The 60,948-nt window shown below is 50.0% G+C and overlaps 2 protein-coding genes across 6 annotated transcripts in view; both read left to right on the top strand.

Annotated features, from left to right (window-relative positions):
• The first annotated feature begins 201 nt into the window (after positions 1 to 201).
• Positions 202 to 43,393, top strand: DNMT1 (DNA methyltransferase 1). Of its 4 annotated transcripts, none has more exons than XM_079703145.1 (40): positions 202 to 316; positions 8,242 to 8,278; positions 8,802 to 8,909; positions 9,099 to 9,318; positions 10,145 to 10,220; positions 11,351 to 11,429; positions 13,853 to 13,887; positions 14,277 to 14,358; positions 16,008 to 16,042; positions 16,971 to 17,058; positions 18,828 to 18,862; positions 19,375 to 19,456; positions 22,016 to 22,050; positions 22,372 to 22,420; positions 22,517 to 22,597; positions 22,679 to 22,788; positions 25,619 to 25,737; positions 26,018 to 26,110; positions 26,964 to 27,115; positions 27,275 to 27,462; positions 27,563 to 27,746; positions 29,457 to 29,554; positions 29,901 to 30,048; positions 31,467 to 31,582; positions 31,773 to 31,977; positions 32,054 to 32,187; positions 33,180 to 33,353; positions 35,405 to 35,626; positions 36,515 to 36,707; positions 37,412 to 37,496; positions 37,698 to 37,826; positions 37,976 to 38,258; positions 38,556 to 38,697; positions 39,285 to 39,451; positions 39,876 to 40,053; positions 40,742 to 40,952; positions 41,247 to 41,410; positions 41,551 to 41,667; positions 42,484 to 42,579; positions 43,036 to 43,393. In XM_079703145.1, the coding sequence occupies exons 1-40, from the start codon at positions 237 to 239 to the stop codon at positions 43,120 to 43,122; spliced, it is 4,917 nt and encodes a 1,638-aa protein (XP_079559271.1). In that variant the 5' UTR covers positions 202 to 236; the 3' UTR covers positions 43,123 to 43,393. The 4 variants fall into 4 exon arrangements, with proteins under 4 accessions (XP_079559271.1, XP_079559268.1, XP_079559270.1 ...); XM_079703142.1 differs by having other exon boundaries at positions 223 to 316; positions 10,142 to 10,220; positions 14,277 to 14,379; positions 40,742 to 40,937; XM_079703144.1 differs by having other exon boundaries at positions 223 to 316; positions 40,742 to 40,937; positions 42,484 to 42,574; positions 43,036 to 43,117.
• Positions 43,394 to 60,274: 16,881 nt separating this feature from the next.
• Positions 60,275 to 60,948, top strand: part of EIF3G (eukaryotic translation initiation factor 3 subunit G) — a gene marked incomplete at its 3' end in the record, with an annotated part of 4,363 nt that continues 3,689 nt past the window's right edge. For both annotated transcript variants that reach the window (XM_079702389.1, XM_079702390.1), the window contains exons 1-2: positions 60,275 to 60,322; positions 60,462 to 60,508. In XM_079702389.1, the coding sequence (XP_079558515.1) occupies positions 60,303 to 60,322; positions 60,462 to 60,508 (67 nt within the window). In that variant the 5' untranslated portion in view covers positions 60,275 to 60,302. The remainder of the gene's footprint in view (positions 60,323 to 60,461; positions 60,509 to 60,948) is intronic.

Genomic DNA, 60,948 nt, shown 5'->3' with positions numbered 1-60,948 from the left:
ACTGCTTCACGCGGGGGTGCGCTCCCGTCCCGCGCATGCGCGGCCCCTACGCACGGCCAGCCTCACTGCGTCTACCCACACATGGTACGGCCACCCTCCGTGTGGTACGGCCCGCTTTCCCCCACGCCCGGGCCGGGATGGTACGCGCTGCCTCCGCTCGCCGCCCCTCCCCATCGGTTTCCGCGCGAAAAGCCAGGGCTGCCTGTGCTGCTGCCGCCTCTGCTGCACCTTCCAAGATGCCTGCCCGTACCGCCCCAGCCCGGGTGCCCGCGCTGGCCTCCCGGGCCTTCTCACTGCCCGACGATGTCCGCAGGCGGTAGGTGCTGCGGGGGACTGCGAACCTGGGGTGGGTTGCACGGCGTTGGGGGTGGGGGTGGGGGTCGTTTCCCCTCCGGGTAGCCCGTGGCCGCCGCTGACAGGCGGGCGCGCATGCGTGGGATGGCGCGGCGCGCGGCGGCAGTTGGCGCGGGCAGGGTGGCACTTCCGGTCGCGCGCGCCCCTGGCCGTTTGGCGCCAAAATGGGCCGAGGCCCTCTCACAGCTCCCTGGTGACTGGAAACTTGGGGGTCTCTTCTGACCTCAAAGTAGAACAAGCCTTGGGTTCGCCTTGGGGATCCCCTTCCTGGAGCAGCCTCAGGCCCAGCCCCTGCCGCCAGCTTGGTCGCGCAGGAAGTGGGCAGCCCGCGGCCTCAGAATACCCCTCGGCCCGGGCACTAAGGCCTCCACTTCCGGTGCCCGGTGCTCTCGAGGGGGTCGGGCCGGCCTGGTCCCCGGGGGTATTTTGGGGGTCCCCTCGGTGCCCCCACGCCACGCATCCCGATGGCAGCCTCCAGAGACAGATGTCGCCGGTCGGGGGACGGGCGCGGCCGGCTCAGGTTTGCGAGCCCCGTCTTCCTCTGGGGGCTCCCTCCATCACCTCATACGGCTAGGGTAGGCTCATTCTGCAAGGAACTCTTCACATACCATGAGGGCTAGGGCTCGGACGCCGTGAAAGCTGAGTGGTTTCTTCTAGTAAATCGGTGCCTGTGAGCCGTGGGCATCAAGGAAGCCTTGCTAGGGAGAACTGGCTGCAGTTTCTTCCGTCTGTGTGTCTGTGTGTGTGTGTGTGTGTGTGTGTGTGTGTGTGTGTGTGTAGGGGGAGTGAGGGGGCAGCAGCTAATATCGGGGACTTAGCCAGTCTTAGCTAATCTGTGCACAGGGATTGGCGGCAAGACCGTTGGGCCCAGGCTTCTTGTTCCTGAAGGGCATCAGTTTCACTCCTGGAAACTTGCAAACCTCACTTGGAGCACTAGTCACGGGAGCCTCGACCAGCCCTGAACACTTCCAGCCAGATTTGTGAACCTGATTTTGCCATTTCCCTATTTCCCTGTGCTTGTTTCCTAAAGTTGTGCCAGTCCAGTTCTGATTTGGGCTTTTGGGGGTGGAGAGTAGGTGTTGGAGGTATTTGGGTCTCCCTCCCAGGCGTCAGACCACTTCTTAACCACAGTTAGAGGGTGCTGTGCCTTGCTGAAGAATCCCTATCCGTCCCCCTAAGACATAACGTAACTTAAAAATGGAAATGGCGTTATGGAAGTATCTGGCTTCACTTTGGACCCAGGACAGAGATGTTTGGGCCCAGCCTTCTTTAACTTGATGGTGGGAACGCTACCTCCACTGGCTCATCTAACCTTGGGCAAGTTTCATAAACAAGTTACATCTGTGGACTAGGACAGTGAACATGGGCTTTAAACTGGTATTGGATTAAATGAGAATATGCCTGCCACATAAAGGCCCCCCCCCCGTGTTAGCATTATTGACTAATCTAGCTTGCTTTTTTTCCCGTTCTGCTAATTGTATAAAACACTTTACATTGTCTCATTTAATCCTCAAGTGTTCTCAAGAGTGGTTGCCACAGGAGTTAACAGCAAGGAAGCAAAGATTCCTGCGGAAGTCTGCTTCTTGCCAAAACCTTTCCCTTCAGCTAGGGCTTTTATTGGGCCAGAGCAAGTGTTTTGTTTGGCTGAATTTGAATGTTCTTAGGTGAGTGTTACAATCCGCCATTCACCCTAGGTTCCATATTACTTTGAATGAGAATTGCTTACTGTGGGTATAGAGTCTTGGGTTTCTGCCTCAGACCATTGACGTTGTCAGCTTATGTGACCCTCTCAAGAGCTTTTCTTAAATTTTGAATTTCAGCGTATAAAATACACACATAAACATGGCATTCAATACTCCTTTTAAAATACTCCCTTACACCTCCTTGTAAACGGAGGTATAACTTTTTGATTCATGAAAATTAGGTACCTCATATTATGGATTATACTACTAAGTTCAATAGAATGCTCTAGGAACAAAATTTAGGCCTAGTCCTCACTCAGGCATTTCTGTCACTTATGCTAACTTGTGTTTATATGGCAGCTTCTTTTTTTTTTTTTTTTTTTTTTTTGCGGTATGCGGGCCTCTCACCTATGTGGCCTCTCCTGTTGTGGAGCACAGGCTCTGGACGCGCAGGCTCAGCGGCCATGGCTTACGGGCCCAGCTGCTCCGCAGCATGTGGGATCTTCCCGGACTGGGGCACAAACCCGTGTCCTCTGCATCGGCAGGCGGACTCTCAACCACTGCGCCACCAGGGAAGCCCTATATGGTGGCTTCTTTTAAAACTCATACAGTTACATTAGCTATGTAACACTACTAGAAAGTAGTCTTAACATTTGGGTTTTTAAGTTTAACTTTTTTTGAAGTATTTTATGTCCTAAGTCTTCTAAAAATAATGCCTTTCAGGACAAGCCACATTTTTCCATTTGAATTTTCTTACTCTGTCCAAGCCACCATCTTTTGTATAGAAAAAGCAATAGTCTTCCTACTCGTCTTTCTGTTGCCACTCAGGTCTGCTTTCTATAAGTGGAAACTGTGATCCTCTTTCGATATAAGTTGGAGACAGAGATTTTCCTGCCCCTTACACTGCCTAATGCACTTGGCCTCAAGTCCGGGATCCCCGTCCACTTGCCTGACTCATCTTGTGCTCTTTTCCTCACAAACCACACAGGCTGCCTTTTAGGTTCTCAGGGCCTGAGAGCATGCAGAGCAACCAGTGTGAGGCTGGGTTCCACCTACCCCTTCACCATGCTGGGTATTGTCTGTTCATCCGTAAGACTGCTCAGAAAGACAGTCCCCTTTCCCTGCGATGAGGTGTTGAATTCTGTCAGCGCATCCTGCATGCTGCCTTTGCAGCTTGGGAGTTGATGATGACTTGTCTGAGCATGTTTGCCTCATTCATTGTACATGCAGCTCGGTGTCCACTAGATTCGAATGCTTACATGCCAGACTTTCCCCTTCACCGAGGCCTGGATTTACATATTGATTCTAACAACCTCCTTGCACAACTCATTTAGCCTTTGTAATTATGACAGCTTTCTTATCTGCTAGCCACTCTGATTAGATTAGGTTGGGTCATGAAGTTCTTAACTAGTCCCATGGCTCCTGAGTAGGTATGGAGGGCAAAACTGAGTTACCTTTTCTGGTTCTCCCCTGCACTAGGATTCTAGAGGTGCAGACTACTGGAGTTCAGATCCCACCCCACCACTTGCCAGCTGTATGACCAAGTCATCTAACCTCCTGGTGCTTTATCTGTAAAATGGGATGGAGGTGCCTGCTCCACTGGGGCATTGTGAGGGCTGAGCTGATAGGTGTAAACGTGGTAGAACAGCACCTGCACAGAAACCTCCTTCACTGCTTATCACGTGGCAGCTGTATGTTTCACTTCTATTATTGGGGTGGGGGGCGGTGCATAACTTAAAGTACCAACATGCAGACCTGATACTAAGGCAGATACTAATATAGCAGTGTATGTCTGCTTATCATTCCAACCTTCCTGTTTGCCTGGTTTCTTGTATTATCATCTGGACTTGCTCTTTTTAATTTTATTTATTTATTTTTGGCTGCATTGGGTCTTCATTGCTGCGTTAGGATTTTTTCTAGTTGCAGCGAGCGGGGGCTACTCTTCGTGGCAGTGCGCAGCCTTCTCATTGCAGTGGTATGGAGCACGGGCTCTAGGTGCATGGGCTTCAGTAGTTGTGGCTCGCGGGCTCTAGAGCGCAGGCTCAGTAGTTGTGGCGCATGGGCTTAGTTGCTCTGTGGCATGTGGAATCTTCCCAGACCAGGGCTCGAACCTGTGTCCCCTGCATTGGCAGGTGGATTCTTAACCACTGCGCCACCAGGGAAGTCCCTGGTCTTGCTCTTTTTGCTGCCACCTTAGCTTAGCTTTTGTGCCGGGTGTCCAGTCATTCTTCAGTTAAGGTGGTTTTCTGTCCTTAATTCTTTGTATCCTTGGCTTTTGCGATGCTGTTTGACAGCAGGGGACCTCTTCCCTGATTTCTGCCATATTCCTTTTCAATTTCTGGACCCTTATTTTCTTCCAGTCTTAAGATTTCTGCTTTCAGCAGTTGGGGGTGCAGCTGGAAAGGCCTCTATGGAGAGCCCGTTCTAATTTCTAGCTGCCGAATAGCCATCTAGATAGCTGTTCACTGAAATGTCACTCCTAAAATTCATGGTCTGCTTACTTTCTCCCACCGAAAAGTTCAGAATTTCTGGTACTGTATTAGTTTTCAATTGCTGCCGTAACAAACTAGTCTTAGTAGCTTAAATAAAACAAATTTGCTATCTTCTGATTCTGTAGGTCAGAAATGTGGTGTGGGTCTCACTGGATTAAAATTAAAGTGTCAGCAGGCTACATTCCGTTCTGGAGGCTCTAGGGGAGGACCTGTTTCTTACTCTTTCAGGTTGTTGGCAGAATTTGGTCCCTTGTGGCTATAAGACTGAGGTCCCTCTTCTCTTGCTGGCTGTAAGGCGAGAGCCATTCCCAGCTACTGGAGGTGATGACATCTGTTGGCTTGTGGCCCCCTTCCTCCATCTTTAAAGCCAGCAAAGCCAGTTCTCGCATCACATCTTTTTGACCTTTCTGTAGTCACATCGCTTGAAATTCAGCTGGGAAGTTTCTCTGCTCCTAGGATTTAAGTGACTCGATTGGGACCACCTGGGTAATCCAAGAAAACCTCCCCATCTCAGGGGCTGTAACCTTAATCACATCTGCAAAGTCCCTTTTGCCATGTGAGGTAACATATTCACAGGTTCTGGGGAATTAGGGCATGGAAATCTTTGCGGGGGGTGGTCCGTTATCCTTCCTACCACAAATATTATCTCTGGTAGCCCTATACCAACCACCATGCAGCCAATTACAAAAGGCAGAGTAGATGGAGCTTTGTAACTTCTCTAGCATGTTCTCAGCTCCTGCTGCTAAACCATATTACAGACCAGCATTTCTAGTTTAGGATGTTAGAGTGATTTAACATCTTATCTCTTCATGTCTAATATATTGTTTATTTCTGCAAGATTGACTTTATTTTTTCCTACTAAAAGATGACTGATACCTTGGGTTCTACCACCCCCATGACTTCCGATGGTTTGTTAACTATGGAGCAAAGTCAATGATTTTGAGCCTGACATTGCTGATCTCCCTCAGACTGGCACCCACCTCCTCTCTCTGGACTTGCCTTTCTTCCCCTGTGTCAGCTCGACTTGTGTGGATTCCTTGGGTGAACTCTAAGCCAGCGCCTCTGCTGTGCTGCTCCTGTTTCGGACAGCTCCCTCTGCCCAGTTCCCGCTGAGCTCTCAATGTCTCTGGATCCCTCCTTCCTGATGCTGTTTATACCCTTTTGCTTCAGAAGCCTCAGATTTGAACTCTATTTGTCCACACAGTGGTTTATGTATATCTTTTTCTCCTTTAAAGAACTGCTCTGAGGGAAGCAACTAGGAATGAATTGTGGGATCTTAGACTGGAAGGGAGCTACTGTTTCCTTTTACAAGGTGGTTACTGTTCTCTGTGACTCCTCTACCTGGTCCTTCATGTCTGCTTCTAATCCTCCTGGCTATGAACGTAAAGCAGATGTGAGGTAGTGTCACCAGTTTTACTGGGAAGGGGATGGACTCTCCAGTGAAAGCCTGGGTGTACGGAGCGGCACACTGGCCAGCCTTCTTCCTGCCACACCTCTGGCTCCTCGGTGCCTGCCCTGGGCTCCAACCTTTTACTCTGGGGCCAAGCAGGTCAAATCCAGTCTTCACGGGGCAAGACACTTCAGATATTCTGAAGATTTGTTTCTCCCTGCCAGGCTAAATATCCCACTTCATAGGAAAGCTTCAAAGAATTCAGACCCACAGATCTGTCTCCTGGCCAGATGTAGGAGTTGTCAGCATTGTGGAAAGGGCCCTTTGATGGGCTTCAGTCTAAGTGTTATCCTTGACACCTGAGGTAACCTGGTCGAGGTAGGAGCTGTGTCCTGCCAGGGTTTTGTGGGGACAATAACTGAAGACAGGTAGGTGTGATGCTCCTGCAGCAGCATGTGAGTACCGAGTTATGCAGTTGTCCTCATCTAAGGCTCTCCCAGGACCTGAGTTGCTTTGAGGGCAGAATGACTTTTGCCTGGAAGGGGCTTCACGTGCTTCTGGAAAGCTTGACTCTGAATCTTGAGTCCAAGTTACACAACATACGTGATGTATAGTATATTGCCACTGTATCTGGAGGCTGCTAAGTATTTTTTTTTTTTTTTGGCCGTACCATGTGGCATATGGGATCTTCATTCCCCGACCAGGGATCGAACCGGCGCCCCCTGCCTTGGAAGCACGGAGTCTTAACCACTGGACTGCCAGGGAAGTCCCTGCTAAGTCTTTTCTATAGAAAGGCCTTTCCTGACCATCCAGCAAGTCATGTGGTCCCTGCCTGGTAGTGCCTACATCCCATCACTCAGCTTGTTGCCTGGAACAGGGCCTGGCGTAGAGTAGGCACCCACAGATGGGAGTGGTGGTTGAAGCTAGAAGCAGGATCCACGTGCACTCGGAGTAGCCACTGTCTGTCATTAGTCCAGCAAAGCCTGTTGCTCAATTCCTGGCTGTGCTGCTTACACTTGCCCTCTGGGAAGGCCAGCCTGGCAGAGCTCTGTTCCTGACCTCTGGGCTGCTGGTAACTGAGTACCTAACCTGGGTGCTGGAGGGGAGGATCTATAGATGGTGGAGGCCCAGTCCCCACCCAGGGTGCTGCCCCTCTGCTGAGGGACGCTTGCCCAGCTGATTAGACCTGTTCTCACCCAACTGCCCACAGTCAGCACCCAGGCTAGGAACAGCAGCCTCCCCATTTCCTCGGTGTCTTCTAGTTTTGTTCCTTTATTCTTTTTGCTCCTTTCCTCCCCAAAGAGGCAAGATACTAATCTTCAATAGTCAAATCAGGCCATGATTTTCCAGCTAAACTCATGACAGTTCTGCACTTCTGAATGACTAGGTACAAACATTTGCAAGGATGAGCTCTTGGGTGAGGCGCCAGCCAACTTTTCTAGCTTCATCTGTCTTCCTTGTATGTGGGCACCCCCTGCTGCCTCAGATGCCTTAACTCCTCCATTTTCCTATATTTCTCATCAGAATGCTGCCACCACCCCATCCTGGCCTTTGGGAATGTTAGCTGGCTGTTCCCCACAGCATCCTGTCACCCTGGTCCACTCTTTCTAACCTCTGTATGCCCTCCTATGAAATCTTGTCAGGTCCAACTGGAGGAAGACCACCTATAGGTCAGTTAACTTGGGAAGGACCCCAACCGTGTGACCTGCTTCCCCTTTCCCAGTGTCTTCAAAATAACATTAAAAAAAAAAAAAAAGAATGTTGTTCTAGAGCTCCTATATCATCTCTTACCACCATCAGAAAACCACCCCCCAAAAGGGGGACCTCATTCATATTGAAAATAACTTTTTTTTTAATTAATTTATTTTAGTTTTGGCTGTGTTGGGTCTTTGTTTCTGTGCGACGGCTTTCTCTAGTTGCAGCGAGCGGGGACCACTCTTCATCACGGTGCGCGGGCCGCTCACTGTCACGGCCTCTCTAGTTGCGGGGCACAGGCTCCAGACGCGCAGGCTCAGTAGTTGTGGCTCACAGGCCCAGTTGCTCCGCGGCATGTGGGATCTTCCCAGACCAGGGCTCGAACCCGTGTCCCCTGCATTGGCAGGCAGATTCTCAACCACTGCGCCACCAGGGAAGCCCGAAAATAATTTCTTAACGTGTAGGCATTACAGTAGGGCATTCTAGACACTGGGGGAGGGAAAAACCATTGTATTTTTTTCTAACATTCATGTTAAACTTATTTCCAAAGTTCTTTAAACTGTGGTATTCTTACAGGTAGACAGTGTTGCTTAACAAGTGTTTGTTTCTTCCCTTTTTCTTCCCCCAGGCTCAAAGATTTGGAAAGAGACAGTTTAACAGAAAAGGTAAGGTAATCTCCACCTTAACAAAATTTATGATCAAATGTGGCCATTTGACAGATACTGTGTAGTTCATAAAAACAAATTTAAGTGGAATTGGCTCTCTTTTCCCTAAAGTTGAGGATACCTTGGATGTTTTTGTCTAATGTGCTGTACTAATAGGCTATTATTGGTTAGCTTTTTGGTAACTCATCGAGTTTCCCAGTCTGGGTTCCGTAGCCTCAAGTCTGGATTATAACTTGTCCTGGTCACACTGTTTTTCAAAATCAGTTTTGTTCTAGTACACTATTATGTGTCTGTTTCACCTCTAATCTTTCCATTTTTCACCACTCTGGAGATGGTGTGATATGATCTTAGTGGAAACATCACGAACATGTCTTATGAATATTTAGTTTTCTTTTTAGCTGACTCAGCATTGCCTGCTATTCAGTCATTGTTAGGTGACCAGGCAGTGTAACTATTTGTGTATTAGTCCATTAGTTCATAGCTTGGGAGTGCAGAGACTTCTAAACCTATATCCTTCCCTTAGGAATGCGTGAAGGAGAAATTGAATCTCTTGCATGAATTTCTGCAGACAGAAATAAAGAATCAGTTATGTGACTTGGAAACCAAATTACATAAAGAAGAATTATCAGAGGTAAGTCCTCAGCATCCCGGTGGCTAGAAAACGTTTCCTCCCATGTAACTTGTCTGTGACTAGGGAGGCAGAATAATCCCACCTCTCCCTGTTACCTGATAGTTACAGAGGAAGCACATGTGTTTCCTTATTCTCTCATTGCCACTTGTTTACATTCACTGCTACTTAAATTATCCTTTCCTGCTGTAGGAGGGCTACCTGGCTAAAGTCAAATCCCTTTTAAATAAAGATTTGTCCTTGGAGAACGGAGCTCATGCTTTCAGTCGGGAAGTGAATGGATGTCTAGAAAACGGGAGCCAGACAAGTGGTGAGGACCGCAGAGTGGAAATAGCAGAGAAAAAGAAGTCCCCCAAACCTGTTTCCAAACTTTGCATGCCCAGGAGAAGCAAGTCCGATGCAGAAACAAAATGTAAGAGCGCTTGACTCGTTTGACCTCGTTGGAGTCTGGTACCACCTAAGGGGAGGACAGACTTGGCGCCACAGGGTCTGTCTGTTCCCCCCACACACACAACCCCTCCACCGGCAGTACTTGTTTTTTGTGTATCTTTTTGGGTTTTTTTGGTGGTTTTTTTGGGGGGGGTGGGGGGTGGCTGTGTTGCTCGGCTTGTACGATCTTAGTTCTCCAACCAAGGATCGAACCCAGGTCCTCAGCAGTGAGAGTGCCGAGTCTTAACCACTGGACTGCCATGGAATTCCCTCTTGAGTATACTTCTAACTAGCTTAGATATATACTTGCAATTTGTGTCTTCAACCAAGTTATAGAGCAATAGATCCCCAAATGTGGTTGAATTTATGAGGTATAAGATAACAGGAGCTACTGATGTTTATTACGTCTAAGTTACATGCCTGTTTAAGCTGAACATTTATTCTTAGACTCCTTCCCCGCTTGTAGTCAGAGTAACTCTTCTGGAATTTTTAAAAATAAGAGCATGGGACTTGAGCTCAGGTCAGGTGCTTGGCCACTTCATCTTTTGACGAAGTAAGCGGAGGTTCTGTTTCCTTGTCCGTCTCAGGGTTGGGCCCCTCATACAAGAGCTTGTGTTAAAATGGCCCAGCAGACTGGCAGGTGCTAATCTGATGACTTTATCAAGATGGTGGTTGCTTAGAATAAGAAGAGAAGGATACTTAATCCTCAGAACCTGGTCCCTGCACCAGCTTGGTAATGCTGAAGAACTGTACCTTCGCTGTGAACTCTTTATTCATAGTGGCTTTTTTGTTTCTTTTTCTTTAAGCAGCTGAAGTCTCATCTAGCCCCAGGATTACAAGGCAAACTACCAGGCAGACCACCATCACATCTCATTTCACAAGGGGGTCAGTATATAATGAATGGACAGCCCCCATTTTAGGGGCCAACTGTTTTTGGTAAAACACGTATAGAATTAGTAGGATGTAACTTAGTAATTCTGACTTCCACATTGCTTAGGTTTTCCTTTTGATATTCTGTAATTAGACATTCATGAACAGCATTTCTGAAGACCTCATCCATTTTTACTCTTAACATAGGAAACTTCAAATGTACATACACAAAATTACCAAGGATAGTAAAATGAACCCCTGTGTACCTATCACCCAGTGTGAACAACAGTTAACAGCTCCTGGCTGTTGTTTCATCTATACCCCCATATGCTCCAAGTGAATTATTCCAAATGGATTACAACTCCATACACACCCATGTCCCCCCAGTTGGATTACTTTGAAACAAATCGGACATGTCATCTTATCCACAAATACGATATTTCTAGATGACAAGGTCTCTTTCTCTGGCAAGTTTTTTATTCATATTTTGCTATAATTGCTAACATCTAGCAAACAGTCTTTTGAAGAAGACAAAACATGCTTTATAAAGTGTAAGAGTTCCTTACTAACATATATAGCAGTGTTCATACTTCCCCTTGTGTAACAGAGTTTGGTTGATTTGCTCCTTAAGCCTTTCAAGTGATAGATTCCTTAGTTTCTTGCCATTTATTTAAAGAAAATAGGTCTTTTGTCTAATAGCTTCTAGGTCTGGCTGACTGCATCGTTTTGGTGGTTAATGTGTTCCCTTGTCTCCAGTTTTCTGTAAACTGGTAGTTAGGTCTAGAGTCTTGATCAGATTCCAGCTTTATTTTGTGAGACTTCATTGACGGCATGGGGCTGTCCATCAGAGGCATGTAATGTCTCTTCGGTGATTCTAGCAGCCATTGATCAAAGTCTAGATCCTTTATTTCTTAAGGTTTGCAAAATGGTGGTATTCTAAACCTGTCATCCAAAGAAACATTAAGCTCAAAGCTTCTTTTAATGTCCTGGCAGAAAGGGCTTCTCCTTGGAGGGAAGAGGGTGTCCATGCCCTGAATCTTTCCAAACAGAGGATACTCTTGGTAGGGAGGAATATGAGTTGTTTCGTGCCCACTGGAGGACTAGGGTCTAGCTGAGCTAACAGTTGGCTTTACTGTGTGTGACAGCCCTGCCAAACGGAAACCTGAGGAAGACGCTGAAAAAGCAAAATCAGATGATTCTGTCGATGAAGAAGAAAAAGATCAGGTAGGGCTCGTGTTTAAGTTTCTTAACTCTGCCTTATTTTGGTACACTTGCTGGTAGTTGTGAATTTATACTTGGTCTGCCTATGGACCGGAAGTGACTGAGAGGGTGTTAGAACACATCCCTGGACCCAGGGCAGTACGAGGTGTATTATGGTTAGACCCGAGGACTCAGCAGGCCCGTAACTTTGGTCTGTTCTCTCGTGTCTACCTTCCTACCTCTCCAGCTGTCAAGATTTGACAGTCAAACCAGCAGATGTGATGTGTTTAAAGCATTTGCTTCTGATGTCAGATAAGCTCCTTTCCCACATCTCATTTCTCTATAAAAGCAGAATTGTTGTGTTATTATGTGTATTGTAGTAATGCTGCTTAGACTTTTTAGGTGAGAAAACTGGTGGCTTGCCAAAGGCCTCCAATATAGAAAATGTCAGTCTCCAGCACTGTCCCATGTGACTTGAGGGGCAAACCTAGATAATACCAGATGGTCACATGCTATCTATTTCAGTCCTGCCATAGGATTAGCTGTGTAAGTGGGGAAGTCTGTAGGTTTACAGGTGGGTGGTAAATGCCCTGTTACCTGCTAAAGATGAGTATCCGTGGTTTGCTCTAAGGCAGGGTTTCTCAACCAAGGCATTGACTTTTGGGGCCAGATAAACCTTTGCTGTGGGGGTGAGTCCTGTGCATCGTAGAGTGTTTAACAAAGTCCCGACCTCTACTCCCTAGATGCCCGTAACATTCCCTCTCTCTCCTCCCAGTTGTGACAACCAAAATCACCTTCAGATTTTCCCAGATGTCCCCTGGGGGGCACAGTTGCACTGAGCGAGAAGCACTGGACTCAAGGCTACCAATATCATTGAGGTGGACTTGACGTCCTGTTGTAAAAGACACACTCATTTTCCTGTTTAGTCAGACTACCCACTCACAGGTGGGACACTGAGACAGAGGGAAACAACTTGTCCAAGTCACATGGCCACATCCCTTGCCTCCTAAGAAAACATGTCACAGGTGAAAGCAAGCTGGCTCTTGTAATATTGGCAAGTCTTTTTTTTTCTTTTAACAAGTGTGCCAGTTTAAGAGTTGTTCTTTGCCCTCTAACCTTTTGGAGGGCTTACATAGCCTTCTACCTTCTAAAGAAACGAACTGGGGCACTCTTTCCCAAGCAGGAAGCAGTTTCACTGGCAGTGTGTGTGAGACCTTGGGGACTTGGAGGATGAACACTTGTCGAAACAGGGTTTATCCCGATATGCTAGAGTAAGGCTCAGTGCACCACACCAGTGTTATCAGGTGGTGGTGGTCAAATAAGTAGTACTACAGAGAGAATCTTACTTTTGTCAATTTAAAGTTTTGAGATCTCACTATGTTTTTTAAAACAGGTATTAAATACATGCATTTGGTAAAACAGTACAAAAGGCTGTTTGGTACATAGGGGTGGTACTCCCCCCTCTCCATCCTGTCCTTCCTTTGAGAGGCGAGCATTCATCAGTTTCTTCTATATTGTTTCAGATTATATGTATGTATATATTACTGTAGTATATTAGTATAAAATCTATCTTAGGGTTCTCCAGAGAAACAGACCCAGTGATGTCTGTGTATATGAGATTAATTTAAGCAACTGAGTCACACGACTTCAGGCTGGCGAGTCTGAAATATGCAAGACAGGCCACCAGGCTGCAGACCCAGGGAAGAGTTGATGTTGTAGCTCAAGTCTAAAGGCAGTCTGGAGGCAGAATTTTATATATGCGCATACAGATTAATTCCGTATAATATAGTACAGGGGTTCTGTGTAGTTTACCCAACTTTCTCCAATGGTGACATCTCACATAACTGTAATAGCAAAACCAGAACATGGACATCGGCGTAATCTACAGACTTTATTCACTGTGCATGTATGGTCACGTGTAAGCACGCATGCATTCTTGTAACCTCCACCTCAAACAAGACAGATCGGTTTCATCACCACAATATTTTTATCCCTCTTAAATACATAAATACAGATATCCTGAAGATGGCAAGTGTTGTGAACTTAGGGAAGTAGTGTACTAAGGTATTCATCAGAGAAGAGCTGGTGTCCAGTTGAGGTTGTCATCATCACTTCCTGATGTGAATCCGAAATTACTCCTTTGGTTTTTTTTCTAGTATTAACAAATTCCTGACATGACGTGGATCTTTGACTTTACATAGCGTCACTAGATGACTTCTAGTACCCAGATGTGTGCCGGGCCAGCTCCTGGGCCTCTCTTTGTTTTGAGGGTGGTGGGACATCAACACCAGGCTGAAGGGTGCCCAGATCTCCCCCAAACCCAGATTACCCCTCAACCCCTGTTTTTAACCACATCAAATGTATTTATTTAATAGTTTGACTCATGCTTTTGGTTTTGATCTTCTTTTGAAATATTGTTTTTCTCTTTTTCCCTTCTCTCCACATAGGAGGAAAAGAGACGTAGAGTTACATCCAGAGAACGGTAAGAATAATAAATCTTTGCTGTGCAATATGTAATCTTGATGACTGAAATTACTTTTCTGAAATCTTCTAAAAAGAAGAACTTTATAGTGAGTTGCCAGGGTGACCATAGATAGCTTAAGGATGCCAAGTTTGCAGTCAGATTATTAACCTTGTGATTCAGGTAGAATTGTCTTGCAAAGAGTGAATTGGGGGCAACTGGCCGTTATCAGTACTACATCTAAAGGTTGTATTAAATATTAAATGTTGAGGTAATATGTGCCTTTCAGGGCTCCTGAGATGAAGATTGATTTTTGGGGGCGGTGGGTAGGAAGGAAGACCTTTTGAAAATTGCTTCCATGGGAGGAGTCTGTGAAAGTCATCCTGAGGGTGTGTGATTTTGCTTGACAGAGTTGCTGGACCTCTCCCTGCAGAAGAACCGGGAAGAGTAAGACCAGGAACACACGTGGAAGAAGAAGAAAGAGACGATAAAGTAAAGCCTGGTCACCTCCAGGTTTGTCACTTCCACCTTAATCTTAGAACCCATTTGGTTCTAGGAAGGGGGGGGTCAGGGTGTGGGGAGCGTGTAGGAACAGAATGACTTTCACTAATGATCAAAATGACCTTGGATTTAGCTAAAATGCTCTTCAAACTCATTTTTCTGCTGGTTCTGTATGTGGAAGGTGTGTTACGTGGCTCTGGTGATAGTAAATCAGCGGTAGGCCTGGAAGTCAGCTGGACCTCTGCCACTTGATCAGTCAGTCACAGAGCTTCAGTCTGTCCCCTCGCCTGCCTGCCTCTCCTGCCCATGAGGTCCTTGTGAAGGTCTCATTTTCAAACACATGAGGTGCTAAAGTGCTCTAGCATCGTCCAGGTATAAAGTTGCGTTCTTAACTGAGATCAGATGAGTTCTTTCCCCAGACCTCCAGCTCCTTTGTAAAATCAGAGTTTCAGATTCTGTGAAATACAGCTGTACCCACTGAACCCCCATGGGAGGGGGTAGGAGAAGGAATTGGGGGTCTGATACTGGAAGCTTTACCATTAGACAGCACTGCCCCATATGACAAAGGGCTGACATTGGTCAGTCACAGGTGGTAGAACAATATCAGGTCCCTTTTGGTTTTATTAAGACATTGATTAGAAGTTTCTTAGAAACTCAAATGGGTGGTGTGTGCCCTTATTGAGAGCCTGTTAAAGGATGGGTGTCTGTTATTTTGTCCTAATGGGGAATTAACTAAGATGTATAATTCTTGAATCATTTGGTACTTGAAACTAGTCTTTAACTGATCACTTCCCTACCCTGATCCTAGCTAAAGTTAGCAGCAGTTACAGTTGGGACACATGTTGGATTGTTTGAGAAGAAGCGGTTCTAGTGGGCTAGCTTGACCATCACCCTCCAAAGAAGGATTTTAGGGCAAGATTGAAATCCCTTGTCTGTGACCAGACCCCCAGGATCTCTTCTTCCAGTAGGAAGGTCTGCAATATGTTTCTTCTGTTAACATCACCAACCTTTGTGATCTCCTTACAAAGTGTGTGGGGTTCCTGAGGCTGAATTCTGCTCTCTGGAGAGGAGTGTTTAGCTCTCTAAATTCAGGCTCAAAACAATTTGTTGTCCATGTTTGAGATGGAGCTCTTTTCCAGATTGGGTCATTCTACTTTATTTCTTTATTAGATTCCTAGTTTTGATAAAGTTTTCTATGGGACTGTCAACACTTAATAATAACAAGTGATAGTATTTTGCCCCCAAATCCCTCTTAAACATCAGGATCTGTCTAAGAGTTCTTTAACTTCCTGCCTACCTACCCCACCCAAAAAAGTGCCTTTTTTAAAAAAATTTATTTCGGCATTCGGGATCTTTAGTAGTGGCATGCAAACTCTTAGTTGTGGCATGTGGATCCAGTTCTCCGACCAGGGATCGAACCTGGGCCCCCAGCATTAGGAACACGGAGTCTTAGCCACTGGACCACCAGGAAAGTCCCAAAAATGTGCTGTCTTGAAAGAAGAGAATCTTTATTCCAACTAGACTGCAGGATCAGTTTAGGTATTTTATTTCCGTAAAACTCTTTAGTAGAAAGATTCAAATCAAATGGAAAAATTAACTAGTCTTTTTTTTTTCTTTGTCTCCCCCTCCCCTCCACTTAGGAAGAAAAGAGACTCAGAAGTCAAACCAAAGAACTGTAAGTATAGTTAACATGTCTTTGTACTTTGTGAAGCTTACTTGCTAAAATAAGCATTCTGGTAAAAATAACGGATTGGACAGAGCATTAAGTGCACTGATCATACATATAATGTGTGGATGACTTCTGCTCGTGGAAGGTCAGACCACCACAGTGAAGGCTGAGGTCAGGCGAGATTTAGCTGACCTTGACCCCAGGCCTGTTCTTAGTGGTGCTCATACAGCAAGCAGTTAGTCAGGTGGTGGTTAAAGGACATTGAGCAGCTCTGTCTCTTCCCCACAGCTGTGCAGACGCTGTATGGCAAACTGCCCCAAAGCTCAGTGGCTTACGAGAGTAAGCGTGTTTTGAGCTTACGTGTTTGCAGCTCAGTGGCCATTGGCTGATCTTGGTCAGGTGGACCCGCTTCAGCCCCAAGACTTGGCCAGCCTGGGTGTGCTCTCATGGCAGTGGCAGCACCTGAGGGCAGAAGTGGAAAGCAGCCTCGGACAGACAGTGGGCTGAAGCAAATGTTGAGACTGGGCCTGAGTCTGGGGTGGGCAGAACACCTGAACTGAGTGGCCGGGCCCTGGCGGAAGGAGAGGTGAGGACTTTCCGGACGGCACCTCAGGCCAGCTAGCAAACCTGCACAGGAATCCACCACAGGCAGGATTCCCATCAGGTTACCAGAGATCAGTGGAGCCCTGTTGTCTCTTTTGTTTTTAAACTACTGTGTGTCTCAGCAACCGTGAGGTGTAGATGGTGCTTCCAAGGTCATACTTTCTGAAGTAATAAATGCCTTTTGGGTTTCTTGCTCTGAAAACTTGCCCTTCAGGTAAGAAATACAATCCATGCTCTAACTTAGGGGAGGAGACTGTGTAAACCCCTCACTGGGGTTGCTTGAAAGGGCAGTGGGCGCCCTGAGCTGACTGTGTGTTTCGTTCTGCGGCAGAACACCTAAACAGAAAGCTAAGGAGGAGCCAGACAGAGATGCGAGGCCCGGAGGAGCTCAGGCTGAAATGAATGAAGGAGAAGACAAAGTAAAGACTGACTCTGTCACTTACCTCTACCTGATCCTTACGTTCCCAGTTGGTGGGGAGAAATGGCGTGGGGTAGGGCTCTGTGTTCAGCTCCAGCCCTCCCTGCCTGTGGGGTGGCGCTGGGCAGGTCAGCTGCTACCCTTCCTGGGGGTGGGTGGCTGTCACTTCATGTCAGCTCCTGATACATAGTGTTCAGTTGTCTGTGTATCATAACGGTGGGCAGGGCCTCTGTGTGTGCTGGACTAAGGTGTTTGTGGAGCCAGCTTCTCTTCAGAGCTTCTGCCCTGAGAAGGCTTGACGTGTCACCCCAGCTACATGGTGTCATCACACTTGTGCTGCTTTACCAACCAGTCAGTCTCCTGAATTCTTCTGAGCCTAGCTCCTCCCTTCCCAGCCAGCTTCCCCAGTTCAGCTAAGCGAGCACATTTAAACCCTAAAACACTACATTGATCCAGGGGTGGGCCTCTGTAAACGTCCTGGGCAGCAAGGTTATCCACAGGGCTGTGAACTCCAGGGGAGGGGGATATACCTGCTGGGGGCTGCAGCACAGGACTCCTAAGCTCCTTAGCAGTTTGATCCCTGTCTAAGAGAAGCCAAACGAGGGTGGTCCCAGGATTGTCTCTGGTTTTCTGTCTGAGATCTAGAGAGCAGAGCCAGAGGTCAGACTTACTGGGTTGTGAGCATTCTCGCTTCCAGCGGGCACCCCTTCTTGTTCTATGGCAGATGATCCTTTCGGTGTTTCCTCCAGCTTGTTCTATCTAACATCTTATTGTCTCTCGTCTTTTCGTTTCCTCCAGCTTGTTCTATCTAACATCTTATTGTCTCTCGTCTTTTCTGTCTGGATATTCATTACCTTACTGTCAGCACTCGCCTGGCACCCCTTCAGATCTAGAGAGATCTTAGCGGTGCTGTCAAACCACCAATTTTCCTCACACGGCAACTGGCAGGAGCTTTAGACCACACAGCCAGCACTTTTGCCTCACGGCAGAAAAGGACAAAAGGATCAAACATTTGACTTTGTCTAATATTGTTGACTTTTCTTCTGTTTTAATCTATGTGTACATTTCTCGCTTTATAGAGGTGAGCTGCATATCAGAAAGGTAATTTTCGTACGGAGGCTTAGCTGTTTTTAATGAGTTGGTGACCAAGTCAGGAATTCCTACTTCTACTTCTTTCCCATACTAGATTCCGAAGTTTAGTGTTGTCACCCCCTACCCCACTCCTACTGTCCCAATGCCTGTCTATATGACATCTTCACCCCTGACCAAACGACAGATGGAGCTGTAGGCATTTTGGCCGACATAAGCAAAATGGCTATAATATTCCCTTTTACTTTGAGCTATCCTAGGACAGGGGTTGGTAAACTATGATCCATAGGCCAAATCTGGCCCTCTGCCTGTTTTCATAAAGTTTTATTGGAACACAGTCATACCATTTCACTTATGTATTGTTTCTGGCTGCTTTTGTGCTACAGTGGCAGAACTGAGTAGCTGTGACACAGGTCTGTGGCTTGTAAATCTGAAAATGTCTATTTTTTTGCCCTTTACAGGAAGTTTGCCAACTACCGGTCAACTCTTGTTTGTAGGCGTTAGGGAACTGAGTTAACATTTTTGAAGCCTCATCTCTACCCTATAGACCTGCCCAGATTTTCCTGTTCTCTCATTCCACAGTGCTGCAATCATTAACTGATACTTCGGGGTTTTGTCTCGCTCTTGCTCAGAAATTAATTTTCCCCCCTTTATTTCTCCACCCACACTTTCCCCTCTCAGGATGAAAAGAGGCACAGAAGTCAACCCAAAGATCTGTAAGTGGTTAAAATGCTTGTGCTTTTGTGCTGTGCTTTGTGTAATTTAAATTAGCGAAATAACTGTTGGAGATCTGTGATGTAGAGGTTTACAGGGAATTGCTGGTGCTATTGGAAGATTGGATCAGTTTGGGCGGGGCTGGATACGAAGTCAAACTCTGGGCCCCATCTTACCTGATACCCTCTGCCATGTGGGTAGTGCTCCCGTCACTGCACTGTCACGTGTCTCTTAGTTTCCAGCACCTCTCATCAGGCCCCACGTCTGAGGGTCACATGGGGCTTCTGAAGGGTTCCTTTCAGGATCACGAGTTAGTGACACACCTTTGGAGCTACTGTGACAAGGGGACTTTCTTCTTTGGATGGGAAGAAAGTGTCTTTTTGTTTGCCAGATCTATTCGGAATAGTTTGCTTTTCTGTAGGAAGGCATTAGTTTGTCATTTTTTATGTGAATTGGCAATATCGTTTTGTTTTTTTTTTTAAGCTAACATCTGACTTATTTGTTTATCCAATAGAGCTAGCAAACGGAGACCAGAAGAAAAAGAACCTGAAAGAGTAAAACCACAAGTTTCTGATGAGAAAGATGAGGATGAAAAGGTAAGGCCTAGTTTTTTCAATTCTACTGTGTTTCATAATATCCCATTGGCTGGAATATGTTAAAGTGATTTTTAAACAGTTTTTCTTATGGAAACATTCACACATACCCCAAGGTAGGCAGAAAAGGGTAGCAAACCCTCACATTCTCATCAGCCTTCAGCAGTTACCAACCCATGATTAGGCATGTTTCACCCAAGCCTTACTCATTCTCCTTACCCTCCCTCACTCTGAAGATAAACAGATCCCAGATGTATTGCTGAAATATCTACAGAAGTCCTTCTAAAAGGAGAGGAGTCTCTTCTTTTTTTTTTCTTTTTTTTTTTTTTTTTGCGTTACATGGGCCTCTCACTGTTGTGGCCTCTCCCGTTGCGGAGCACAGGCTCCGGACGCGCAGGCTCAATGGCCATGGCTCACGGGCCCAGCCGCTCCGCGGCATGTGGGATCTTCCCAGACCGGGGCATGAACCCGTGTCCCCTGCATCGGCAGGCGGACCCTCAACCACTGCGCCACCAGGGAAGCCCAGAGGAGTCTCTTCTTAAACACCACCACTGGGCTTCCCTGGTGGCGCAGTGGTTAAGAATCCACCTGCCAATGCAAGGGACACAGGTTCGAGCCCTGGTCCGAGAAGAACCTACATGCCGCGGAGCAGCTAAGCCCGTGCGCCACAACTACTGAGCCTGTACTCTAGAGCCCGTGAGCCGCAGCTACTGAGCCCGCGTGCCACAACTAATGAAGCCTGCACGCGTAGAGCCCATGCTCTGCAACAAGAGAAGCCACCGCAATGAGAAGCCTGTGCACCACAACGAAGAGCAGCCCCCACTCAGTGCAACTAGAGAAAAGCCCGTGCGCAGTAACAAAGACCCAACTCAGCCAAAAATTTAAAAAATAAATTAATTAATTGAAAAAAAAATCACCACTATACCATTATCATAGCACAATAATATAAAAACCTAATCTCCGTTCGGATTTCCCTGATGGTCTCCATTGTGTGTTTTACAGTTGGATTCAGGACCCCAGCAAAGTCTATATAATACACTTGTTTCCTGTTTGTCCTCAATGTGTCATCTGCAGTTTCACCCTGTCTTCTTACTTGCACTTGGTGGAACTAGCCAGCTTACCTGTAGTGTCTGTGGGTTCTCAGGCTTGACATATCCCTCCAGCCCTGTCCACCTGCAGACCAGTAGTTAGGACCAGAGGCTTGACCAGAGGCAGGTCTCTTGTTTCCCAGAGTACTTCTGAGGTGATGCTGTGTACTTCCTGTTACATCATACCATAAGGCATGGTTATCTTTTTAAGGTGTTAGGATTGATCATTGAGCTCAGGTGCCATCTGCCTGATCCATCCATTATAAAGTTCCCCATAGCTTTTCACCTAATGTTTTTAATAGTCATTGCTTAAATCCATTATTTCACTGGGAGTTACAGATTGTGATAGTTGTGTTCTGTCATTCCTTCATTTACCCAAAATAATTCTAGAAATAAATTTTCTCTTATATTAGTCAGCAGGGGCCGCCATAACAAAATATGACAGTCTGGGTGACTTAACCAACTTAACTTATTTTCTTACAGTTCTGGAGACTGGAAGTAAAAGTTCAAAGTGCCAGCAGGGTTAATTTCTGGAGAAGTCTTTCTTCCTGGCTTGTGGACGACTGTCTTCTTGCTGGTTCCTTACATGGCCTTTCCCTGTGCAAACACGTAGGGAGAAAGAGAGCTCTGGTGTCCCTTCCTCTTTATAAGGTCCCTGGTCCTATTGGATTAGGTCTACACCCTTGTGACCTCATTTAACCATAGTCACTTCCTTAAAAGCCTCATCTCCAAATACAGTCACATTTGGTGTTAGGGCTTCAATGTAGGAATTGGGTGGGGGGCCAGGGACACAACTCAGTCCATAGTACCCCTCTTCAATTATATACTTACTCTGAGGTACCACTTATACAGTAAAGCTGTGTTTTTTTTGTTTGTTTTTTTAAAGTGGTCTTATGAGTCTTTTAAGGAAGTCTGGTTATAAGAATTTTGTTTAGGGGCTTCCCTGGTGGCACAGTGGTTAAGAATCTGCCTGCAAATGCAGGGGACAGAGGTTCGAGCCCTGGTCCAGGAAAATCCCACATTCCACGGAGCAATTAAGCCTATGCGCCACAACTACTGACCCTGTGCTCTAGAGCCCGCAAGCCGCAACTACTGAGCCCACTTGCCACAACTGCGTGCCTAGAGCCCGTGCTCCACATCGAGAGAAGCCACCGCAATGAGAAGCCCGCTCACCACAATGAAGAGTAGCCCCCGCTCGCTGCAACTAGAGAAAAACCCGCGCGCAGCAACAAAGACCCGACACAGCCAAAAAATAAATAAAATCAATAAATTTATTTTTTTTAAAAAGGAATTTTGTTTATAAGACTAGACACTGGAGATGGCTTGGGTCTCACTGGTTCTCTGACTCTCTTCCTGCCTCTAACTTTTGTGATAGCCATGTACATTTTGTGATAACCTTGTACATTAAATTCTTAAGCATTACCCAGATGGAAAATACTTTTTTACCCTACACTCTCTTGTTTTCTCCATTTAGGAGGAGAAGAGACGCAGAACTACATGCAAAGAACCGTAAGAACTTATTTTTGTCTTTATACAAAGCAGATCATAATATTAAAATGGTTGTCCTAGAAAGAAAGATAAAGGGGCTTTTAGTGAATTCTGGAGCAGCCTTAGCTTTGTATGTGATGGAGTGTGAGCACAGGACAGGGATGTTCCAATTCTGCCGTGTGAGGCAGATCCCCTCCTCGTGGTAAAGATGCTCATAGCCTCACACCTTGCCCCTTATGCAGCATCTGGTGCTCATCTGTGTCTGGTGGATCAGGTATAACTTTGATGGCAGATTCTGATATGTTGTGAAATGACTAAAAAAATCTTCTGCTTGGTTCCCAGAACTGAGAAGAAAATGGCTCGAACCAAAATGGCAGTACTGTCCTCCAAGGTAAACATATATCTGGGAGTAAAACCAGTTGTGCACCACTAGTGCGATTGCTTGGGGCTGGCTCTCTGAGCGCCGTTTGTGTTCATGCTTCCACAGACTGATCCTCTGAAGTGCATTGAGTGCGGACAGTACCTGGATGACCCCGAGCTAAGATATGAACAGCATCCCCCTGATGCAGTAAGTTCCAGCTGTGTTTTCAGCCTTATGTTGATAGTTTCCTGTCTCTTGTGTCTCTAGTTAATGGTCAATGTCTCTCAGGTGGAAGAGATACAGTTGTTGACAAATGAGAGACTGTCCATCTTTGATGCCAATGAATCTGGCTTTGAGAGTTACGAGGATTTTCCCCAACACAAACTGACCTGCTTCAGGTAACTGATATGCCTCTGCTTTATCGTAACAGGGCATTTTCCTAAAGACACCTAAGTTTTTAATATCCTAGTGAAGTTTTTAACACCTAACCTGCAACATTTCTTAAGCTGCTCACACAAGATACGGGCCAGCAAGCTGGTAGACGTCTGGTAGACGATTGCTGGTGGTGGTGGGGCGGGTGGGCGGGTGGTTACAGCTCTACCTGTTAGCTCTTCAGCAGGTGAGCATCCTGGAGCTCATTCAGGTGAGGGCCAGCTATTTGCTAGGTCCTGCCCGAGGTGCTACAGATGCAGCACCTCAGCTCCCTGGTCTCATGGAGGCAGAACAAAAGTTAGGCCTGTCGGGTAGTGATACCGTGACAGATGTGAAAAGCATGGGGAGCAGAGAGTGGGTGGGGGTAAGTTGTTTAGAATGGAGAGGAAGGGACTGGAGCAAAGACCTCAGTGGCTTAAGAACAAGCCGAGGGGATAGTGAGGGAAAGACACCAGGAGAAGGGAGCAGCACGTGGAGGCTGGGAGGTGGGCACGTTGGCCAGGGAAGACTAGGTGAGAGGCTGTGTGGCTGGGGTAGAGGGACTGGGATGAGTGGTAGGGGAACAGGGCCCTGGGGAGGGGCCTGGATCCTGCAGGGCTTTTTGCAGGCCGTGGCAGTGATGCCGGGCTCTTCGGCCTAGAGGTCCATGGCGTCTGGACTGTACCTTTGGAAGGGCTCAGATGAGCCTGTGAGTGAGCAGAGCCCCCGTGCTCTCCAGCCCCCTTGGTTCCGTTCTGTCCCCCTCACTGGAGGTGCTTCACTTTGCTTCTTGTGGGAAATGGCTTGGCTCCAGGACCAGCCCATGTCTTCTTTCAAGCTTTGGCACGTGCTTTTCCGCTCCTTGGACCAGAGAATAGTAGGAGGGGTGGGTGGGCCGCCTGTTGTAGCCTCAGGTGGAGTCATTTCTGGGCAGCCTTTCCGACGCTCCTGCCCCACAGTGGGTTGGGGGGCTCTGGGCCCAGGGAAACCCCAGTATGTTTCTCCTGCAGTACTCTGTACACTCGCTGTGGTTGGTGGTGTCTCCCACGCTCCACGCTCAGGATCCTGATTTGTAGTGGAATGCTGGCCATCTACCAGCGATCCCCTGGCTCAACCTCTGCCTGACAGCACGGGTGAAACATGCTGTTGGCATGGCTGACGTTCATGGCCTCATGCTTCCCTGTGGCATTCCTGGGGCAGAGGCTCAGGAGAACCAGGGGCCGGGGCCGCTGTAGTCGGGAGTGTCAGGGCTTGGGGTCTCCTGGCCACTCCTCAAGAATGGGAGGTTGGGAAGGGGGCAGTAAGAACACACTTCCTAGGAATGACATGCCTTTGCAGCATCAGGCCATTGGAGCCAGACCACCTGGGTTAACTAGGAACTCTGTTTACCTCTGGTACTTTGGCTGAAAGTGGCAGCTGGAAACAAGCCCTTCCTGTGAACCAGTGGGTCCTGCCCCTGCCTGGGACTTGGCACTTCTCCCTGATGTCACCTCTACTGAGGGAGCGTGTGGACAGCCCATCAGGCTGGGCGCTGGATCCTCCTCTTCTGTGCATCCACGGTGTCCTGCCCTCCCTTGGTCCATCTTTCCCACATCTTCGGGTCCTGATGGCAAGGCTGTGACCCGTGTCTGCCTACCATGCCTGGTAGGGGAACTCCAGTCAAAGTGGTCATGTTTTAATTTTTTTAAATTGTGTGAGAGTCCAAGATGTGGATTTTTGGCTTCCAAGGGCCTAGGTGGTGGGAGCGTGGTGGTGCTCTCAGACCTGCACGGATTCCATGTGACCCGCCTGGACTCTGAGGGGTAGCACGGCACTCTGGCCTCGAGACCAGCATGAGCAGGTTCATAAGCAGAACCCACCCCAAACCCGTGATTTTCTCAAGTTTGGCATCCTGCTTAATGATGCACATTCTCTCAGATGTCAAGGAGCATCTCTAGGCAGTAGATGCCCTTAAACTTGAGCCTGAACCCCCAGAGGGAGGTGGAAGTCCTTCCTTCCAATGTCCTTGATGTACCTCACCTTTTTTTTTTTTTTTTTTTTTTTGTGGTACGCGGGCCTCTCACTGCTGTGGCCTCTCCCGCTGTGGAGCACAGGCTCCGGACGCGCAGGCTCAGCGGCCATGGCTCACAGGCCCAGCCGCTCCGCGGCATGTGGGATCCTCCCGGACCGGGGCACAAACCTGTGTCCCCTGCATCAGCAGGCGGACTCTCAACCACTGCGCCACCAGGGAAGCCGTGTACCTCACCTTTTATGCTGTTGTATAATGTGCTTCATTTTAATTTTTTTTTAATGAGGTGAAAGTCACATAGCACAAAATTAACCATATATGAAATGTTATGAAGCAGTAAATCCACAGGAACAAAGCAGATTAGCAGTTGCCAGGGGTGGGGAGGGGATAGGGAGTGACAGCTCAGTGGGTGTGAGGTTTCATTTTCAGCAACAAGAACATTTTGGAGCTAGAGGGGATGGTTGTACAGCTCTGGGTAGGATGTGTTTGAGAAGCCATTGTTTCTCCACTAGCAGCTCACAGAGGGAGGGTGTAGCAGGTGGTGCCCTTGTGAGATTTCCCGCCATCCCACTATCAGTCTCGCTGACCTCTCCACGTTGCCTTTTCAGACACTTCTACTCTTGATACCCAGGTGGGCGAATCAGGTAGAAGCTGTTTGGGTGAAAGAACACTGTACTGAGCCAGTGTTCTGGCAACCAAGGAGACAACTGAGTCTAGGGACTGCACGTAGTCCACCTCGTGTCTGAGCTTGACTCTGTACTTCAACCTGCCTTTGGTCAGCTGGTAAATCCACTCTGTCGCCTGTCTAGCGTGTACTGTAAACGAGGTCACCTGTGCCCGATCGACACCGGCCTCATTGAGAAGGATGTCGAGCTCCTCTTTTCTGGTTCAGCAAAGCCAATATATGAGGATGACCCGTCTCCTGAAGGTAAGTGGCACGTTCCAGGTTGTTTGGGACAGTTTACAAACAAAACTTTGAGATGAGAGCAATATTCAACTGGAACTATTGCCTCTTAAAGTTAGGGCTTGAGACTGGGCTGTGAGCAGCTACGAGCAGACTCTGATGGCTCCAGTAAGGACTGCCCGGCTTGGCTGATAAGAGGTGTCGGCTCAGGTGGGCACTCAGTGCCACTTTAACCCTCCTCAGTTTTTGAGAGGCATATTCTTAGTCTACTTTCCTTTCAGGAAACTTTTTTCCCCCCTTTTAGGTGGTGTTAATGGCAAAAATCTTGGTCCAATAAATGAATGGTGGATTGCTGGCTTTGATGGAGGTGAAAAGGCTCTCCTTGGCTTTAGCACCTGTAAGTATGTGACCAATCGTGGACTCTTCTGGGAGCTGAAAGGGCCCTTCGCTCCTGTCTTTCATAGGGCTTGGTTGGGCTCTGGGAAGTGTCAGGCTCATGTGACCATGTGGAAAGCATGTCAGGTTTGAATGGAATGGGCCCTTTTTTTTTTTTTAAGATTTATCATTTACTTATTTTATTTACTTTGGCTGCATTGGGTCTTTGTTGAGGCATGCGGGCTCTTCGTTGTGATGCGCGGGCTTCTATCTAGCTGTGGTGTGTGGGTTTTTTCTTCTTTAGTTGTGGCATGTGGGCTCCAGGGCACGTGGGCTCTGTAGTTGTGGCATGGGTTCCAGAGCACGTGGGCTCTGTAGTTTGCGGCATGTGGGCTCTAGTTGAGGCGTGCGAGATCAGTAGTTGTGGCATGTGGGCTTAGTTGCTCTGTGGCATGTGGGATCTTCGTTCCCTGCCCAGGGGTCGAACCTGCATCCCCTCCATTGTAAGGCGGATTCTTAACCACTGCACCACCAGGGAGGTCCCTGGAATGACCTCTTATATTAGCTACAACTGGCCCTGGAACTGACCCTCTGGTATAAAAGCAGTTCATGTTCTTGCAGCTGAAACCCAAACTGAATTCCAAAAACCAGAATCGAGCCAAAGGAAAGCCACTTGGCCAGTCTCCGTCCTCCAGCTGGCTCAGACAGGCCCCTTCTGAATGAGCTAACTCTGGACTGTACTTCATGTTTTTTGACATTTGGGTACAGAATGACTCTTAGCCTGTTATGTACGCCTCGTAGCCTCATCCCTGCCCTTTGGCCACTGTAGCTGCCATCAGGTTCAAACTGCTCTCTTAAACATCTATTCACTGCAGCATTTGCCGAATACATTTTGATGGATCCCAGCCCAGAGTATGCACCACTGTTCAGCGTGATGCAAGAGAAGATCTACATAAGTAAGATAGTAGTTGAGTTCCTGCAGAACAACACTGACTCAACATACGAAGACCTGATCAATAAGATTGAGGTAAGAGGTTAAGGTTATTCACAATATGGGATTCACACCTATTTATATGAGATGTGCTAGAAAACATGTTCAGAGTCAGCAGAAATTGTTTATTTGATTTAGACCAGTTTTGCTTAAGCCTAAGGGAAACCTCTGATTTTTTTTTTTTTTTCCTAAAAGACCACTGTTCCTCCTTCTATGCTGAACCTGAATCGATTCACAGAGGATTCTCTCCTTCGACATGCCCAGTTTGTGGTGGAACAAGTAGAGAGTTATGATCGGGCTGGGGACAGTGACGAGCAGCCCATCTTCCTGACCCCCTGCATGAGAGACCTGATCAAGTTGGCCGGGGTCACCTTGGGAAAAAGGTAAGGATGCAGCAGGAATGAGACTGAAGACGTGAGACAGAAGGCAGAGCATCCTGTGCGCTCTTCCCAGCCTGCTAACACCATGGAAACTCTCTCCCAGGCGAGCTGAAAGGCGGCAGACCATCCGGCATCCTGCCAAGGAGAAGGACAGAGGCCCCACCAAAGCCACCACTACGAAGCTGGTCTACCAGATCTTTGACACTTTCTTTGCGGAGCAAATTGAAAAGGATGACAAAGAAGACAAGGAGAATGCCTTTAAACGCCGGCGGTGTGGCGTCTGTGAGGTAACCTTGCCTGCTCCCCTTGTAAATCTCTGAGGAACTCACTTCTTTCTCTTTCTGGCTTGAGATTTTCACTGCTCAAATGTGACCCCTAACACAGAAGCTAGAAGAAAGAGTTAGTGATCTGGGGGGACTTGCCTTTCTTCTGGGACGGCTGTCAAAAGAGGCGTGCTCGGGCACTTTGCCGTCAGCACCACCGTTGTTGCAGAGGAGCCTGGCCTTCTGGGTGCCTTTGCTCTGGCTGCGTCCCACTGTGTCCTCAGGCCCTGGTGTAAGGGCAGAGGGAGTGACTGCCCCACAGAGGCGCTGCTTCCTCCAAGTAGGGACATCCACCCAGGAGCCTGCCTTGTCTCATGGCATCAATTCCCTGGGGAAGTGGGGACTTTGTCCAGCTTAGCTTTGAGGCCTGAAAAGACCTCTCTTACTGAATTTTTTAATATATATTTACTTCACTCTAGAGGAATTAATCCACCTAATTCCATGACCCAGGGATCAGGTCTGTTGGGTAGGCCATAAAGTTCGTTTGGGTTTCTCTATCCAATCTTTTGGAAAAACCCGAACGAACTTTTTGGCCAACCCAGTGTTTTGGTATCTGTTTGACTTAATTTGGATGAAAACTTAAATACAAAAATACAGCAGCTGGGGCTTCCCTGGTGGTGCAGTGGTTGAGAGTCCGCCTGCCGATGCAGGGGAAGCAGGTTCGTGCCCCGGTCTGGGAGGATCCCACATGCCGCGGAGCGGCTGGGCCCGTGAGCCATGGCCGCTGGGCCTGTGCGTCCAGAGCCTGTGCTCCGCAACGGGAGAGGCCACAACAGTGAGAGGCCCACATACCGCAAAAAAAAAAAAAAAAAAAAATACAGCAGCTGCCTTCAGAACTGCCCTGCATTCACACTGGCCACTGACTTCAGAGTGTCTCCTTTGTCTTCAGTGGCTGCCCTTAAATAGGAATTTGCATGTCCTCACCATTCTTGTTGTGGTTTTACTTTATTTAATCTAGCACATATGTACCCAAGCTTTCAAAAAATTTTTTAAGAAAGTATACGTAAACTGGAATCTTTCACAGCTGTTATGTGTGTTTGTTTGTTTCTTTTTCAAATTGTATTCATGCACATTTTTAATTGAATTCTCACAATACCCCAGTAGGTGAGTCAGATATCTCCCAGAGACAATGTTAACATGACATATTCAAAGACATGCAGAAGCCAGGAGTAGAAGTGAGCTGGAACACTCCTTACTGCGGTGCCCCCAATTCCGTGACTAATCTGTGTCTGCCACGTGACCTTCAGTATCTCCGCGGGAGCTGTTTGGAGGTCACACTAGTTAACACTTTAACTATTCCATAATATTTCATTGTGACTCTTCCAGCTTATCCCTCAGTGATGGGCAACTTGATATTCTAACGAGGCTTCCTGTGACTCTTCTCTACTTAGAAGCAGAATTGCTGGGGTATAGGTCATGTACTTAACTTTGATCTGGAACAGTGTTCTCCAGAGTGGGGTCACCAAATTATCCTTTGAGCAGTGCGAGTTCTCATTTCCCCACACCTGTCCCAGCACCATGTGTCAGGCTTAACCTATGCAAACCTCGTATCTTGTTCCTAACTCTTACTTCCCTTACTTCTAATGAGGTTAAATTTACAGTTTTTAAATTCACCAAAAACTGGTTACCAGCTGTTACTAATGACTGTTTGATTACTTTTTAAATGTGTTTTAGATTTGTCAACAGCCTGAGTGTGGAAAGTGTAAAGCCTGTAAGGATATGGTTAAATTTGGTGGTAGCGGAAGGAGCAAACAGGCTTGCCAAAAGAGGAGGTAGGTTTGGCCAACGCTTGTTCTTGAAATGGAGGAAAATGCCAGCTGATGGCAAATAGGCTTTGTGTGGGACAGCTGGGTTGGCAGGTACAGAGCAGTCGGGGTCCCTTTGTCTAGCGCTGTCACCAGGCCTGTCCCTGTTTTCTAAGTAAAACACCTTCAGTTGGTTTTACTTTTTTTTTTTTCTGCCTGCGCCGAGAGGCTTGTGGGATCTTAGTTCCCCGACTAGGGATTGAACCCGGGTCCCAGCAGTGAGAGCACAGAGTCCTAACCAGTGGACCGCCAGGGAATTCCCAATTGGTTTTACTTTTAAAGAGGACCTTGCTTATAATAACTGACTTTGTAGGTGTCCCAACATGGCCATGAAGGAGGCAGATGATGATGAAGAAGTGGATGACAATATTCCAGAGATGCCATCACCCAAAAAGATGCATCAGGGGAAGAAAAAGAAGCAGAACAAGGATCGGATCTTTTGGGTTGGAGAAGCTGTCAAGGTAATCCAGGAGCAGGCTCTCAGTCGTTTTAGTGCTGCCCTTCTGAGAAGCCAGTTGTCTCGTGGTATCTCGCTGCCAGACGTCTTAAGCAGCCTGAGCCCTGCAGCTGAGAAACCTGCCCATTTGTCCCATGAGCAGAGCAGAGCTGGCTGAGAGGCCGAGGCCTGTGGTCAAGCACCTGAAATGCATTTTTTTGCTTGTACGCCCAAGGACTCAGTTTTCATCACACTCCAAAATGGGCTTTTAAAAAATATATTTATTTATTTATTTTATTTTATTTATTGATTTTTGGCTGCGTTGGGTCTTCATTTCTGTGCATAGGCTTTCTCTAGTTGCGGCGAACGGGGGCTACTCTTTGTTGTGCTACACAGGCTTCTCTTTGTGGTGGCTTCTCTTTGTTGTGGAGCACAGGCTATAGGTGCATGGGCTCCAGTAGTTGTGGCACGCAGGCTCAGTAGTCGTGGCTCTCGGGCTCTAGAGCGCAGACTCAGTAGTCGTGGTGCACGGACTTAGTTGCTCCATGGCACGTGGGATCTTAACGGACCAGGGCTCGAACCAGTGTCCCTTGTGTTGGCAGGCGGATTCTTAACCTCCACGCCACCAGGGAAGTCCCCAGAATGGGCATTTGATACACTTCTTGGGGTGTCAGGCTGGTTCCCCTTGCAACCTTGTTTTGAAGAGAGCCTTCACAGTCCTCTCTGGCCTAGGAGTAGGTGTTTGGGGGCACTAGCAGACCGCCTCCCGGGGGTTCTGTGGCTACCTGCCTGTCTAAGGGTCAAATCCTTTACTGAAGCTGGAGAGTGAATGTCATCTCAGTGTTGTTCCCTCGATGTCCATAAGCCAAAGATGGTCAGTTCCCTCAACAAGCGTGAGGCCTACCCTGCTGGATGCTGCTCTAGGCCTAGGCATAACTAAGCCCCTGCCTGTGACACATGTACTGTCAGGAGGGCGGGGGGCAGGAAGGGTGTTGGGGCCACGGAGGCTTCTTGGTGGGGCAACATCTGAGCTGAGACCAAAAGGTTGGAGAGTAGCCAGTGCATGAAGGTCTGGGGAGGAACCAGAGCACAGGCCCTGAGGTGGGACCAGCTTTCCTTGTGGGAGAGAAGGAAGGAGGTCCGTGTGGCTAAGGGAGGTATGGGGAGTGGGGTGCAGTGCTATTACAATTGAATGCTAGAATCCCATTTGCTGCTGACACAAGAGGGCAAAGGTGGTGATAGAGGGATGTGAGCAGCCTTTGCTGCAGGCTTCCAGCCAAAGAAGTTGGATGTTCTCTATAGTAGCCAGGCTGGTAGAGCTCACGGCTTCTTGAAGAAATTGTTATGAGTGATACTTTCCTACAAAGTAACAGGAACTCGCAGGTCAAGCCTAGCACGGATCTTCAAACCCATCCTCACCTGAAATTAAGCTCTTGTTTTCAGACCGATGGGAAGAAGAGTTACTATAAGAAGGTATGCATCGACTCGGAAACCCTGGAAGTGGGGGACTGTGTTTCTGTTATTCCAGATGATTCTTCAAAACCACTGTATTTAGCAAGGTTTGTGTCCTTCCCTCTGCTTGACTTCAGCCCACACTTTCTGTTGAGTAAGTAGGAGTGCCTATTTGTAAGAATAGCGGCAGCTCTTTGCCCTATACTAAAACCAAAAAATACATGTCCCCCAAGCAGACTCGGTCCAGATCTGCCCGTCAAGCTAGAACTCTTTTCCCGCCCCCTCTTCTGGCTCCAGGGTCACGGCGCTGTGGGAGGACAGCAGCAACGGGCAGATGTTTCATGCCCACTGGTTCTGTGCTGGGACGGACACGGTCCTCGGGGCCACGTCGGACCCCCTGGAGCTGTTCCTGGTAGACGAATGTGAGGACATGCAGCTTTCATACATTCACAGCAAAGTGCAGGTCGTCTATAAAGCCCCGTCGGAAAACTGGGCCTTGGAGGTGAGTGCCTGGCGCCCTTTGTGTGCCCCTCCTCAGTGTGTGGGGTCATCGTGGCTGACGGCAGCCTCATCCCTAGGGAGGCGTGGACCCTGAGGCCATGATGGCGGAGGATGACGGAAAGACCTATTTCTACCAGCTTTGGTATGACCAAGACTACGCAAGATTTGAGTCCCCTCCAAAAACTCAGCCAATGGAGGACAACAAGTACAAGTGAGTGCCGCGACTGGGCTCCTGGGCTCCTCTGTCGGTGCTCGAGGACGCCATGTGTCTGCATGAACCCCTCGAGCTTTTCCTGTGCTTCTCTGCTGGGTTTGCTTTCCCCACGTCTTCTGATCGTCTTCCTCACCAACCAAAGACCAGCCTGACTTGGTTGCAGTGGCTATAAGTGTGTGGACAGCCTGGTGGGGAGTGACCCCCTCATGAGAAGCTGTCCCATCCAGGGACAGGATGTGTCTTTCTGGGTTCCTCAGTGTCTGTACCACAGATCTTGTGTCTTTTCTCGTAAGTGAGACCTTTGATTCCATTTTACTCGAGCTGGTGGGGGAACGCTTTTAGGGAGGCTTTTGCTTCTTAAAAAGTGTTTAGTGCTCCACATCTTCCTTTCTAACCTTGGTGCCTCACTTGTTTTAACTAAAAGTGGCAGCCAACACCTCCAGAGCGAGCGGTGTGTGACAGTAAGGCTGACAGGGCCGAGGCTAGGAGGGCTCGCTGCGGTGCCTCTGGTGTTTCTCCAGTCAACCTGGGGCTGCCTTTTGGCTTGATCTGTTTTTAAGACAATCTCTAACTCTCCTTTTAAGGGTTTATTAACCAGAAATAATGTTGAATTTCACCAAATACCTCTTCAGCCTTTAGAGATAATAGCGTGAGCCTCCTCTGATGTTTTGAGTTCCTGTCTTTACCACTGTCTGCATTATCGCTCGTGGTGGATTCTTTACCATATTCTAAATTGTTTGTTAATGTCTTAGGATCGACTACTCAAAAGTGGGGTTGGCTTGTCATTTTCCTATTGTGTGTATCTCTGGGCTTTGGTCCCAAATAAGTGCTTTCAAAGCGTGAACATAAAAATGCAGGAAAGCCACTTCCTCCTAACATCTGTAAATTCTTCCTCTTGGTCACCAGAGTCTGGATTAAGCCAGTGGCAGCTGCTTGTAGTCACTACCAGCCACTTAAGCACCTTTGGTTTCTGTCCTTCACTCCTTCAGGTTCTGTGCAAGCTGCGCACGTCTGGCTGAAATGAGGCAGAAAGAAATTCCCAGGGTCATGGAGCAGCTCGAGGACCTGGATGGCCGGGTCCTCTACAGCTTAGCCACCAAGAACGGCATCCAGTATCGAGTGGGCGATGGCGTGTACCTCCCGCCCGAGGCCTTCACCTTCAAGTGAGTGCCCCTTGCTGCAGTCAGGGCCAGGAGCTCTGGGCCAATACAGAGCTGGCTCCACAGTGTCTGCCACCCCGCAGCCCAGTACCTGCTGCTGCCGAGCTGTCAGTGTCGTCTGGGGTGAGCAGACATTGTCCAGCCTTCCAGTGCAGAGTGACTGTAATTCTGTGGCAGTGAAGCTGTCTGTGAAAGAAGTCAGACAGAGAGCCCGCTGGCTAAGGGAGAGCGTTAGGGTCAGTGGTGGGTTCCTGCCCAGCTGGTCATGGCAGAGACCCCCCCCCTCCCAGTTCCCATCTATCAAGTGGGGAGAGGAGTGCCTTGCCTGCCAGGCCCCTAAGGAATAAGTGAGTTAAAAGAAAATGGCTTATTAATACAGCGCCTGGCTTAAAGTAAAGGCTGACTGTGAGTTACTTCTTGGTAAATGGGAATTGCATCAAAAGACTTCCGGGACTTCCCTGGTGGCGCACTGGTTAAAAATCCACCTGCCAGGGGCTCCCCTGGTGGCGCAGTGGTTGAGAGTCCGCCTGCCGATGCAGGGGACACGGGTTCGTGCCCCGGTCCGGGAAGATCCCACATGCCGCGGAGCGGCTGGGCCCGGGAGCCATGGCCACTGAGCCTGCACATCCGGAGCCTGTGCTCCGCAACGGGAGAGGCCACAACAGTGAGAGGACCGCGTACCACACACACACAAAAAAATCCACCTGCCAATTCAGGGGACACGGGTTCGAGCCCTGGTCCGGGAAGATCCCACGTGCCGCGGAGCAACCAAACCCGCACGCCACAGCTACTCAGCCTGCGCTCTAGAGCCTGTGCTACGCAACAAGAGAAGCCACCGCAATGAGAAGCCTGTGCACCGCAGCGAAGAGTAGCCCCCGCTCGCCACAACTAGAGAGAAAGCCCACACAGCAACGAAGACCCAATGCAGCCAAAAATAAATAAAATTAAAAAAAAAAAAGACTTCCACATCAGAGGATTGATGCTCTTCGGGGAAAAATCAAAGCCACAGATATTGTCCACACTTGATCCATTCCTTGTTCGTTCTAAGAACTAGTGCGTGGTTGGATTTACAACCAACATTTTCTGAGCTTAGTCAGCTCAGTTTCCTGACTTGCAATTCCATTTTCCTCGAGTCTTAATTGGAGCCCAGTCCCCGTTCAGTCACTGTACATTACAAAACATCGGTCCTTCCAGGCCCGCACAGTGAGTGTGCATCACGCCCTTTAGCTCCTGTTTTTGGCCTCGAAGGGGAGGACTTCCTGTAGTGCTGTCTACCAGGTGCTCCTGGCACAGCTGAAGTGAGAGCACAGGTGTTTAGGGACACCTTTGGAGCCCGTCAGACTTCAGGGGGTCTGACGGGAAAGCACAGCAGCTGCCTTCCTGAACTTGAACTGCAGTCTTCAAAGTATGCAGCCCTGCGGTCTTGGCAGCTTGGCGTCTGATTTGCTGGCCTGAGTTAGCCAGTATGTGGTCAGGCCAAATTCGGCTTGCCCAGACTGCAAGTCTTCTCCCCATGCCTCTCCCGCCTTGCCTCTGGGTCGATGCCTCAGTCAGAGTGTAGGCTGTGCCATGGTAACAACTCTAAAATCACAGAAGTTTACTTCTTGCCTGTACTGTGTGTCCATTGTGGTTCAGGCAACTCGGACTGTTGCGTCACTCAGGGCGCTGGGCTGACGGAGCCCTGCCTTCTCAGGAGTCGGCAGTCGGAGGCGAGGGGGAGCACGCTGGAGGCTCTCCTGGCACTCAGAGCTCCCACTCCAAGTGCTTGTGCGTCCCTGCTGCACACACCTGTGGAGCTGAACGAGCCCCACGCCTGCCCTGAGGCTGGGAGCGGGGAGAACCTGAACAGCCTTAGCAACTATACCCGGAGCACAGATGGAGAGTACCCATTTTAAAGTGTGGGTGAGATTTAACTTCTGAATCTGTTCTAAGGCTACTTAGCTGCATTAGTTTAAGGTGTTTGAATTTAAGTGGTTATTGTCACTGCTCAGTCATGCTGAGACTGCTTTTTAAGGCTTCATGTTCAGTCACTCATAACAGTTGCTTCTCTGCAGCATTAAGCTGTCCAGTCCTGTGAAACGCCCACGGAAGGAACCTGTGGATGAAGCTCTGTATCCAGAACACTACCGGAAATACTCTGACTACATCAAAGGCAGCAACCTAGATGCCCCTGAGCCGTACCGTATTGGCCGCATAAAAGAGATCTTCTGCAGCAAGAAGAGCAACGGCAGGCCCAACGAGACCGACACCAAGATCAGAGTCAACAAGTTCTACAGGTCGGTGAGGCCTCCGCCCTTCAGGAGGCTCTGCCTGAGGCGGGGTGCTAACAGCCTACACTCAGTGCTGGTCTAAGAGTTGGGTGGAGGTATCTGTTCTTCTGAGTGTTTCTGATTACCTGGAGGGTACTGAGGATGACTACAACTACATACCACAGCCCTCGCTTTCTCTCTTAAAGCTGCAAAGCTTTGTCCAAAAGAAATCCCTGAGCAGAAGTCCAGAGTGTGACAAAGACAGGCGTGGAATGTCCTGGGCTCTGCCCGAGGCGCCCTCAGAACCCTGAGTTCTGTCCGTGTGTTCTGTCTCAGAACACTGTCCGTGTTCTGCCCCCCTCCCTGTTCCCCATCCCCCTGTTCTTCTCAGGCCCTCTTCCCTGTTCTGGGGTTTCTCTCTGTCCAACATCTTGTCTTCACTCAGTCTTTTTCTGGGATCCTAATAACGGTTAGGAGATAACCTGAAACTAATCCATACCAGATAGGTCTAAGGTTGCTCCATGTCTTAGCTAATGTACGTGGAAGAGTTTTTGAAGTCTTTGCGATAATCAGTTGAGTAATGAGAAAGAACAAGGAATCTGGCTGTTATAGGCGAATGAAGGCAGCTCTAGACATGCTTTTTAACAGGAGACCAGCAGCTGGTCTTAACACAGGACAAGTCTTTTGGGGCTACACTGGGGGCATGAAGAGCAAGCAAACCATTAGTTGAGTTCATGGCAAGGAATCCCACTTAGTCTGTGGTTAGTGCCAACTAAGGGGGTTAGTAATCAAGGTGACTTGCTGGGGTGGGGAATGGTCTTTACCCACCGATCATCTGGGCACTGTCAGGAATGTGCCATTTAATTGCCTGTCAGCTCAAGGCAAAAGAACTAACAAAGACCCTCGCACTCATAGGCCGGAGAACACGCACAAGTCCACCCCGGCGAGTTACCACGCAGACATCAACCTGCTTTATTGGAGTGACGAGGAGGCTGTGGTGGACTTCAAGGCCGTGCAGGGCCGCTGCACCGTGGAGTACGGGGAGGACCTGCCCGAGTGCCTCCAGGACTTCTCCGCTGGTGGCCCCGACCGCTTCTACTTCCTTGAGGTGGGGCCCTGGGCTCACTGGAGGGAGGGCCTTGGGGTCAGACACAGCCCCCAAGAAAGCAGTTTATCCAGAGTATGAATATGTGACATTCAAGTTGTTCTGGAATTTGACACTTTGGGCTTAAAACAGAATGTCACATTGAGTGTCCTAAGGCAACAGCAATTTTTGAAGACTGTTAAGTGGCCTCTGCTGGCCTGGCCAGTGCCTGTGAGTTAGGGAAAGGTTCCTCTAGCCCTGGGAGATGTAGCCCTGCCCCCAGTGCCTTCAGCCAGGGATCCGTGTCCAGGCCGGGGCCATACAGCTGAGCCTGTGGCCTGGTTATTGAGAGTAGAGTCAGCAGTTTGTTGATTAATCTAATCACTCTTAAATTGTTTGAGCATGACTTTTCTGTGATAGGCATGTATCGTTTTAAGATAACCCATGTTTCCCCCAGGTTCCAGTGTGTACAGTGTAACTGTAACATTTGCCTATTTTTAGAATGAGTAGTCCAGGTACTTCAAATAGCAGGAATTTCAGCCACATAAAATGTGTGTATTAGTAGAATTTCCCCCTCATCTCTAATGTAATAAAAATCAAAGCACTTTTTGCTTATGGCCATATTTAGGGAGAAATTAAGTAGATCTTATCAAATTAACTTAAATCGTATTTGTTAGAGAGGGGACTGGTGTTTCTCTTCCAGACTGTTGTGGTTCTTTCCTTCTCAGGCCTATAATGCCAAGAGCAAAAGCTTTGAAGATCCTCCAAACCATGCCCGTAGCCCTGGAAATAAAGGGAAAGGGAAGGGAAAAGGTATGTCGTTACTCCACGGGCTTCTTTTCAAGTCCGTCTCCTATAACTCAATTCTCGTGAATCAGTCAGTATAAAAGAGCAGCCTCTGACGTTACCTCACTCTGCTGCCGCCACCTCAAAATGAGGCCCTCTCTGAATCACCAGGGTGTTTGAAGAGAGCACGTTAGGGCCCTGATCTGACTTGGGACCTGTCTTCCGCAGGGAAAAGCAGGACAAAGTTGCAAAGCTCTGAGCCGAGTGAACTGGAGACGGAAATCAAGCTGCCGAAGCTGCGGACGCTGGATGTGTTTTCTGGCTGTGGGGGTTTGTCGGAAGGGTTCCACCAAGCAGGTAGGCTCCGGGTTTCTCTCCGCACAGCTGCTAAAACTGGACCGGGCGTGTTCTGCCTGGAAGACCTTTCTGGCTCTGGTCACAGTTCTGACTAAAGAGTCTCATGCTACAGGGGGTTCACAGCTCATCTTTGTCCTTGTGTCCCCCAGGCATCTCGGAAACGCTGTGGGCCATCGAGATGTGGGACCCCGCGGCGCAGGCGTTCCGGCTGAACAATTCCGGGTCCACGGTGTTCACGGAGGACTGCAACGTCCTGCTGAAGCTGGTCATGGCCGGGGAGATGACCAACTCCCGCGGCCAGAAGCTGCCGCAGAAGGGAGACGTGGAGATGCTGTGTGGCGGGCCGCCTTGCCAAGGCTTTAGCGGCATGAACCGCTTCAACTCTCGAACCTACTCTAAGTTCAAGAACTCCCTGGTGGTCTCCTTCCTCAGGTAAACAGGCTAGAATTCCCTCTGCGTTCGGTGCTGCCCCAGGGTGACTAGATGGCCGGTCCCGGGGCTGCGCCGCGGGCGTGCCAGGGCCAAGCAGTAACTGCTTTAGCCTTCACACCTGCTGAAGGCGGTGTGCTGAGTGAGACGCCGGTCTTTGCCTTCAGGAAGTTCATGGCTGCCCCTCCGCTAGGGAGAGACCTTGAGAGTTGGCAGGTGTATCTTGACAAACGTCAAGCATTTGGGAGTGGCTTCTGGCAGAGTAGGTCTCCTCCTCTCTCGTCTCTCCCACCTCCACAGCTACTGCGACTACTACCGGCCCAGGTACTTCCTCCTGGAGAACGTCAGGAACTTCGTCTCCTTCAAGCGCTCCATGGTCCTGAAGCTCACGCTCCGCTGCCTGGTCCGCATGGGCTACCAGTGCACCTTCGGCGTGTTGCAGGTGGGCCCCCCGGGCAGGGGCAGAGCGGGCAGACGCGTGTGGCCGGAGAAGGGGCCGAGCAGTCCCTGGACAGCAGCAAGCTGTCTCAAACCGAAAATAGAGCTCAGGGGGACAGGCCACAGGGCGGTAACCTGCAGTGCGGGCAAGGGTTGGGGAGACGGCTGCTGGGCCCCCCTCCCATTCAGCTTCCATAGTGTCTCGGCCTCACTGATCAGCCTTGTTGGCAGCCGTGTTCCTTCCCTTGTGACCGTGGGCTGCCAGGCAGGTGGCACGGCCCCTGGTGTCTCCTCTGGCCGCTCTTCTCCCCAAGTGTTCCTTCATGTGCTGTTTAAAGAGCCGGCTGGGATCGCCAGCAGGGTTCACTCCCGTCTTCTCCAGGGGCTACCGGCCATCTCCTGGGATCTTTCGTCCTTTTCTCCGGTCCCCCCTCCTGTTAGGCATGAGCCCGTGGGTTAACTAGGGGCTCTCCGGTGAGCTCCACACCGGCCAGACGCCCCAGAAAGTCAAGTGCTGCGGACCCCAGCCCTTGGCCCAGCTGATCGGGGGTGCCCACTGACCATGTGTGTGTCTGGCCCTCCCCTGCGCAGGCTGGTCAGTACGGTGTGGCCCAGACGCGGAGGCGGGCCATCATCCTGGCCGCGGCCCCCGGAGAGCAGCTCCCCCTGTTCCCAGAGCCGCTGCACGTGTTTGCGCCCCGGGCCTGCCAGCTGAGTGTTGTAGTCGATGACAAGAAGTTTGTCAGCAACATCACCAGGTAGGAGCACCCGCCATCCTGGCGCCCGTGAGCCTTCCCCGTGATGCCTGGCGCGGGTGGGCCTCTGTGAAGGGGCCCAAGCCGAGGACACAGTGTTAGCGAGGGCCGACAGCACCGCGTCCGGCCTGCCCTGCGAACGCTCTGCCACCTCTGCTCTCGTTCTGACCCCGAGTGCCCTGTGTCCAGGGCAGTGGCCAGAAGCCTGGCCGCAGTCACGGGCAGAGCCCACACTATAGCCTGTCCCCTATTCAGATGGGGTCTGGGAAGAATGCTGCCCCTGTGACCTTGGGCGGCCCTTTGACCCCGAGCCATGTTGCCTTCTCTGAAGAAGACGGTGCCAGCAGTTGGGGGACGGCAATTGTGACTCACACACACGGTAGCTGTGTGTGTCCCCAGAGGTGCCACGATCTGTGCTCTGTTGCAGGTTGAGCTCGGGTCCATTCCGAACCATCACCGTGCGGGACACGATGTCCGACCTTCCCGAGATCCGGAACGGAGCTTCGGCGCAGGAGATCTCGTACAATGGGGAGCCTCAGTCCTGGTTCCAGAGGCAGCTCCGGGGCTCGCAGTACCAGCCCATCCTCAGGGACCACATCTGTAAGGTAACGTCACCTCCATAAAGCGGGGCCTCCTCCCAGCGGCCTCCCAGGAACAGCTCTGTGGTTGCAGCCCAGCGGGGCTTGCGCGGGAAGTGGGATCTAGTCTCGGCCGCCTTCCAGCTCCTTCTGCTCTTGGCCCCTAACCCAAACTCCGCTACCTCAGCTGGCCCCCAGCCTCACACCTCACTGCCTCCTGCTTCTCCTTGCACCCCACCCCCGCCCCAGTACATGGTCCTGGAAAGTGTCAGTCAGAGCTTATACTCTGCCTAGAATCAGGCTAGAATGGTGTGGCTGGCTATCGTCTCCTATGACTGGTCTTGTCTCTCAGCACCACTGTTCTCTGGGTATCTCCCAAACGCACCAAACCCCAGCTCTCCCCGCCGCCGGCTCCTCCTGTCCTGCAGGGCTCAGCTCCGACGTCACCTCCTCAGTAGCCCCGCGCTTGCCCGAAGCTGTCGCTTCACCCGTTCCCCCGTCGTTCCACATCCCCGCTCTGGTGTCTTCATGGCACGTGTGTAACCCCCAGGTTGTCGGTTGGGGTCACTGCCTGTCTCCCACAGTGGGATACAAGCCCCTTGGGGTCCTGGTCACCGTGGTATGCCCAGTGCCCAGTACTATGGCACCCAGCCCACTGCATGTGGTCAGGTGCTCCCCGAGCTCAGCGACAGCTGGGCCTGCTGTACTCTTCCAGGACATGAGCGCCTTGGTGGCCGCTCGCATGCGGCACATCCCTCTGGCCCCGGGCTCAGACTGGCGTGACCTGCCAAACATCGAGGTGCGGCTCTCTGACGGCACCTTGGCCAGGAAGCTGCGATACAACTACCACGACAAGAAGAATGGCTGCAGCAGCGCCGGGGCTCTCCGCGGGGTCTGCTCCTGCGTGGAAGGTGGGACCCCTGCTTGTGCCCTGGTCTCCGGGTGTGGCTTCCTCAAGTTTGATGTGAAGCCCCAGCCCCCTTAGGCTCTGCAGCGGGGCGGTGGGCTCAGGGTTTCTCAGCAGGAGATGCCGGGGCTGCCGCATAGGAACCCAGCAGCCCTGGATGGGGTGCAGACTCGCCAAGCCTGGGTGTCCCTGCTGCGCACGGCTGCTGAGGACAGGGTCCGTGATAAAGCTCTGCCTGGCAAACGGGGACTGTCGGCTGCTGTATCATCCCATTCTGTCAGCACAGCCCCATCGCAGCCCTCTCTTCCAACAGGCAAAGCCTGTGACCCTGCGGCCAGACAGTTCAACACCCTCATTCCCTGGTGCTTGCCCCACACCGGGAACAGGCACAACCACTGGGCCGGCCTCTACGGACGGCTCGAGTGGGATGGCTTCTTCAGCACAACCGTCACCAACCCCGAGCCCATGGGCAAGCAGGTAGGTCTGAGGGCCGCTCGGGCCTGGGCGGGGACAGAGGCACGGGCTTCGTGGGCCGCCTGCTGCCTCTGCGTCCCAGCCCGGGGTGGGTTCCCGTGGCCCCATCTCGTTCCCACCCCCGTCGCGCCTCTCGCCCCCAGGGCCGCGTGCTCCACCCAGAGCAGCACCGCGTCGTGAGTGTGCGGGAGTGCGCCCGCTCTCAGGGCTTCCCCGACACCTACCGGCTGTTCGGCAACATCCTGGACAAGCACCGGCAGGTCAGTGGAGCGGAGTCGGCCTGGGTCTCCTCCCCGCTGAGGAGGGGCGACTGGCACCGCGCACGAAGCGGCCCTGGCGGGAGGGAGACCAGGGGGTCGGGGGTCGGTGGGGAGCTTGACTCGCAGTCACTTCCGAGGGGATGCTGAGCCCCCAGAGGTGGGGGCTGACTGGCCTCAGCACTCCCACGAGGGGATGGTCAGGAAGGAGGGACCCTGTCCCTGGGGCCCAGGGCGCTCCCGGGTCAGGCGGAGTCGCCAAGTGTGTCGGGTGCCCTGGACAGCTGAGGCATGTTTCGCCCAAAGGAAAGTTCCAGTGTATTGCAGAGAGCAGACGAAATACCCAGTGGTGAAAACTCACTGTTGCTAAGGGTTGAAAGGAACCAATAATTCCTCCTGTTTCTCAGTGTGTTCCATTTGGCTGTTAATGAGATGTATTTCCAAGGAATGCAGGCATGTGGCTGAAAAGGCCAGCAGTGCCTGGGGGTCACAGCGAGACCCTCCCATCTCGCCCCCCTGCGCCATCCTGTGTTCTGGGAGCAGAGCTATCAGCTACAAGTGAAACGTAGTAGCTTCCATATCCGGATTCTCAGATTTTCTAAAGCCCTTTAAAGGCCCCCTTCTCTGAGTGGTGCTTGACCTGCTGGTGTTTGGGGCGGGAGGGTGGGCTGGGTGGAAGGTCTGAGCGCCATCCTGAGGGAAGGACTTTGGTGGCCTGCGTGAGCCTGAGACCGGGGGCCCAGTGACCGTGGCCGAGTGGAGGCTAGCGCTGACTCCAGCCGTGCCAAACCACACATCGCCCTCCTTCCCCCCCTGCAGGTGGGTAACGCTGTGCCACCGCCACTGGCCAAAGCCATCGGCTTGGAGATCAAGCGCTGTATGTTGGCCAGAGCACGAGAGAGCACCTCAGGTACGGCAGGGAGCGGTGGGGACAGCAGGGGTATGGCTTTAGGCTCTGAGACTGGGGCGAGTCACCCACCCTCCCTGGTGGCCTCGCGTCTCTCAGGGTTGCTCTGAGATGAGTGAGCGTGTGGGTAAGCGCAGAGCACCGGGGCCTGGCACGCAGTGGGCGAGTGGTCAGATCTCGGGGCGCTTGCCTCTGTCCTGCTAAGTGAGTCTGGGTCAGCTGCGCCCGCCTCAGACGCTAGCCCATAGCCCAGGTGGTCTGGAAACCTTTAGGGAGCACCTGAGCAGTGTTCAGTCTCTGAATGCTGATGCAGAGCTGCTGCAGGTTCTTATGAGGTGGTCCTTTAATGTCAGCGCCTGGGCATTAACGTAGCTCCTGGTTCACGTACCTGATGTGCTTGCCTGTTGCTTCGTGTAACATGACATACGTTCCCTGCAATGACTCTCCCTTTTATTTCTCTTCAGTTAAAATCAAGGAGGAGACTGCTAAGGACTAGTTCTGCCCTCCAATCGCCTTTGTTTCTGGCACCAGAGATCCCCAACGTGCACTGATATTGTTGTATTTTTAACATGTCAATCTGTCAGTTCAGATGTGTTGTACAAGGTGTTTGTGGCCTTGGCTGACATGAAGCTCTTCTGTGAGATTTGCTTATCAACTAATTTGACTTAGTGATGAAACTGTGCAGTACTTTGTCCGTTCTGGATTTTAAAAGTTTTTTATTATGCATTATATCAAATTTACCACTGTATGAGTGGAAATTAAGACTTTATGTAGTTTTTATATGTTGTAATATTTCTTCAAATAAATCTCTCCTATAAATCACCCTGGGTGATGACTCCTGATTTACCAGGGACTTCTGGCCGTCTCTCAGCTGAGGCTGGATGAGAGTGGGCTCCTCAGTGTCGCAGGTGACCCCGCAGAGGCCTCGTCTGAAGCTAGATGTCCCACGCCTGTTTGGGGTGGGGGTGGTGGCCCAGTTCTGGCCAATACGATGCAAGTGGAACTTGCTGGTGCGGTTTCCCAGAACGCCCTTTAAAGGAAGAGTCTTGGACTCCCCGTGGCCTTGTAGCCCTTTGGTTTGGAGCGGGCTGTGATGCCTGGCAAGGCAGCAACTGTCCTGTGACCATGAGGCCAGAAGCCCCATGCAATGGATGGTGGAGCAAAAAGAGTCACTCGTAGCCCTGACCTGCCACCCCCAGGCAGAGCCCTTATTTGCTTAAGCTTCTGGGAGGTGGGCTCTCCGTACTTTCACACTGACTCAGTCCTACTGAATTCTGAGATGAACAACGCTTGTCTTTGTCTTTGGGAAAAGACCTGCTATAAAATGACGACAAAGCAGAAGCAAAGACATGTGAGTCACCAGCACACACAACCCAAAGGGCTGCTGTTAGGATGTCAAGTAACACCTGCCCCACCACCTCTACGTGTGCTTTTAGGAAAGCACTTGGCATCTCAACTGTAACTGTCCATGTAAGTCATGGGTGCCTTAATCATAAGACTAAGGGACTAGGACTTCCCTGGTGGCACAGTGGTTAAGAATCCACCTGCCAGCGCAGGGGACACGGGTTTGATCCCTGGTCCGGGAAGATCCCACATAACGCAGAGCAACTAAGCCCGTGCGCCACAATTACTGAGCCTGCGCTCTAGAGCCCGTGAGCCACAACTACTGAGCCCTCGTGCCGCAACTACTGAAGCCTGTGCACCTAGAGCCTTGCTTGGCAACAACAGAAGCCACCGCAATGAGAAGCCTTTGCTTGCCGCAACTAGAGAAAGCCACGTGCAGCAACAAAGACCCAACGCAGCCAAATCAATCAATCAATCAATCTTAAAAAAAGACTAAGGGACTAGAGCTAATTCAAATGTAAAATTTAAGCTCCTTCATGGTAATTAAGATGTTCCCTCTTCTCTTGTAAAATACACTGCACTGAACATCCTTGTATGGACTCTTCCATTGTATCCTTCAAGGAAATATGTAGAGGGCTTCCTGGATCACTGAGTATAAATGTTTTCATATTTCCCTTTCAGGTCATGTGGCTGACCTATCCCCCTGGAGAGGTTTTAATGCTTCTCCCACTAACAGTGCCACCTGGACTTTACCCTACCCTGGCTTTTGCCTCTTTGATCCTTGTCAATGGAATAGTGAGTCTTGTTAGCACTTTTTTTTTTTTTTTTTTTTGGCCATGTGCATGGCTTGCAGAATTAGTTCCCCGATCAGGGATTGAACCCTGGCCCTCGGCAGTGAAAGCACTTGAACCCTGGCCCTCGGCAGTGAAAGCGCGTGGGGTCCTAACCACTGGAACACCAGGGAATTCCCTTGTTAGCATTTTTTAGGAGTGATTCAACGCTCCCAAGTGTCTGGTGGCCACTGGAATTTGTTCCTTATCTCCGTGGTGACACATGCTGTCACCTCCATCCTCGCTGGGGGCTGTCCCCTGCTTGTGTTACTTTCATCTTGAGTCATCCTATCTTTGCTGTAAAGAGATTTTATTTTTAGGGATTAGATTTATATTTGTCTGCTCTTCTATTTTTTTAGAGCCTATTTAGAAAGGCCTTCCCTACCGCTAAATCAAACTAGTGTTTTCTTCCATATTTCTATGACATCTTAACATATGAATCATTGTTATGTGGCGGAAAATTGACATCTCAACTTATTTTTTCAACAGGTAACAAACGCACATGGTAAACACAACAGCTCAACATGGTAAAGTTCCCCTGTCAGATTTTATTTTTTAGCTATACGTTCTGCTTTTTTTTTTTAAAGCTAAAAACGCATTAAAAAGTATATTGTGAGTACAGTGAAAAGTATGCTAAGTCTTCATTCCCAGGCCCCCTGACCAAAACACCAAATCCTTGTCTTTCCAAAGTCCTTCTGTGCCCGAGTGCAGGTGTGTGTGTCTATCTTTGCTACAAATAAATGGTGGCATCGATTATAAGCGCTTTGCACTTTGAAGGTTGTTCTACCTAGGAGTGTCTCACTGGATTCCCATTGTAAACTGAGGTCTAATATGAAATGCACAAGTCCTGGGTGTGCAGCAGTTTATTTCCGGTAAATGAATCAGTCTGAGGACCGACATCCTTATCAAACTATAGAATGTTTCCATCACCCCAGAAGTCCCCTGTATCCCTTTCCTGTTCAGTATCCCCCCTTGCCACCACCAATAGGCAACCTCTGGTCCACGTCCATCTTTATGGATGACTTTCACCTGTTGGTGCAGTGTGGGCTTCTCTGTCTGGCTGCTTTCACTCAGCCTAATGGTTTTGAGATTCACCCATGTTGCTAATGTATAATCGGTAGTTGGTCCCTCTTTCTCACTATGCAGAAGGAATGCCCTTATTTTAAACCTCATCAGTCTGTGTTTTAAAGTCTTCATATAGATATTACAAGTTTCTTAACTCGATTCCTAGGTATTTAATCCTTTTATTACTAATGTATGCAGGATGTTATTTTCCAAACAGTGGTCCTTTGCCTACAGAAAGATTACTGACTTTGTATTTTCTATTTATATATAAATTTCTATTTATATATAAATTTTTAAACTTAGCCAACTTACTGAATTCCATCATTTTTGTGATACTTTTCCAGTTGAACAGTGTTCTGTGGCTCAGCCCTTGGGTCTCAGCTGGGTGGTGGGCTGTCCCTCAGGGGTGCAGTTCCAGGGGTGGCCCAGGGTATACCTGCCTGTGAGGTATACCCACCTCCATGCACCCCGAGCTCGCTGGCCTGAGCCAGACTTGTGGACCTAGGGGGTGCTGCTGTGCTTGGGCAGGCCAGAGTGAGGGGACACTGCTGCCAGCAGCTAGCTCCTGCCACCCTGACCGACTGGCAGGGAAATTGTTCCTTCCATCAGGGTGGAAGTTGAGCCTTTTCTGGGGAGAATAGTGATTGTAGTAGATTGGCGTACATGTACTCTATTTTTATAAATTGAAGTATAGCTGATTTACAATGTTGTGTTAATTACTGCTGTACAGCAAAGTGACTCAGTTATACATTTATATACGTTCTTTTTTTATATATATTCTTTTCCCTTATGGCTTATCAAATAATATTGAATATAGTTCTCTGTGCTATACAGTAGGACCTTGTTGTTCATCCAGTCTATATATAAAAGCTTCCATCTGCTAACCCCAGCTACCCACTCCATCCCTCCCCCAACCCCCTCCTCTTGGAGACCACAAGTCTGTTCTCTATGTCTGTGACTGTTTCTGTTTCATAGATAGCTTCATTTGTGTCATATTTTAGATTCCACATGTAAGTGATATCATATGGTATTTGTCTTTCTCTTTCTGATTTATTTCACTTAGCAAGATAATCTCTAGTTGCATCCATGTTGCTGCAAATGGCATTATTTTGTTCTTACTTATAGCTGAGTAGTATTCCATTGTATATATGTACCACATCTTCTTTATCCATTCATCTGTTGATGGACATTTAGGTTGTTTCCATGTCTTGGCTATTGTGAATAGTGCTGCAATGAACATAGGGGTGGATGTATCTTTTTGAATTAGAGTTTTGTCCAGATATATGCCCAGGATTGCTGGATCATATAATTTTTTTAAAGATTTTTTTTTTTTTTTTTTTGCGGTATGTGGGCCTCACGCTGTTGTGGCCTCTCCCGTTGTGGAGCACAGGCTCTGGACACGCAGGCTCAATGGCCATGGCTCACGGGCCCAGCCGCTCCGTGGCACGTGGGATCTTCCCGGACCGGGGCACGAACCCGTGTCCCCTGCATCGGCAGGCGGGCTCTCAACCACTGCGCCACCAGGGAAGCCCTAAAGATTTTTTTGATGTGGACCATTTTTAAAGTCTTTACTGAATTTGTTACAATATTGTTTTTGTTTTATGTTTTGTTTTTTTGGCCACAAGGCATGTGGGATCTTAGTTCCCTGACCAGGGAACGAACCCACACCCCCTGCATTGGAAGGTGAAGTCTTAACTACTGGACCTCCAGGGAAGTCCCAAATTGTAAGTAACCCCCTAGGTAATTCTATGTTTAGTTTTCTGAGGAGCCTCCATACTGTTTTCCATAGTGGCTGCAGATTGGCATACATTTAATCAATGGAAATCCACTGGTGCTCAAAACCTCATTACCGGACTTCCCTGATGGTGCAGTGGTTAAGAATCCGCCTGCCAGTGCAGGGCACACGTGTTTGACCCTGGTCTGGGAAGATCCCACATGGCATGGAGCAACTAAGCCCGTGCACCACAACTACTGAGCCTGCGCTCTAGAGCCCACAAGCCACAACTAGTGAGCCCACGTGCCACAGCTACTGAAGCCCGCATGCCTAGAGCCTGTGCTCTGCAACAAGAAAGGCACGCAATGAGAAGCACGTGCACCGCAACGAAGAGTAGCCCCCACTTACCACAACTAGAGAAAGCCTGCGCACAGCAATGAAGACCCAGCACAGCCAAAAATAAATAAATAAAATTAACAAACAAACAAACACACACAAAAAAACTTCATTACCATTTGAGGTGACTATTCACAAATGCCCCCCTTTTTTTTTCAGCCACACAGCACGGCTTGTGGGATCTTAGTTCCCTGACCAGAGATCGAACCCGGGCCCCAGCAGTGAAAGCACTGAGTCCTAATCACTGGACTGCTAGGGAATTCTCAGAAGTTCCTTCCTTTTTTCTTTTTAATAGTTTTAAAAATTATTTTTAAAATAAATGTATTTGTTTATTTTTGGCTGCGTTGGGTCTTCGTTGCTGCGCGCGGGCCTTCTCTAGTTGCGGTGAGCGGGCTTCTCACTGCAGTGGCTTCTCTTGTTGCGGAGCAGAGGCTCTAGGCACGTGGGCTTCAGTAGTTGTGGCTTGTGGGCTCTAGAGCGCAGGCTCAGCAGTTGTGGTGCACGGGCTTAGTTGCTCTGTGGCATGTGGAATCTTCCAGGACCAGAGCTCGAACCTGTGTCCCCTGAACTGGCAGCTGGATTCTTAACCACTGCATCACCAGGGAAGCCCCTCGTTTTTAAAACTGAATAGTATTCCACTGTATGGATGGACCACATTTTGTTCATTCATCCATTGATGGACTCTGTGGTTGCTTCCACCTTTTGGCTAGTGTGAATCATGCTGCTATGAATGTGGATGTACAAATATCTGTTTGAGACCCCCCCCTTTTTTTTAAATCTTTTGGCCATGCCGCATGGCATGTGGGATCTTAGTTTCCCGACCAGGGATCGAACCCGTGCCGCCTGCAGTGGAAGCGTGGAGTCTTAACCACTGGACTTCCAGGGAAGTCCCGAGACCACACTTTCAATTCCCAGTAGAATTGCTGGGTCATATTTCTATTCTACAGTAATTCTATTTCTAATTTTTTTGTGGACCTGTCATACTGTTTTCCACCACAGAAGAGGGGTTTTTTGGGTCTTTTTTTAAATGAAATAAATATTCAAGTCACAGCGGAAGCCCATTTGTGTGCCTCTCGGATCCCTGTCTGCTACTTCCCCAGACACAACCACTATGATGAAAGTGTTGGTCTGTCTCCTTCCTGTCCAGGTTTTCTCACAGTTATCACATGTCCCTAAACTCAGTTATTCTCTGTGTGTTTAGAAACATTAGGTTAATCTATTCTACCACACATATCTATCTGCAGCCTGCTTTTCTCCCTCAAGCATGTTTGCAGTTTTTAAAAAGCAAGCTATAGAAAAAAAGACACTGAATCCCACGACAGCCAAAACGAATGGTCAGCACTTGTTTCCTCTTTTTGTGTCATGAGGAAGCCTTTCTAACACCCCATCATCACCACAGTGACCATGATCACGCACATGTGTAATATGCCTGTCAGCTTTGTCCACACTGACATGCAATCGTTTGCAACTACTAATCAAAAACTTACACAGACATCGTCACACAACCACTGAATTACCGCTGACTATTCCAGTCCTGGTTCTGGGGCTGGGCATGCACGTAGCAATAGACAGACCAATGCTGCCCCTGTCTGTCTCAAGAACAAGACAGGCAGGCAAACTCCACAACGAACAAGGGGATTTGAAAGAGGGAGAACTGCTACAATCAAAATAAAGCAGAGAGTTGGGATGGAGTGACTCTGATCTTTGCTTTGTTCCTCTCCAGATTTTATTATTAAAATGCACAGATCTTATATGTACAGCTGGATTTTTTTTAAAGGGTCTGACTCTTTTTTTTAAGGGTAGCTGGATTTTTTATATGTGTATTTGTCTGTCATCAACTGCCCAGATCAAGATGGAGAAAATTCCCATCACCTGCCTGGCACCCCTCGCAAGTGGGTCCCATCCCCATTAAGAGATGGTCACAGTTCTGATTTCTGTTACTATGCATTAGTTTTGCCTGTTTTCACACCAATGGAATCATATGGTATCTATTCTTTTGTGTCTGTGACATGCATCCATGTCACCGTGCATCAATGTCATTTGCCCCTCTTTATTGCTACGTGGTACTCCATTGTAGAGATGGAACACAGTGGGTTGAGCCTGGTACCCACGTTGAGCGTTAACCGCGTCTTTCACTTTTGACGCAAACCAGCCAGCGCAGGGCTGCAGCCCAGCCCCTTCTGTACGGGGCTCCCACACTCGGGGCCACAGTCCCCCTGCGCTCATCACCCCGGGTAGGACCGGAGCACCGGGTCATTCTAGCCGATCCTGAGCCTGCTCCTTCCCGGGGACCCACACCTCAGACTCCAGTCCCCAGCCACCCCTCCCCTCATTGCTGCTCCCGGGAGGCCCTAGGTGACGAGGCGGGCCCCTGCCCAGAACCGCGAGTGACAAGCTCTTTCCTCATCTGCTGGCCTCACTGTTCTCTGTCCTCCACACAAACCGACCTGGTCAGCGCTCACGACCACCTGTGAGGGGGTCCTCGGGTCACGCACGTTGCAGAGGGTGAACAGGGACAACGGGGTCCAGTGACCGGCCTCCAGGCACCCAGCCAGTTGGTGGCAGAGCTGGGTCTGATCCCGGCCATCAAGACACATGCAGCCACGGCGCCACACGCCCCCCACCGAGGTGACGCGCTCGACCATGGGTGGCTCGCCGTGCCCGCCCCCCTCCCCACGCCACGGGGCTGCCACCCGGGAGAGGCCGGGTTGCCCATAGCCCGCCTGTCCAGGACGCCGCAGGGACCCCATCCGGCTGGACGAGGGTTGGGAAGAGCTGAGGGCTCTGGGGTCCACGCTGGGGGCAGAGGGGTGTCAGGCAGCTGGGAGGACCTGAAGGGACGGGCCCCAGGGGGCTGGGCCCACTGGGACCCTGCAGGGCCGCAGGGCTCAGCCCAGAGAGGAGGGAGGGGGTGAAGGCGGATGCCACGCTCGTCAGCCTCCCGTCGCCCCCAGCCTCCGTGCAGGAGGAAGGAGATGGGGCTGGGCGCTGGCTCTGTGTCCAGGCCACGCTTTCCAGCCGGGCGGTCTGGGAGCCCCCTTCCCTTCCCTCAGCCTGGCCGCACCTGGGTTGGCCTGCCGGGACTTGATGAGCTTGTCCAGCAGCTCCTGGGGGACAGCGATGCCCGTGCAGTGGTGCTGAGACATCCTGAGCAGCACCTCCACCTCCCACACCCCGTTCTCCAGCATGTGCGAAGGTGCCTCCATGAAGTCCCGCTCCCCGTGGCGAACTCGGCCTGCAAAGCGGCCTGTGGAGCTGCAGGAGGGCCCCACCCTGGACCCCAGACCTGCCCGGGACACAGTGAAGCAGAGGGCCAGCCGTCCTGCGGGTCACTGCGCCCCCTCCCCACCCACGGAGCCAACACTCTCCAGCCAAAGCCCCGCGCCCAGGAGGCAAAGGCGCAGACACAGAGGATCTGGATGGCGGCCGTTGGCAGGTGCACGTTCCTCTTGTGCCTGAAATTCTTCCTGAAGACACGGCGCCTGACGCAGTGCGGCTGGAACCCAGGCCTGGCGGGTTTGGGTCCACACGAGCCCAGTGACCCCGGCATGTCCTTCCCAGGCCCCAGGGAGCAGGGCAGACGCTGCCTCCTCACTCCTGGGTCACTCGACCCCCAACTTCCGGTTCCAGCCCCAGCTGCAAACAAGCGTCCTTCTCTGGGTCTGCTGAACGTCCCAATGTGTGCATTTTTGTGTTTTCGGGGTGATTTCTCTGCTCAACACGGCTCCGAGCATAGTGCTGAAGTGTTGGCCGGTGTCCCAAGTGCAGGAGGGCGGTGACGTGCTCACGGGGACAGTGCGTGTGTTAGATGAGCTTCCTTCAGGCGAGGGTTACAACCCCGCAGTGAGTGAATCAACAATTGCTATCAGACCAGGTGTCTTTAAACAGAAACACACATCACATGTGGTCGCGTGGGGATCGGTGGCGACAACGTGGTGACAGAGGGTGACCCCCAGCCTCACACCACAGACAACACTCCACCATAGTGGACAACAACAAAATTAAAGGCTTGATTACAAAACTTCTAGGCAGAAAAGGCAGAAGAAACTAGGCAGGAGAAACTCAGTGCCTCGGGTTAGAGAAGGATTTTTTCCACAGGACACAAAACGGGCAAGAAAACAGTAAATAGACTGAACTTCAAAGTCAAAACCTTCTGCTCATAAACATACTAGTAATAAGAGGTCCCCCCACACATGGGGACGTCCCTCAGCCACACAGAGGGGTGAAGCCCTGACACTTGCTGCCATGTGGATGGACCCTGAGAACACGATGCTCAGTGAGGGAAGCCAGACACAGAAGGACACACAGGGTGTGACTCCACTGAGGGGAAACGTCCAGAACAGGTAGATGCACAGTCAGAGAGTGGGTTCCTGGTTGTCAGGGGCTGGCGAGGGGACGGAGTGATAGCTAAGGGCATGTGGGACATTTTCGGGGTGATGGAAATGGTCCAAAACATGGCAGTAGTGACGGCTGCACAGCTCAGTAAACTGTCCCCACGCGCTCCGGTGCAGCCTGTGAGAGCATCGCTCTCAGGACGGAGGGCTGACCGCAGGAAGACTGAATGAGCAGTGGGTCCTGGGCCCAGACGCTCAGCTGGGGGCCCCCCCGTGGGGAGGTCACTGGGACTTGCTGAGCCTCCACGGAGACTGACAGCAGCCCCAGGGCCTCGCTGGGCGAGGCGTTCCCGGCCCCAGAGCCTTCCCTCTGGTTCTCATCACCGCCTGTCACCAGACTTGCAGGCAATGTTCCTTTCTTTTGTCTTTTTTAAAGGCCACTCTTGAGTACCTGTATTTAACATGTAGGGAACCAGCCCTGACACCTTGATCTGGGTCTTCCAGCCTCCAGAGCCTCCAGGACATCCTTTTCCATTGTTTATGCACTGAGTGCTTGGGGTTTGATGATGGAAGCTGACCCTGAGGGCGTCGCCACATGCGGGGTGACATCAGCGGAAGAATCCCGTGGCGAGGGCCTGCCTGAGGACCATGAGCGCGCCCGGACCCTCCCCGCCCCCTGCCTGCAGCCCCGCGCCCGCACCCACCTGGGAGCAGAGCTGGTGCATCGCGGGCTGGAACTCGTGGAAGTAGGTCTCCAGCTCATCGTGCTGCAGCAGGGAGGGTGGGTCGGGCGTGGGCTTGGTGAAGTTGGCCACCATGGCCGCAATGGCGATCTGGCGGCTCCCGTCCTGCCACAGGAAGCCCGGCTGCAGGCCGAAGCAGGCCGTTTGCTGAGACATAAGAGGAGTTTGTGGATGACTTTCGAGTCGGGGAGCGAGTTTGGGTGAATGGGAATAAGCCTGGATTTATCCAGTTCCTGGGAGAAACCCAGTTTGCACCAGGCCAATGGGCCGGGATCGTTTTAGATGAACCCACAGGCAAGATGATGGCTCAGTGGCAGAAGTTCGGTATTTCCAGTGCGAACCTTTAAAGGGCATATTCACCCGACCTTCATAGTTGACGAGGAAGGTACAGGCAGAAGATGAAGCCGATGGCCTGCAGACACTTCATGCTTCCAGAGCGACTTCGCCTCTCTCCACTTCGACAGCCAGCATGGTGTCCTCTTCCCCAGCCACCCCCTCAAATATTCCCCATATATCGCTCCAGCCAACCGCAAAGGAACCTTCAGCTACGCCTCAGATCAGCAACCTTACAAAAACCACCGGTGAATCTATTTCCAACCTTTCGGAGGCCGGCTCAATCAAGAAAGGAGAGGGCTTCCCTGGTGGCGCAGTGGTTGCGAGTCCGCCTGCCGATGCGGGGGACACGGGATCGTGCCCCGGTCTGGGAAGATCCCACATGCCGCGGAGCGGCTGGGCCCGTGAGCCATGGCCGCTGAGCCTGCGCATCCGGAGCCCGTGCTCCGAAACGGGAGAGGCCACAACAGTGAGAGGCCCGCATAATGCAAAAAAAAAAAAAAAAAGAAAGAAAGGAGAAAGAGAGCTCAAAATTGGAGACCGAGTATTGGAGACGCGGGTTTGATCCCTGATCCGGGAACTGAGATCCCAAGTGCCGAGGGGCAACCAAGTCCGTGCGCTCTGGAGCCTGCGTGCCACAACTAGAGAGAAGACTGTGCGCCGCAACTAAGACCCGATGCAGCCAAATAAATAAATATTAAAAAAAAATACAAACAATACAAACTCGGACTTCCCTTCCCTGGGGAGGGACTCAGGGTGAGGCCCAGCTTCCGCAGAGGAGCCCCGGCCCACGGCCGACAGGTTCCCCCACGCACGCACCGAGGGTAGAGGTCCAGGTAGAACTTGCTGATGGAGGACCTTGCCCGAGGCCGCATCCTGGACCGTGTAGAGCCTCATGTCTTCGTGCCACACGTTGGTGCCCTCCTCCAGGTCGAAGGTCAGCCCCAGCAGCTCCTGGGAGATGCCCAGCAGCCTGCGCGTGACCACCTGCGTGGGGAAGGACTCATTGAGCAGGTTCTGGTCCACGTGGTAGCGCATCTCCTCCACCTGGTTCATGTAGTAGCGCAGGTCCCAGGCGTTGCTGGGCCCATCAAAGTGCAGGCCCCGCCTCTGGCACTCAGCCTTCTTTAGCTCCAGGATCACGGCCGCTCCTGGCTCCCCGACGGGCTTCAGCTTCTGGGCCAGCTCATCTGCGGGCAGAGGGGGAGAGGCTCGGCTACGTCCCTGGGGCGACCCCCCAGCTGCCCCCGATCCCGCGCCCCTCGAAGCAGAATGAAGGGTCCGGGAAGGCGACCCTTAAGGGCTGACACAGTGGGGTCTCACGCAGCACCACGTCCAGTCAAGGTCCACCTGACCCCCGTCCCCACTGGGACTCAGGGGGAGGCTGGGTTACCTAGGAAAGTGGCCACCACCTGGCTGGTCTTGGCCATGTTCATCTCCAGCACGGAGTTGGCACGCGTGCTGAACCCCAGCAGGCGGGACTTCTGGGCCCGCAGGCTCACCAGCTCCTCAAGGATCGCGCAATTCTCCTGGAACCCAGAGACGGAAAGCGCTGGGGACCGTGGGCCGTGCCCTCCCCGCGGGGTGCCGGGCCAGATCTCTGCGGGCGGGCAGGGCTCTCAGGCCGCTGGCGGGCACAGCCAATTCCCTCCCTCCTCCTCCTGGCCCAGATTTCTAGACACTTTGGTGCTGTCCTACCACGTGGTCTTTATAAACAGAGGTCCTTTTGGAACCAGAAAGGGCATGAACCGTGATGGGCTCTAAGGCCAAGGGCAGGAAGCAATGCGGCCAGGCTCTCCAGGAGCCACCAAGGGGCCTCCCCGGGCTCAACAATACAAACTCGGCTGCCGTGCAGACAGTGGCTCATCCTCATGGCGCCCGAACACCCAGTCTCTGGACGGTGAGACACCTGTTGCTGCAGGTGGCCTGTGGCTCGCGTACGCCCCCTTCCCTGGGGCCACCTCTCCGGTTCTGCGGTGGGGTTCTCCTGGGAGCCCCCAGTCACCACAGGACCAGTGTGGCCTGTGTGCAGCCCAAGAAGGTGGGGACCCAGGACTGTCCCCCGTGCTCCCCCGCATCCCCCGCGAGGCCTAGCAAGCACCAGTGGTGTCTGCGGGGAGGATGAAGGGCTCATGCATGCACAGCCCCCATCTACTGAAGATGCGAAACAGGAGAAGCACAGACTGCAGCCACACGCAGTATGGACCAAACACAAGTGTCCATGCAGGACCCGATGTCTGAATGTCAAGGCCGTGCCCGGGCCACAGCGAGAAGGCCCAGCTGCCACGCAAGGCACAGAGAGGGGATGGGGAGGCCATCTGCGCATCTGAGCTCATCGGGCATCACCCCAGAGGGAGAGGGAGAGGGAGAGAGGGAGAGACGTCTCTCCCTTCCCTGGGGGTTCTCTAGTGCAGCCAAGGCTGAAAACCACTGCATTTCGGGAGATGGGTCCTCGTGGAAAAGTTAAATAGGAGCTCATGGCATTATCGACACATATTAAAAAGGCTCAAATTCTTGGGGAGTCAGGGAGGGGAGCTGGCAGCTGCCTCATAAAGGAGGAGAGATTGGGCGTCAGAAGAGGTGCCTGTGCAGCCCGCCGCCCAGGGCCCCGCAGACTTCATCTCCCAGCGGTGGTCCCAGGCTGGAGGTCAGTGGGGAAGTCAGGCCGTCCAAGCATAAACGTTTACTTCAGGGCTGATCTAAAAGGCGCCTGGTGGTTGTTGAAGCAGAAAGAAGAGAAAGCAGTGGGGGAGAGGATGGGAGGGGGAGGGAGCCCACCTCCTCTCTCCCTCTCTCTTTGCTGTACACCTGAAATTAACACAATACTGTAAATCAACTATACTTAACTATATTTTAAAAAATAGATAAGTAAAATGAAGTCATTAGGGTGGGCCCAAACCAATACGACTGGTGTCCTTATAAGGATGATGTGAAGGCACAGGGAGAAAACAGCCATCCACAAGCCAGGGAGAGAGGCCTCAGAACGACATTTTGATCTCAGACCCCCAGCCTCCAGAACTGTGAGAAAATAAAATTCTGTTGTTTATAAGCCATTCAGTCTGTGGTATTTTGTTATGGCAGAAACTAATTCAAATTGTTCCCAGTTTTGGCCATTGTGAATAAATCTGCTATGTACATACTCTAATGCGTGGCCTTTTGTGGACGTGTATTTGTGGCTCTTATGAAGAATACTGAGAAGTGGAATTCCATGTGTGACATCCAGTGAATCCCCGAAGCTGCTGCTGAATTTCCAAGGGATGGCACACCCTGCATGTCCACACTCTTCTCCTTATGCCTTTTGCAGGGGTTGCTTCTGCCCTTGTCTTGGCTGCTGTCCTGTGGAGATTCTGGATGTGGAAAGAATGTTTGTGCCATGAGAAGGACCAAAAGAAGGGCTCGGGGACATTTTTCCATTCAGCCTTGGACTCAGGCTTCTCCCCACTGCCCTATGCTTCCCTGGGCCCCCTTCTATTATTCCTTGGAAAATTCCTGATTTTTAGAAAAAAATAATACACACTTGATGTTTAAGAAAAAGTGTTCCAGGGACTTCCCTGGTGGTCCAGTGGTTAAGACTCCACGCTTCCACTGCAGCGGGCACGGGTTCGATCCTTGGTCGGGGAACTAAGATCCCGCATGCCGCACGGTGCAGCCAAAAAAAAAAAAAAAAAGAAAAAGAAAAAGAAAAGAAAGGAAGAAAGAGAGAAAAGAAAAAGTATTCCACACAGAAAGCATACTGAAAAGGAAGTACATGCATACCTCAGAGATATTGCAGATTTGGTTGTGAACCACTGCAGTAAAGCAAATATCAAAATCAATCAATGGATCAATCAATAAAGAGAGTATCATGAGTCACCGATTTTTCTTTGGTTTTCCAGTACAGTACTACTGTACTGTAGTCTATTAAGTGCACGATAGCATTATGTCTAAAAAAAAAAAATACATCTTAGGGACTTCCCTGGTGGTCTAGTGGTTAGGAATCTGCCTTCTAATACAAGGGATGCAGGTTTATCCCTGGTTGGGGAACTAATATCCCATATGCTATGGGACAATTAAGCCCTGGCGCCACAACTACCGAGCCCATGTGCTCTAGAGCCCTTGCGCCACAACTAGAGAGAAGCCCGCGCACCGCAGCGAGGAAGATCCTGTGTGTCGCAACTAAGACCCGATGCAGCCAAATAAATAAATATTTTTTAAAACCCTTAATTTAAAAATATTGCTAAAAATGCTAGCCATTATCTGACAACACAGGGTTCCCACAAACCTTCAACTGGTAAAAAAAAATCTGCAAAGCACAATGAAACGAAGTATGCCTGTAAAGATGAGGCCAAACTGAAACACCCAGAAGCATCAGTGTTTAGTGGTTAACGTCCTTCTGGGCAGCCAGAAATGGGCAGTTTTCCCTCAAGGGGTGGTGCTCATATGAGTGGGGCGACATTTAGCTAATCCCTTAATCATGATGGTTGTGCAGCTTTCAATTTTCCAATCCTTTAAGCCACACTGTGCTGGACACTTTCTTACAGATAATTTAGTGCACTTGGATGTGTATTTCCTTGGGCCAGTCCTGGAAGAAGAAGTGTAAGTTCCTGGATATGAAAAACATATTAAAATACATTTATAGGTTACATCTCGCATGCATTACATGAATGTGTGCTATATATTAATATACAAAGTATAATTTTATAGTTATGTATATGTTTGTATTTAAACCAAAAAAAATCACATGAGAAAAATTTTAAATACAACAGAAAAATCCAAAAATAAGCTTTTCCTTCCTAATGGCTTCCTCTCAAAGCATCCCTTAGGAACAGTTTGATATTTCTTTTCCAAAAATAGTTTGCATATATTTACATATCTATGTGCTATTAAAGATTTACAAAATTGTTTCCTATAGCATATGCCATTTTATATCTTGCTTTCTCTCCTTATCATATATATATGTCTATATATATGTATGTGTGTGTGTGTATATATATATATATATATATATATATATATATATATTTTTTTTTTGGCCACACCGTGCTGGCATGTGGGATCTTAATTCCCTGACCAGGGATTGAACCTGTGTGCCCCGCATTGGAAGTGTGGAGTCTTAACCGCTTGACCACCAGGGAAGTCCCTCAAATATATTTTTTAACATGACCACAAAGGGATCTACTTCCTTAAAGACTGCATAGCATTTAATAGATTATAGCATAGCATGTCTTAATCTATTTAAACAGCCCCATGAACGGACAGATAGGCATTGCTAGTTTTTGTTATCATAAACAATACTGCCCAGATAGCTTATTCTCACATCTTTGCATACATTTACAAGTGTTTCTCACAGGTTGAATTATTACCTAGTTCAAAGGAAATACATATGTGCATTTAAGTTTTAGCAGATGTTGTCAATATTCCATCCAAATAATTTGCATAATTTCACGTACTAACAAAGTGTGGGAGTGTCTTTTTCTCTACATCTTTGCTACCACTGGGTAAGATAAATGTTTTACAGTTTCGCCCATCTGCTACATTGTTTGGATTTTGCATTCCTTGGAGTAAACTTGAGTGAGTTTGCACAAATGTTTACAGGCTCTCTGTACAAACTTTATAATAGTTTCTTCTGTGTGGACACTCTCTTTCTTTCTGTCTTTTTTTTTTTTGGTGGTGCTGCATGGCTTGCGGGATCTTAATTCTCCAACTAGGGATCGAACCTGTGACCTCTGCAATGGAAGCTTGAAGTCCTAACCACTGCATGCCAGGGAATTCCCAACCATGCTCTTTATTTACTTACTTTCCCAGCCTCCTTCCTGGACTCCTGCTAATTTATTCCTTTCCACTCTATCCTCTACAGGCTTCCAGAATAACCTTTCTCACAAGAAAATCTGGTCACATTGGGTCACCACTCAAAACATGTCAGTGACCTCACCCACACCCCGCAGCCTGCAGGATAAAGAGCCTATGCTCATTAGTCTAGTTTAAAAGTCCTTTATAATATGGTTCCTACCCCATCCCAAATGCCCATTAATTGAGCACTAAGTTCAGACACCCTGTGGGTGCTGGGGACCCAGAGATGAATGAAGCAGGCAATGTCTACTTTCTGCAGCAGTCTACAGCAGTTTTTACTATTTTGTTCATTATTGCCTCTCTATAGGAGAAAAATGGAATTATCTTTAATTTAAATCAGTTTTAATCTAATTACATTTAATTTCTCCCTAACAGCAGAAATTAAATGTTTAGGAATAAGATTTTGTCAGGGAGGGTTGGCTTTGGAGGGCCACAAGCCATTGTCATGTCTAAGGTTTTTTTGTTTTCTTTTGTTTTCGCCACCCAAGAATTAGTTTTGGCCCCCTTGGGAGCCATATCACTCCCATTGAGAATGCGTCCTCTAGAGGGAGAGCTGGACAATAAACAAGTAAATGGAAAAGATCATTTCAGGGATCCAGGAAGGTTACTGTGAATTCCCTGGAGGTCCAGTGGTTAGGACTCTGCGCTTCCATTTCAGGGGACCCGGGTTTGATCCCTGGTTGGGGAGCTAAGATCCTGTAAGCCCCACGGCGCGGCTAAAAAAAAAAAAAAAGTTACCAAAGGAGGAAGAATGGTTGAGGGGGCCACTTGACATCTTGATCATTTGAATCAGGAAAGCTCTTTCCAGACAAGGAAGACCAGCCTTGGTTTCTTCAGCTGCAAAATGGAAGTAGTAATTTTTCCCCACAGTTCCTGCAAACAGTGAAAGCTCAATAACTGAGCTTTGTTGTTATTATTAATTTTTAATTTTTTAAAAAACGTAAATGACATGCGCTTCTATTTAGCTACCTAGCAGGGTACCAGCGCCCAGCCTCTCACACAGCCGGCGCCTCTACCTCTGTCGGTAGGGGGCGCTGTGGGGCACGGCGGTCGGGCTGCTCTAGGCAGCGGAATCGGAAGTCTCGTGCTCCTCTCACTTCCGGTCTTTGGCCCAGACTTGGGCTGCGTGGAGAAGGTGTTCCAATGCCGACCGGAGACTTTGAGTGAGTCTGGGGTCATGGAGGGAGGCTTGGGAGGCGGACTGGGCGTTCTAGGGGGTATTATGAAGGCTGGGTGTGCCGAGGCCGCGGGAGCCGGGCCTCGCCTCACGCAGCCCTCCTCCTGGCCAACTTGTCCCCGCAGTTCGAAGCCCAGTTGGGCCGACCAGGTGGAAGAGGAGGGAGAGGACGGTGAGTCTGCCCTGTCGCCCCCGATCACCACAGCCAGCCCTCCAGGCCGTCACTGATGCCTGTTCCAATCCCCCACCCTGGCACCGCCGTCTGACCCTGCATCTCCCCTCACGGCCAGCCCCTGCCCCGCGCCATCCTTATCCGGGCCAGCCGATCTCCAATTCCAGATGTTCACCAGCCAGTTCCTTTTCCTCCCATGCCACCGCCCAAATCCTTGGTACCAGCACAGCTGCTCCCCTTCTCCGGGGGAGGAAGTTGTAACAGCCTCCCTCCTGCCTTTGTACTAGCGCCCGGGTGCCAGGGATCCCCTATGCTTGCCATTGCTGGAAGTTACTACAGCCAGCTTCGTGTCCCCGGACGGCTATCCCAGGACACTTCCTGGCCAGTCGTCTGCCCTTGGTCCTGCCTTCCTCAACTCTTGGTGCGGACATCATACCAAA

The sequence above is a fragment of the Hyperoodon ampullatus genome, assembly GCF_949752795.1.
Source record: "Hyperoodon ampullatus genome assembly, chromosome: 4".
NCBI classification, from domain to species: domain Eukaryota; kingdom Metazoa; phylum Chordata; class Mammalia; order Artiodactyla; family Ziphiidae; genus Hyperoodon; species Hyperoodon ampullatus.
The sequence above is the reverse complement of the archived record's forward strand: the minus strand, read 5'-3'. Positions and strand labels throughout refer to the sequence as shown.

Bases quoted from the DNA above. Each gene is read 5' to 3' on its own strand.
- DNMT1 (XM_079703142.1), top strand. From the start codon at position 237: ATGCCTGCCCGTACCGCCCCAGCCCGGGTGCCCGCGCTGGCCTCCCGG. The intron at 16,043-16,970 runs GTAAGTATAGTT...GTTCTGCGGCAG, and splicing joins AGAAGTCAAACCAAAGAACT to AACACCTAAACAGAAAGCTA. The intron at 36,708-37,411 runs GTGGGGCCCTGG...TTTCCTTCTCAG, and splicing joins ACCGCTTCTACTTCCTTGAG to GCCTATAATGCCAAGAGCAA.